Source organism: Crotalus tigris, unplaced genomic scaffold (genome assembly GCF_016545835.1).
Source record: "Crotalus tigris isolate CLP2741 ecotype Arizona unplaced genomic scaffold, ASM1654583v1 scf7180000018371.15429387391:27106975, whole genome shotgun sequence".
In the NCBI taxonomy this organism is placed as follows: Eukaryota; Metazoa; Chordata; class Lepidosauria; order Squamata; family Viperidae; genus Crotalus; species Crotalus tigris.
This window is the reverse complement of record NW_024096970.1, coordinates 19,828,099-19,900,187: the sequence shown is the minus strand read 5'-3', so window position 1 is coordinate 19,900,187 and position 72,089 is coordinate 19,828,099. Positions and strand designations below refer to the sequence as shown.

The window sequence follows — 72,089 nt, the reverse complement described above, 5'->3', positions numbered from 1 at the left end:
GTCTGCAACCTTGACAACTTTAAGACTTGTAGACTTCAGCTCCCAGAATTCCTCAGCCAGCTATGCTATGCTGGCTGAGGAATTCTGGGAGCTGAAGTCCACAAGTCTTAAAGTTTTCAAGGTTGCAGACCCCTGACCTAGGTGACCTTGGATCAAAATCTCTCTCTCAGTTTAACTTTTTCAAAGGATTGTTGTTGTAAGGCTTAAATGATGGTTGGGGGGAGCTCTGTATGCCACTTTGAGCATTTTGTTAGAATTTTTTTTAAAAAAGATTGGTTTAAAGTAATGTAAGGGCTTTTGTGCTGAATCAGATACGTATGCAATGAATCCAACCTACTTTCTCCAATAACTGGTACCAGAGGCTTCTGGAAGTTGGTATGGGGACCTAAATTAAAGAGATGGACTTTATTTCCCATTTATTGCTAACATCTGGCATTCAGAGATATATTGCCTCTTTATGTAGAGGTTGCCTAATTAAAAGCCACTGATGAACTCATCATCCTTGATAGCAATAATTATATTTGCTACTTAAAGCTCATCAAATCATGGCAACAAATTCCATTGAGAGGCTATGCCAATGAAATATAATTCCAAGTGGGATATCGGTTTTGAACATGTTTATTGGTCTGAGAAGGTGCAGGGCAGGACAAGACAATTGCTCCACACTGTCTGCTTTGGGGTGGAGGTGCTGGGGGTGTTGGAGACATTTTTACAAACAATTTTTGAATCCCCCTCCTTTTTTATGTTGTGTTTGAGACTGAAAGCTTCAAGACAGAAAATGCTTCATTATTAACTAAGATGTTGCTTAGGGAGTATTTTTGGATAAATGCAAATACTGTAATTAAATAAGTAAGTAAATAAACCAAAGTTTCTCAACCTTGGCAAGTTCAAGATAGTAACAGCAATAGCACTCAGACTTATATACCACCTCATAGTGCTTTACAGCCCTCTCTAAGAGATTTACAGAGTCAGCATATTGCCCCCAACAATCCTCATTTTATCGACCTCAAAAAGATGGAAGGTTCCGAGCCAGTCAGGATCAAACTGCCAAACTGCTGGCAGCCAGAATTAGCCTGCAATATTGCATTCTAACCACTGTACCACCACAGCTCTTATGTAGACCTCAACTCCCAGAATTCCCCAGTCAGCCATGACCCCATATAACCACATAAAATGAAATAAACGTGCATCTTTTGTTGTTGCTGCTCTATCCCACTTTTGCAACTGGTATATAATAATTTCTGAATAGAAATAATGTTCATTATTAATTTCTGAATGTTAAAATCACCCATATCCAGTGCTTTTTTTGTAAAAAAAAAAAAAGTGCTGGAATTCACACACGTCATACAACCTGCCTTGCCTACCCTACAAGGTTCCATCCCAAAAGGGTGCTGGAACTCCATTCTGGGCGTTCTATGAGGAAAAAAAGCCCTGCCCATATCTATATTTTTCCTTCTGACCTGGGTGTGTGGGGGTTGTGAGGGAATAGAATGGAGGGAAGGAAAGGGAGAAGGGATCTGTGTGAATCAGTTGGTTCCTTAAATCCGAATGCTGAGGGCTTTTTGTTCAGACATCCTCCTAAAACATTACAGTGTAGATAAATTCTCCAAATTTATGAGGCAATTAGGATGAAGTAATTTTTCTTGATGTTATCTATTCTTTTGTGAAGATGGAATTTGATTCTTTAAAAATAAAAGAAATTAAGACACTTTATCGTTATCTTGCATAACTTGATGATGTGGCTTTTGTTTCCTTATTGTTCTTGCTTTACATTTTTGCCACATTTTATTTTCTTAGTACAGCAACATCTCCAATATTGCTCAGGCAGATCATTCAGATCAGGGTTTCCTTTACAATCCTTTCCATAATTAAGCAGTGATATGTTTTCAGCTAAATGGCCATAGTCTAGTTTTCTGGTGTCCTGATGTCCTGAGGGTTGGCATCTTCAGAGGCAGAGTGAGCTGCTTTGTACCGTAGTATATTTCTCAGCAGCTCACAGGCAACTCAACCAGAACTGGCTGGACTGTTGGAATGAACCTGGCAAACTGATCTATGATTGATCCATTTCATGGGAGTCCAGGTTATTATTATTATTATTATTATTATTAATAATAATAATAATAATAATAATAAAGTTGGAAGGGACATTGGAGGTCATCTAGTGACTAGTTCAACCCCCTGCTCAGGCAGGAAACCCTATACCATTTCAGACAAATGGCTGTCCAGTTTCTTCTTAAAAACTTCTAGTGTTTGGAGCATTCACTGCTTCTGGAGGCAAGTTGTTCCACTGGTTAATTGTTGTAACTGTCAGGAAGTTTCTCCTTAGTTCTAGGTTGCTTCTCTCTTTGATTAGTTTCCACCCGTTGCTTCTTGTCCTGCCTTATTGATTAAATAATTCCCTGTTCAAGTATGTTTATTTGTTACTTAGTATGATAATTATATGAAAGGCTCTCCAATTTTAGTTTAACCCAGTTTCTTCTTGATATCAGTCACCATGGCTATCTTTTTCTGGAGTATACATACATGTTGGCGCTCTTTTCTCTCTCTCCCCCCCCCCCCCGTCTTTATATATATGCAATAGATTAACAAGGGGTTTGACTTTCCTTTATTGAGTAATGGTACAAAAAAATACCCTCAAGCCTGTTAAAAATTTCATCTAAATTGTGCAGCTAAAATGTTTTGATGTGCATTTAGAAGTTTCTTTTAGAGCAGTTAATTGTATAATCCCAAGGTGAACCCTTGCAAAACACCCATCAGAGCAAGCTCTGAAAATAATATTTGGAATATGGAAGATTGGAGGCCGCTTCCTCTGTGATGGGAAATTTATGAATCAGTGCTGGGAAGAGAAAAGGGCTGCATTTTCTTCCAGCAATTCAGGTGCTCCCATTTGAATGTTACAGCAGCCTCAGCCAAAGTTGTCATATGGAGAAATCAATGGACACAAGGTGGATTATACACTTTCCCCCCCCCCTCCCCTTAACTCCTTTCTTGGGCAAAATATGCATGCAAGTAAGAAGGGGAAGGATGACGTATGTGCAGCCCATAGAAAGGCCAGTGTGTAATTTTTAATGGACTGACATACAAATGCAACATGATTCACTTTGAACAGGGCACCTGGAATAGACAGGAATTAATTAAAACAATCCCTCATTTCTCACAGAGGTTAAAACTTCTGAACACTATCTAGGGAAGGGGGAAGAGAAAGAGTGGATCCCCCCCTCCTTTTTATTACTCTTAGATGGTATTCAGAAAGTCCATAAATACATCTCGTATACCTGTGATCCCATTCATCTTGCTGCCTCTCCTACTTCTCTTTGCCAACAATCAGATCCCAGTAAACAACCTCAAGTGAAATTTGCAACTGTCAGATAAACATTAAAAATGCTTCCCTTGTCCTTTGTCACTGAGAGTCCCATTAATATTGTAATGAAAGAGAAAGTTATGAAAATGAATGCATACTGGTTTTGAGGAAATGAATGATGTGGTCTACTGCTATGAATATGTATGTGTGTGTGTGTGTGTGTGATTGTGTGTATATGCATTTGTTGTATAGGTTTGTTGCTGGAACAACTGGAAGGTCTATGTGAAGTAATACTGAAAGCAGTGGCTTTTCCTAACCTGGTGCCCTCCATAAATATTTGGTTGCAATTCCCATATAATCTACCATACTTTCTGGCGTATAAGACGACTTTCTAATGCATTGAAATCGGTGCCGAAGTTGGGGGTCATCTTATACGCCGAGTCATCTTATACGCCAGAAATTTTGGTAGTTTCCGGCGTATAAGACGACTTTCTAGGTATGCAACTCAGCGCCAAAGTCAGGGGTCGTCTTATACTCCAAGTCGCCCTATATGCCGGAAAATACGGTAGTTCAGTGATGGCAAACCTTTTAGAGACCGACTGCCCAAACTGCAATCCAAAACCCACTTATGCATCGTCGGGTGCCAGGTGGGTCTGGCCCATTGGATGGGCGTGGCTGCGGTGGTAACGGCAGACTGGGTGGGAGTAAAAAGTTCAATCAATCAGTTCCAACTTTGCAAGATCTTTTTTTTTCCTGCGAGAAGTTGAAATTGATTGATTGAACCTTTTTTTTTTTTGCACACGGCGGCGGACGCCTAAAGAGAAAAGGTTTTATAAAACCCAGCTGAAGGACTAGGACTAGGACAATGGCATGCGTGTCCACAGAGAGGGCTCTGAGTACCGCCTCTGGCACCTGTGCCATAGGTTCGCCACCACTGATCTAGTTTAATGTAAGTGCTACACTCAGTGGGGTTTCCATCTGATGCTTAGTCTTATCTTTAGTGTGACCCTGATTAGGAAGTCTGGGAGTAGCAGTCTCATCACATCTTGTCCATATTAGGATGGGAAAGGCCACAATACCCTGTTTGTAAGGGTGATCAAGCTGGTACCTTTAGGAAGTGTAACTAGGTTATGGAGCAACAACCATATAGTTCTCTTGATTGTATGTTCCCAATGTATTATATGAAGAGAAGTACAAGCTCTGAATATATGAGGCTTCCACTTATTTTAATCTCATAACAGCAACAAACTTGTAACTGCCCAAATAATCAAGTGCATTTTGTATTAAATGGGAACTTGAATCTGCATGTTTGCAACATCTTAGTTTCTACAGTACTCTACTTTTTTGGCCCACATTGGTACTCATTTGCTGCATTTTTCTCTAGGATGATAGTATTATGAAAGGGTGTTTGATTTCCATTAATTGGATATCAGCTTGTATCACAAAGTAGGCAGTGAACCTCTGTCTTCCATGTGATTCTACTCAAAGTAATGGAGCAAGACACTTGAGAAGAGCATTTTCTTCTAAGCAGAATATTAGTACAGCAACCTTCTCCCTATCTTGGATTACTGTTGGGCCATCTAATATGAAAAATAAATGGGTTATATAAAACAAGTTATATTGGTATGTTCTTCAAGAATAGTTTTCCCAATAACTTGCCATTTGGTGGACTTTTACTACATATCCTAGCAAAGGGAAATAGAACGGTTGCCAAACTAAAGTATTTGTATAATTATTCTATAATCTATACTCCTCTATCAAAGATTCAGTAAGAATTCTATTGAGCTAGTAATCAGAAAGAAAAAAAAATAAACCAAAACTGTTTACTATTGCAAATAAACTCATTCATTTATTTCCTTCTCCATTCTTAAGGTTTCATGACCATTAAGAGACATAACGTTCCTTTAGGACTTAAGGTGTGCAATTCAAGGCAGCTAAAGAATTATGTAGTAAAATGTCAAATTGGTTTGAAATCTTTACCCCCTGGAAAGCATGCATCGCTGAATACAATAGGACTTCTTTCTGAATAGACATACAATGGGCAGCACAGTAAGTTTTCTTTTAAGAGAAAAAGAAAAAAAATGGATACTTTAACTTTTATCTCTGAGCTAGTTACTTTTCACACTTAACTGCTGAACTGGCTAAATTCTTTTCTTTTCTCAAAGACCTTTATAAATTTCATCATTAATAAAATCAGACATTCAATTAACAGAGAATTTCTGATTGCTTACTTTGATTTTTACCTACTCTTTTCATTTTTCCATTCTTTCACTTTTCCCTTCATGTTCCTCTACCCCATGCCCCAAAAAACTGGGGAAAGTGAAAATTGATCCCATTAACCTCTGTCATTACCTAAATCCATCTCTTAATTAGTATGAGTTAATATGATTAATCAAAATAATGAGACAAACCTATTAAATTAGGGTGTTTAAATTACAAATGGAAGTAGTTAAGGCAAAAGAGCTGATAACAAATAGCTGCAGAGGATATGGTGGTGGTTTCTCAAGTGATTCATAAAATTCAGTCCAGTGGAAGCTAAACAAATCCAGTAGGAAGGCAGGATCCAACGCCTGGAGGAGAATTTTGTGACCCATAATGGTTAAATAAGAGTCCGGGTCAAGATAATAATGTAACAATAATTAAGATTCCAAGACTATCTGTTTATTTAGTTAGCCTATACTGTGCCAGTCATCAGACCATTACCAAGTCATAATCAATAGAAACAAATAAAGCAACCCATAAAGAGTAGGTTAAGTATAATGTGTTAGTGTTCTATTTATTTATTTAATTTTTATTACGCTATTCTTCACTAAGTACCTAAGGCAGTAATATCCCAGCCCAAGGGATTTATTTATTACCATACCTCTTATTATTACTATCCCATTAATAGTTCTTACACAGTGGAATGAGGAGATAAGCTTGGAGGACTTAGAGTACAATGCTATGCTATGAATTATGAACTCATTAATCCCTGGTAAACAACCATAGCATGACATATTCCAGCCAAAATCCAACTTTTCAGGCGCATATTTCTAACTGAGCAATATACTGATGATGTCCTGGCATCATTGGTCATACCTTCTACAGACAAGTGAACAAAAATGAACTGATAATTCGGGGATGGGGGTTAAAATGTATATTGAAATCCACATGACACGATCACATTCACTTCCAAGTTTATATATTGGCCATCTCTGTCCTCATACTTAACCCCGATGTCACAAATGTCTGACCAGTGTATCATGGCATCCTATGATGGAAAATGACTACTTGACCGATTGTGCTTTTCCTTTCATCTTTGAAAAATCTTTTACTTAATTATTTTCATTCACATTTCTTGAAGGTTGTTCTTATCAAACATTCACTTTGTCCCTGGCTTGGATCCACATAAGATGTTTTAATTTCATTCTTACCTGGTGAATAGAAGCTTTCTGTTTTAGAAGCTCTGCCCAAATATTGTCCCTCTGGTTCTATCCTTCAGGATCCCAAAAGGTCCTCCTCCACTGGGCAAATTAACTTTGAAGTGGCCGCAAGGGACTGAACCCAGAAAAAGAAAGCAGGAAAGGAAAAAGGCATCAGAACCCTCCCCATTCTCTTGTAATCCATTTTGTTCATTTTATAGACATTTCTCACGTTCACATAATCACATAGAACACTATGTAGCACTTCTGAATTTAGTGTATTCCCAGGTCCTATACATATTTTTATAAATTTCTATATTCCTATCTGGAGTTCAAAAATTCAGATCTCACATTTGAATTCAATTTTTTCACAGACGTCATTCCCTTTCTCATTTCAGCTGTGGAAGCTTCATGACACACTTTTGTGAGTTTGATTATGGCAATCGTCAAAGCTTATACATCATCAAATAGTCAGATATTTTGTAACATTATATACCATCTATCACATTCTGTCAAATACAATTTATTACTGTATGTCAATTAACAGTTTTATTAAATTTGAATTATTATTATAGATTAGTTATCCAATACTGTCAAAAAAAGAATAGCTGACCAATATAAAGTCAACCCCTGGACAGAGAGCCAATGTTTAGTGATATCAATATTCAGTGAGTATTAGCCAAATATTTGAAAACTGTCTGTTGAATAAGCAGCATCCAAAATTGCAAATATCCTTTTTTGGAAGCAAATTTATCTCCAGCAGGTTTGGAATCTGAAAATTTCCAAGGAGATAATTAAGTTATCTGATAATACTAATGAATGTGGGAAAAGGCTCTTAAAATGGTGTCATGCTAAAACTAAAGGAAAATGATTAATGCTTTGTTAAACATAGAGAAGCACAAATTCCAGAGGACATCATAGAAATAAAGGACGGAATCACAAAGCAGGGTGTGGATGGGCTTTTCACTGAATTGAATTGAGCCTCCCAGCTATGTCAACCCAAATTGATATGCTATGCACTAAATGTACAGCAAGCTCTTCAATGTCGTACTATAAATACACTTTCCAAAAATCTGAAATATGAACAGGTGATTTAATAGGAATATTTTGTATGTACATTTAGGTGGGTGGGTGGGGAAGCATGAAGTTTTAAAAAAAGGTTCTTGCATAAAACAAAGATAACAGAGAGAAAAAATAGCAAAGCCATAAATAATCCTCAGTCTTGCTCTTTCTGCAGGGATTGGGGTATTATTATCAATTTTTAAGGAAAGGCCAGTTGTCTCATAGAAGACTTTAATCACAAGGATTCTTTACTTCTGTGCTTTGAAATTTTTTGACATAATCACAGGACATGGCTGATGACATTCCAAATGTTTAAACCAATATGTTTCAAACTTGATAACTTTAAGATGTATAAGATGCTAACTGAGAAATTCAGGGAGTTGAAGTCCCCACATTTTAAAGTTGCCAAGTTTGAAAAACACTGATTTAAACCATTATGAGCACTCTTTTCCAGTTGCCCTTACCACATTTTATTTTGAACAGTATTTTCAGTTTCTTACCTGAAACATATTCTAGTTTTGCATATATCAAAAAATGAGCCACAAAATATCATTGAAGGAATAAATTAAAGTTGAAGTTAGTGGCTCTCCCAATGTCCTAGATGAGGTAGTCCATTTTCAAAATTATATTTGGCAGTTCATATTCCAATACTTGTAATTTTATCTGTTCTTTTAGGAAGAAAGTAACAAATAGTTGAACAAAGTGTTACTATTGGCCAGTATAAGAAAGAGAATGGCTCTCAGGAACTGCCTAGGTTAATCTTTAACCCAGTATATTAGAATGATGTAATGGAGGGATGGGTGACTTTTTGGTGGCTGGAAATTGTACATAAGATGGACATTGGTATGTTCAATAAGCAAAATTCCATAGTGGACAGAGTAAGGACACAAGGAAGCAATGGATGGAAACTAATCAAGGAGAGAAGCAACCTAGAACAAGGAGGAAAAATTAACCAGTTGAATGGGTTGCCTTCAGAAGTTGTGGGTGCTCCATCACTGGAGGTTTTTAAGAAGAGATTGGACAGCCAGTTGTCCAGAATGGTATAGGGCAGCGGTAGGCAATCTTGGCTCTTTTATGACTCATGGACTTCAACTTCCAGAATTCTTGAGCCAGCTATGCTAGCTCAGGAATTCTGGGAGTTGAAGTCCACGAGTCATAAAAGGTTGCCTACCCCTGGCCTTGGGTCTCCTGCTTGTGCAGGGGGTTGGACTAGAAGACCTCCAAGGCCACTTCCAACTCTGTTATTCTGTTTTGTTCTGAGGTAGGATGGGGTGATGATATTTTCTTTTTTGTAAGGCATTTCTTTCCAATCCTGAGTTCCCAAGTGCTATTAGAATAAAACTCCTATCAGTTATGATATTCACGGCATCTAGAAATAATGGAAGTAACTTAAACAAATCTTAAGACTGGGAACCATTGCAATAGGAAAAGGATTAGACACAGAAGATGATATGTAAATTTAAAAACAGTGATGATCTCTCAGGAAACTTCTCCCGAGTTTAGCTTTGACACTTACAGTTCCCATGGACCCGGGCAGGTTATTCCTGCCTTTCTGCCCCACTTTCATAATTTACCCCAAATAGCCCAAAAGGATTATATTCTCACTGACCAGCAATCTCAAAATATGATGCCCTCATTCATTATTAGAGGGCAGGGGGTAATATTCCAAAGCTGACCCTTGCCCTTTTTCATCAGAGGTCAACCAAAGCTTAAAGATTTCTATTGAATTTCAATCATTCAAATGTCATTTTGAGCAATCAACATGAACTTTTTTTTCATTTGTTATGGGCCACTGATTAAAAGGAAAAGTGGAAAGCAAACCTGACACATTTCTGGCATAGGTCACCAGAAGGCCATCAGTTTAATATTTAACAAAAGCTACATTAATTTGTTTCAGGAGAGTGTCATGGTGGAAGAAAAATGTATTGTTTAAAGAGAGAGAAAAATCACATGGAGTTATTCAGTCTCTTTCAATATACAGTGAAATCACATTGAATTTAACAAGAAAAAATAGCGGGCTAAAATACACACCAGCACGACTAGACTCATCATCAAGCACCACTTCTACTCACACATCAATTTATGGCCTCCCTATTCATATGAGTGGAGTTTGTGGCATTCACAAATTTTAAATATTGCATGTCCACTGCTCACGCAACTGGGGATATGCATGCTCATGTGTGTGCTCACCCCTGTTTCTGTGACCCAGTTTTGAATGGTTCATGGCCCAGTAGTGGACTACAGCCCAGGGGTTGGGGAGCCCTGTTCTAGATGGCACATACAGGCTTAATTAGTTTGGAGGATTAAATATTGCAACTGTTTTCCATAATCTTGGGCCTTCCGGATTCCTTGGTCTATAATCTCCATCTTGTGCCAGTCTAGTCATGCTAGGTTGGGCTGAATGAAATTCAGCACAACTGGAGAGTAATCCTCCAAACTAATTAAGCCTGTATGTGCCATCTAGAACAGGCCATGAACCATTCAAAACTGGGTCACAGAAACAGGGGTGAGCACACACATGAGCATGCATATCCCCACTTGCGTGAGCAGTGGACATGCATGCCCACCACTCATGGAAATGGAGCTGCATTCGCACTTGCAGCCACTCAGACAGAGCCATCCTCTCCTCCCACCCACCCCTGCCAGTCCACAAAGCTGGAAAGGTTGGAGAACTCTGATCTAGAAAACAAGATATTGGATGTTGCCCTTCAGACCATCTATTAACTTGGGAAATGAGGCAGCCACAGAAGGAGGTGAAACATTGCTTTTGTGGTTTCCTTGTGGCCCCTCTTGTCTGGGGAAGGGCAGAAATAAAGTCCATGCAGGAGTCAAGGAGAAGGAGCCTAAAGAACTGAGCCCACTTATCCTGACCTTCTACCTTTCACGAGATTTTTTAAAAAGCAATGCCTGCTATGCTGGTTACCAGGTGGCAACTCTAGCATTGAATTCACCAATTAAAAATGATGACTCCATTGTCACTCATGAGGACTCATGGACTATGAGAAAATGAGATCCAGAGAATTATTAAGCTTATGCAAAATGCAATATGGCCCAAGATATGCTTTCTGAGAGTTAAGGAGAATAAAACATTACAGGATTGAGTTGTTAAATTATAGAGCTGTATTATTAAATTATAAATAATCCCAGTGAATACATAAGCTTTTCTAGCTGCTTCTCTCTATCCCAAAAAGAGTATGGGATAGATTAAAATATGTTTTGCTAATAAAGACATGTCATTAAATCAAGACTAATATTTTTTTAAAAGTGAAGGGCAAAGGGCACGATGCAAGTCATTGGGTCAATGACCTCAGCCAATTTGTTATATGCAGGGACGGTTGCAGCCGAAACAGCAAAGCTGAAAATCTAATGGGAGGAGTGGTGGTCTGGCCACTTTTATTTAAGCAGTTGGGATAAATGTCGCCATTTATGTTGCATCACCATTTCATCCTTCTCACTTATTGCTGCTTTCTGAGCATACCTGTCTATAGCCAATCTTGCTTCAGGGAGAGAAGATAAAAAGTCAGAGAAACAAGAGGGGAGGCATCCCCGTCAATCCACCTAGTAAAATTTCAAAGTTAGGTACTGGTTGAAGCTAAGGCAAGAAATTAGGTTCTGATAGCCAAGAAGAAATCAGTATTGCTTCTGCCTTTTTCCTGCTTCCTGTAAAAGGCACCTAACAAAGCTTTAAAATATCCAGTCAAAATTGCAATCAAACAATGTAAATGTTGAGAAAGTATATTTAGTAGCACTGATATAGAGAGCATTGATATGGAATTTTCACATCAATGGTCTTTAGCGGTATTAAATGCAATCCTGAAAGAAGCTAACAACGCAACTGCATTTTAGCATGATCAGTTCTGTATCACCCAAAAGGGGAAAAGTATCTCCAGTCAGTGGAATATAGGAATATTTTCCTAAAATCCTACCCCCCCCCCAAATATGCTGTACTAGGCAATATTTATTTATCTGTCATATTTAGATGACCATCCATGTCACAAACAAGTGATTATGTGCAGCATATAATAAAATTAAAAGCAATATATACAAGTATCAATATTAGTTTAGATTTAAAAATCTAGAAAGCACAAAACTAAAAACAATGTGTACAAAGTGAACCACAGGTGTTAATTAATCATCCTGCCGAGTAATTCTTAGCTGGGGCCTAATTCACATGTTTTAGGGGTAGTCTAGCTCAGGGCTTTTCAACCTTTTCACCCATTGTACCACTTTTAGGATATGGCAACATCCGAGTACCACCAGTCGCCTAGCAAGGTGTCAAAAACTTGATGACCCCCCCCAAAAAAGTGATAAAGTACAGGTAGTCCTCGACTTACAACAATTCGCTTAGTGACTGTTCAAAGTTACAATGGCAATGAAAAAAGTGTCCCCCAAGTCACAGCCGAGCAAGATACCTGCCTGCCCGCCCGGCGGCACTCTTCCTCCTGTCCGAGGTTTTCATTGTTGTGAGCATTTCTGTTGAGGATTGGCAGCAGGGGTGGGGTGGGAGGTGTTTGGTTTTTATTCACCCCATCTGCTGGGTGGTTGCAGCAGGTTTTGTTCATTTCACATGTCCCTGGGACACTATAACGGTCATAAATATGAATCAGTTGCCAAGCATCTGAATGTAAATCACAAGACCCTGGAGATGCTGCAACATTCCAGCTGATTGGTGCTTCTTCAGGGCTCAGCAGAAGCACCAGGATCAGCGCCGAGCTCTAGCTGGCGCCTGGCACTGATCCTGGCATTTCCACTCTGACAGCCCAAAGAAGCACCGATCAGCTGGAAAGCAGCACTGATCCTGGCGCTTACACTGAGCCCTGCAGCTCCAGCCATACCTCGCTCAGGCTTGTGTGGTGCTGCCACCGGTTCAGCTCATTCCCCTCCCCTGCTACTACTTTTCTAGGATGATCACATACCACCTGCCAGATGCCAATGTACCACAGGTGGTACCCATACCACTGGTTGAAAAGCCCTGGTCTAGTTTATGAAAAGAAGTGCAACTTATAGCTGCTTCTATTATTCTTTGCTTCCATATCAAGGGCTTCACTTTCATTAATTATAGGTCTTATATTTTCTTCTATGTCTGTCTAGAGATGATAGCACCTATTGCCTTGGCTAATGTAATAATGTTTAGATCTGCTTAATACTTAGATGGGAGACCAACAGAAAATCCCAGAGCTAAAGGCTGGACTGAGAAATTAAAGGAAAACAATCCAGAAGAACACAATAGCAAACATTTCTGTAATTATTGCCAAGAAACTGCATGGACATTTCCATCAAGTCACTGAGAGTTAAACTTGACATGAAGGAAAATTATTTTGTTCAGTGATACCCAAAGCAAGAAAACCTATCAAGTGATTGCATTCTACAGGCAGTACAGCAGTGGGGATTTTGTATTCTGAATGTCCAATAATCTGCCTTCTTTCATCCTTAGTGGTACACAGGGAAGTTTTCATCACAGGCAGTCACAATATCACAGATGGTATTTATGACATCATAGTATATCTTAAAGCGGGGAGGAATCGCTCACTATTTCTAATTATGTTGAAATCTGTATGTGAAGATAACACTTGAACAGGCCTAGTTAATTAATTGATTGATTCATTATGTGCTATCAAGTCCTTGCTGAGTCTTAGCAGTCACATAGATTTCCCCCCCCCACACACACACACACACATCTGTCCCTAACCTGGTCCTTCAGCAATTCCAATGGTACCTCTATCACTATAGTAACTGAGTCTATCCACCTTCCTGCTGGTCATCTTCTCCATCCTTTCACCTTCCCTAGCATTAGAGTTTTTTTCAGAGAGCCATGTCTTCGCAAAGTAGGATAATTTGTCCTTCAAGTGAGAACTCTGCATTCATTTGTTCAATGATGCATTTTTTGTTTTTCTAGTTGTCCACAGTATTCTCAGGAATCTTTTCCAATATCAAAGTTCAATACTCTTCCTATCCTGCTTCTTCAAAGTCCAACTTTTACTTACATAGAATGGCACAGGAAATACCACTGCTTGCCTGATTCTGATCTTTACAGGTAAAGATACTCTATTATTGTGATTGTTATTGTTATACATCACAGCATTTAAATATTTTTTCCTTTGTGGCTGCTCTATCAAGTGTAATTCTGTTGCATATTTCCTGACTTTGCTTATTCCTTTGCTGTTGATGGTTATTTTAACTGTCCTTATGATGTTGCCTTTATTTCAGCCCTACCCACAATGTTCAAAAGGAGCCTGTTTATAAACAGATAGGCCAGTCTCCCCTGGAATGCACTTATATGAGATAGTTAAACCATCACTCTTGTCTTTTATAAAACAATATCTCTCCTCAAACCCAGCCCCAGTCAACATTAAAGAGAGTAATTGATGGATGCCCCCCCCCCAAATTTCAAAAAACCTTTTTTGGGAGGGGAAATAAAGTCACGGGAGACTCCACTAATTACTTTCCTTGTCTTGTTCTAGCCAAAACCAAAGGACATGTCAACTTCCTTATTGAGGCAAAATAGGGCTCAAGAGTAGGAAAAGCACAACTGATACCTACATGCCTGAGCACTAATTCAAGGACAGGAAAATGCACATTAATGGGGCCATTAGGAAGAGCTCTTAGTTAAATAACAGCAACATGAGTAGAGAAATAAAATGGAGTTTGGTCTATAGTCCTGAAATCAAACATAATCATTAGGAGCCGGTATTGCAAAATTAAAAATAATACAATTTGCATTAGAATGGAATAGAATAGAGCTGGAAGGGATCTTGGAGGTCTTCTAGTCCAGCCCACTGCTCAAGCTGGAGACCCTATACCATTTCTGACAAGTGGCTGTCTGGTCTCTTCTTAAAAACCTTCAATGATGAAGCACCCACAACTTCTGAAGGCAGGCTGTTCCAATGGTTAATTGTCCTCACTGTCAGAAAGTTTCTCCTTAATTCCAGGTTGCTTCTCTCTTTGATCTGTTTCCAATCATTGTTTCTTGTCCTGCCCTCTGGTGCTTTGGAGGATAACGTGACCCCTTTCTTCTTTGTGGTAGCCCCTCAAATACTGGAATGCTGCTATCATGTCTCCCCTATTTCTTCTTTTCTTTAGATTAGCCAAACCCAAGTTCTGCAGTTGTTCTTCATATGTTTTAGTCTCCAGGCCTTAGTAACCAACTGCTATATATGCTTCCAGGTATTAGTAACCAAGTATATGGCTGACTGGACATTCTTTAACTTGAAATGTTTTTCAATAAGCAAATAAGCAATAAACAAATATATATTCACCTTGTTGCTATTGTTCATGTTGTCTAGTACTCTGTTGGTACGGGCTAGAGGGCAGCAGGTAAGTTTTTATGAAGACCCTGGGCTTATTGAATGCCACAAATGAGAGAGAGAGAGAGAGAGAGAGAGAGAGAGAGAGAGAGAGAGAGAGAGAGAGAGAGAGAGAGAGAGAGAGAGAGAAATACAATACAAAATTGAGAAGAGTGAAAATCAAGATGCTTTCACTTTGTAGGTGGTGTTATGGGTGACATGGTGAGCATATTAATAATGAGTGTGAATGTAGAACAAAGGAATGGCAGTAATTCAATATTAAATGCCATTACTTAGAAGCTATAGTGAAGTTTAATGTACACCTGGATCAAAGCTGAAAAAGTAGGTATTTGGTGCCCTCGTGTGGCTAGAAGGTTACTGGTACAACGGGATTAGTATTGTTCAAGCTTTGCTTGAAACTATAACTCAAGGGTGACCCCGGTTTTGGAATATGACTTTCAAGGGCTCCAGTATGTCCAGTTGAAACGTCTGAAACACTATAGTGCCCTTCATCAGCCATAAGATAAATGGTTATTCCAGAGATTTGAAAACAGGTTAAACTTGTTTATACCATGACTACCAAATTTGAGCAGCACAAATCCAAAGTTTTTTTGTCTGGGTGAAAAATCTAGCAAATTTCTTTGCTACTAACTAATAATCATATGAATTCCACTGGCCATGATCTGGTAGCCCAATCTGAGAGAAAAGTTAGTTAAAAAGCCATTTCTCTTTATTTGTTGCAAGAATCCTCCAAGGGCAAAAGAGAAAAAAACAACACTGGAATTTGCTGACATAGGATTCTCAAGATAGGCAGTTCAGAGTCCAGTCTAGATGCTGATATCTTGCTAAGCTCTTGAGAATATACCTGCAGAGCATTCAAGACTGCAGGAATGCTCAGTTACAATCAAAGCCTCCTTGGGAGTAAAAGAACTACTTGGCTGCACTTTCCTACTGTTCCATCAGAACAGCTGTTCCAGATGACAAACCAGATTGCAAACTGGCTAATAGTTGTGCACACCAAAAATGGTTCAGAAGAAACAGTGTGAATATGCAAGCAAGCACAGCATCTCTTTCCGGTCCACGTAAATAGCCCAACAGTTTTTCAGGATTCCATGCTAGAAAAATCAACAACATTGGTGGTTTAAGAATTACATTAATCGACTGAGATTCCATCAAAGCTGATATCTATCTTATAGAGGAAACTATGCAGCATTGTCCTATGCAATCTTCTTCCACAGATAATAGGCTTGTTAAGGGGATATTCTGTTTGTTATAGCCATCTCGTAACTGTACAACACATAAAATGTGGAAAACCATTAAGATGCAATAATGATTAAAAGCAGGGGGGGAAATAAAACACCCTTTTGTGAACAGAATGTCCGAAAGGTGCTTTTTCAAGAGGCAATTGGACTTTCTTGTTTTTCTTTGAAGATGTTTCACTTCTCCTGCAAGAAGTTTCTTCAGCTTCTTCTCCAGTGCTGAAGAAGCTTCTTAGAGGAGAAGTGAAACGTCTTAAAAGAAAAAAACAAGAAAGGGCAGTTGCCTCTTGAAAAAGCACCTTTGGGACAACCATGACCTGGATGACTGAGAATCTCCATAGACATCCAGAATGGAAATTATTTAAAGTTTGAATATCACAGAAAAGTGGAAAACAATTAGCTGTATTTCAGTGTTGATTGGAGTGTCAATTAAAATTATATATAAATCAAAGCTGTTGCTTGATTTAAAAAATAAAAAAGGATGTCTTAATGCAACTTTTTAGAATGTGTAGCTTGCTCTGGACTTGATTCCATTATTAGTAAACTTTGGGCCAGTTCCAACAATCTCTTTTTAGACTAAGAATTGATATCTGATAAATGTTATAACTTTTATCAGATCTGATTTGAATTTCAGTAGTCTTTCCCAAATATTGCTAAACAAACTACAATAGTTCTTGTTGCTCCATATGCTTAACATAATAGTCCTACATATTCTCGGCCTCACCAGATGTTTACAAGAAGATAATAATCTTCTTTCCTAGACCAACTTCATGGCTTTGTATAATGAATTTTAACCAATGAGTCAATTGCTCTGAAAGGTCAGGCTTCTCTTGGAAATCCATTTTATTTCTTAAGACTTCCAAAATTAGAGGGTAAACAGGAATCAGCACGATTGTAGCTTTGACGTTCTGCACAGTTGAATATATAACTGCTTACACTGAATACAATGCAAATCCATTTAAAATGATGTTTTTATCATAGCTTCTCAGTCCAATGGAGAAGCAAATAATCCTTCATGCTGTTTGAAAAGCTGAGATGCTGGTTTTTTAAGTGACATGAATATTACTTGTTCCACTTTCATTACTGATTATTTAGCATCATGCCAAAGACCACACAAGAAAAATATGATAGTAATGGTTAATTTTTTTCCAGACAGGTATTTTTGATATTTTGCAAACTGTCTATCCAAAGTGAAGTTCGAGGTAATAATCGATAGTTAATTTATTAACAAATTTTAAGCAAGTTTTAATTAATTATAGAGAATTATCTCTGGAAAATTTTGAGGAGTTTTGATTAATCTTTTTTTATTAATTTTTTTTTATTTTTTCCAGTTATACATTGTAAAAGATACAATTTTAAAATAACATAAATTCTTAACCATTGGTACAACCTGCCCATTCCCCCCAGGCAGCATCAACCCTCTTTTAAAACCTTCCCTACTTCCCTCCTCTTTCTCTCCTCCCCTCCTACTCTCTTCCCCTCCCCCTCTCCTCTTACTATCCTACTTCCTCTCTACACCTTCTTCTCCTCTCATACCTATCAAACCCATGAATGCTGCATAGGGGAACTGCCCAGGCCGCACCCTTCTATAAGCAACCATTATCTATATTACCCTTACCCCCCCCCCCACTCTTCCACCCTCCCACCCCCAACCCCCCTCCCTTCACTTCCCAGAGCAGAATACAGGGTTAATAATAACAAAATTTGCAGTGAAAGAAAAAAAAACCACAGAAAAAAGAAAAAAAGGAAAAGGAAAAGGAAAATATCATACTTAACCTTTAACTCCAATAACCTCTAAACAATTCTCTATAATATTTACTATAAAATTCATTCATAAAATAAATGAAACTTTTTAGTTCCATACTTTTTCTGAATATAATCTATCCATCTTCTCCATACAGTAATATATCTTTCTTGTGTAGGATTCTTTAAATAAGCAGAAATTTTTGCCATTTCTGCAAAACTAGAAACTTTAAATATCCATTCTTCTAAAGTAGGCAAAGAATCTTTCTTCCAATATAAACCTACTAATAACCTTGCTGCAGTTAATAAATTCAACATTAAAATCGTTTCTTTGTCATTTAAATCCACAAAAATACCCAGTAAGAATAGTTGAGGAGTAAACTTTATCTTCCTTCTAAAAATCTTTTGAATGTTCCACCAAATCATAATCCAAAAGGCCTTTACCTTTTTACAATTCCACCAAATGTGAAAGTATGTCGCATCTTTATTACCACATCTCCAACATTTGGGCTGTATATTAGGATACATACAGGATAATTTTTTAGGATCTAAATGCCATCTGTAAAACATTTTATAAACATTTTCCCTCAAATTTTGAGCTTGTGTAAATTTAACGTTTCTAATCCAAATCGTCTCCCATAAATCCCAATGAAATCAGTTCCTGTATATTCTGAGCCCATTTAATCATACAATCTTTAACCAATTCTGTTTCCGAATCTAACTCTAATAAAACATTATAAATTCTTTTTATATGAGCCTGACTCTGATTTTTAATCTGAATGACCAATTATTTATCTTCTAGTGTTATTCCCTCTTTCTTATCTACAGTCCACCTATCCACCATTTGTAAATATTGAAACCATGATTGTAAAATATTTTCCTGCCTTAATAGAGTTTTGATTAATCTTAAATAGGAAGCATACAGAATGTGTGCTACATGTTTTTGCTTTTATCCAATTCATATCAACCTAACAATCCATTTTCTGTTATATAATCATTGATTAGTTTAAAATAAAATTTTCTCTATCTAATGCTAAGATACAATCATTTTTTGAATATTATATACAGGTCTGATCAGTATACCTAAATATGGTATTCTAAATCCAGACAAGGTAAATAAAAATATAGTCTAATGGGCTTCACTTGTTAATGTGGGGAAGAATATAAGAGAATCATGAAAAGAGAATCATGAAAAGGTCTATAAAATCATTCTTAGTGTGCATAACTGAGGCAATTGTTTTTCTCTCTATCTGGTAATACTGGAAATCAGTATTATTCAATAAGGTTAAAAAAATGTTTAACAGAATAACAGACTAACAGAATTGAAAGAGACCTTGGGGGTCTTTTACTCTAAAAGAAGCAGGAAACCCTACACCATTTCAGAAAATTGTTGTCCAATCTCTTCTTAAAAACCTCCAGTATTTATATAGGTTATTACATCAAGAGAGATATTTTTAACTAACTACAAGTAATCTATATTCAGACTATTTCCTCACATACTGCAATAGTTCCAATGGGTTGAAACTGACTTCTCCAGATCTTGATATGTAGGTTAGTTGAACTATTAAATGGAATCTCCTGAGACTAACTCTGCCAATTGTTCCAGTGTAGCCTTTGGAGATGTATGCACCTCTCTTTGCCTTACAGGGTGCTGTCCTTGGTACTGAAATCTTTAGATACCACTTTCTCTCCTTTTCGTTTTGCAACTATCCAGAACTCTGAATTTCTATGTCCGAGATTTGCATTCACCAGCAATTCTGTAGTACATTTTCATCCCTAAGTCAGCACTAACTTTGATAATGCAAGTCCTGATAGATCAGAATACCAAGCTGTGGAATCTTGTTGTAGGAGAGAGGCAGACAAAGCCTTCTAGCTGCCATCATTCTTAACATAAACCAGTTTCCCAACCTTGACATCTTTAAGATGTATGGACTTCAACTCCCAGAATTCCCTAGCCAGCCTGATAGCTGGGGAAATTCTGGGACTTGGAATCCACACATTTTGAAGTTGCCAAGGTTAAGAAACACTGACTTAAAAGAAAACAATCCTGCACAAATCTATAATCAAAAGTAATCCTCTGTTTTCTTGATGTGCATTTGTTTATTTTAAAGAAAAGGATTAGTAAAATGATTCTTAAAAAGTAATCCCTTAAGTTCAATGGGGTTTATTATCAGATAAAAAACATGGTGGTGGTGGTAGTGATGCTGATGATAGAATTGGAAAAAGAACAGAAGGGTTATCCATTTCCTTTCAGGAGGGAGTGGAAAACTAAGGATTCTGCAACTAATAATAAACCCGCTTCATACCTAGAAGATTAATGTTCCAGTATTCCACATTACTGCAGTAAGAAAGCACTTTTTGCCAACTTTCAGAGGCTTCAGTGCTGTGTATACACAGAGTTGTAATGAATGGAACCCATAGCTAGTGGGATTAAAATTATACCAGGCAGTGTTAAAGGGAAAATAATATAGGTCCATTTTATGGATTTTTGTTTCCATGCAGCACTAATATCCTGGAAATCCTAACAATTCTAGTTTACCACATAACATAAATCCATTCTTCTTCTTGCACCTGAATTGACTTAGACCAGGCAAACATAAAAGTTCTGCTTATTTGCACTTCTCTCTCCAGAGAAGGGTGGGATGCATTTTTCATTCCAAATACTTTATTGTATTTAGGACTGACTCTGAGCTGTTATTTAAAGTGAGGGAGTTATTCCCTTCATTCTGCTTTAGGAAGGCAAGGGAAATATATAGACCAACTATATCATTGGCCTTGTTTTATTCATCCCTGATAAGCAAAATCAATATTTTCAAATTGATTAAATATATTTTCAATCTTCTGCTCCTTGGATGTGGCTTGGGACATGCTGTCTAGTATTCCAAGAAGATGGTGTTTCATGGAGAGGAACAAAAATAATCAATGGCTGTAACCTTCATTGCCTTTAGCAGAATGAAATGCTTATTTGCATGTTACAATTTTAAATTTCATTAGGCAGAATTTTTTAATGATCTTGTGATGTATTCTGGACCGAAGGATTAATTAGCCTCCCTGGGGAATGTTTGCATTGAGCTTCCACATTCCTCATCATTTATCACATTCAGATCCAATATTTATCACCCAGAACAATGAGTAGTTGGACCCTGAATTCCCTCTTGTATTTATTTTATTTTATATCTATAGTAATTATATTTTGTGTCAATCCTGGGGTGGAAATGCTTTTTAAATATAAGCAATTTCTGATTAGACTGAAAACGTAACATTTAGGTCAAAGACTAAACTGTAGCATCTAAAATTTGAACCACCTTATTTGCTCTAGCAGTTAGGTGACTGTATGTATTCAAACAGAAAATAAATGGTAAATGAAGCTAAAATGATTGCTATGATTAAACTGTAGGCAGAAATGATATCGCTTGTAAGTCTTTTTTCAAGTGAAATGCTATAGTTATGGTGAAATATAATAAGAGAGTAAACTAATGATTATATTGGAAACAGAGACAGAGAGAACTCCAGGATTAACTATGACTTCAGTAAAGAATCCTGTGACTATAAAATTCTTAATGATCACCATCAAGCCTTTGTTGAAATGCATTCAGCAAAGGAGAACCCAGAATTTTCCATGGCAGTTTATCTTACCGTTTGGATTTGTATATTTCACAAGGCTACAATTTTTCATCATCGTTTATTGAATAAAACTAGCTTCACTGAAGATGAACAGTAAACTTTGGTTTATAAAACATAATCCTGGATTGTACAAGTTAAAGCTGAAACTAGCCTGAACAAGGTATAAACCAACTTCTGTCAAACTACTGCCCCCCAAAACTCGCCAAACTAATGTCTGCTAATTTCTTAACATGTGCAGCAGGCCATTGTATGGGATGATAACTGAATAAGGCCAACCTAATCAGAATAGCATATTGTCCTGCAATTCAGTTTAGCAAAAATACAAGAAGAAAATAACAACATCATTATTAAGTATTGGGGACTTTCACCAATAATTATACAGAACCAGTAGAAGAAACCAGTCTTTCCTCAAACTAGCACCCTTTTGATGTTTTGGAACTGCAACTTCCAGTATCCCAGCTAACCAGGCCCCTATGTTTTCCCATCTCCCTGTAAGGTTCAGTGTCATTGCCTTTACACTATCTCTTGTAGTCACCTTCCTGTTATCAGTTCCTGCTAATTAAAAGATCCGAGATCTGAAAGGTCACCCTGTGGGATAAATTGTTACCAATAAGTACAGTGTTTAGAAAAAAAACAGGTTAGATTTTTTTTCTTAGATGCATGAACAACACCTTCATCTGAAATACAAATGTGTAATATTTGTTCATAATATTATGATTGGTTTTGAAATCAACAGATGTTTATATCAAATTTAAGTTTTAAAATGCAAATATACAAACTATGTGCTTTGCACTCAGTCTAATCCATCTCTAACCTGTTTAATCAAGTGTTATTTTCCTAGAGTCATCCTAAAAACTAGATACTATAATAGCCCTACGGAGATTCAGAGTAGACATTTGTAACAGACCTGTGTCATTTTCTGATCTGCCCCAAACACTATTTTTCCTGTACAATTTTTTTTGTTTAATATATTTGTAGCTGCTGTGTACCATGCTCTGAACAGCTCTGTAATTGTCTCTTTCAAGTCTGAGTGCTTGCAATTTAATACTTAATATTTAAAAAATGGATCTTTACTTTTTTATTTTAAATAATGTCCTTTAAATAAATAATCATTTTGTTTAACTCTTGTGAGATTGGTCTAGTTCCCAAAGAAGTAAAAATGGATTACATCATCTATTCAAATGCCTATAAGATATATGCCAAAAGCTGGCACTATAGAAATTATTCAACTTTTAAAATTTAAATTACTTGAAATGCAGCACAAATTGTTGATAGCCTGATCTCTCATATACTTGTTATGAGCAGTGATCACAAGGTGGGTGCTTCTGAAAGTTAGATGATGGAAGTGGGAACTACCAATTTAATACCCCAAGGCAGAAGACTCAAAAGGATTCTTAGAGAAGTTTGGGACTACTAACTTTTATCCTATAGGCTCAGCTGTCTGCTACAATGATATATCTTTAATGTTCTGTATTAAAAAGGAAAGCAAGGATTCCAACAAGAGAGTTTCATGTTGAGTGGCCTTGTTTAAATATACTCCAATGTTCATGGGAGGGAAAGAATGCTTGATGGTTAACAAACACCTGAGCTATTTCTCTCTATTTCCTTTCACTCTTTTCCAGATGTAAGGATGTATCAGGTGCCTACAAAACAGCAGCATTTTCAAACGCCAGTAGTGGAGAAAGTTGGAAAAGGATGATGGATATGTGTGCATTGGTGCTTTAGGTTTGTCCACAGAGCAGATAGAAAGAAGTTCTGCTGCAGAACCCAAAGGAGAAACGGAACAGAACCTACCAAAGGAAAGTTTATTTCTAGTGAGGGAACCATTGAGTGATTGAATAGAGTGAGAGCCCAAAGAAAATTGCTACAGAGTTGAAATCTCTGCTCAGTGACAATCCCTGGGAGAAGTTGTTGGAAGCCTGAGGAAGTGTGTTGCATTGCATTGTGTTGTCCTTTATTTCCCCCATATCTCTCCCTCTCAAACAGAGATAAAAGTTCTTCCAAGCAGGAAGTGGAACATAAAGAAGGCTGAGAGTGCCAAAAAGATTCAGGAGCTCCATCTACTGGCCGGTTATGGGACAGCAGAAATTTTAATAAACTACAAGATGATAAGACAGCATACTTTACAAAGCAAATAATGAATTGAATTCCAGGGAAAAGGAGGAATGCACCAGCCTACCTCAGGAGAATAGTAAAGTTAGGAAAGGGACAAAGTGGAAGTTAAAGTTAAAACAAGGGAGAGATACAGTGAAAGCAATAGTTATATGAGAGTATGTAAAAAGGAAAGTAGAAGAGAAGTAGAGTACCGGTAATGTAGCATGTGCAATAGGGTTTATACATAGTATAAATGTAGTACATTAGGAGTATTCCATATGTAATATAATAGTAAAGGTAGTTTTTGATTAACAATCACAACTGGACCTGGCAACTTCACTAACTGATATGGTTATTAAGTGTGACCTCATGTGACTGCGATTCGCGATTTTACTGCTGGCTTCTCCATTGACTCTACTTGTCAGAAGCCAACTACTGTATGAAGTGCGCAAATGGCAATTTTAGGTAAATCATGGCTCACGGAAGATGGATAGCAGATCTAGATGATCCAATAATAATAATTTATTACATTTATTTGCTGCCCATGTCACCACAATAACTTACTATTATGGAAATTTTTCCAAATATTTAAACCAGAAATACTCAGATCCTGGAGAAGCCAACTGTCACATGGTACCAGAAACCTAATTCTCTGTATCTATCTAACTTTGCCTTATAACGAATACTATTTTGATCAGGAAACATTATGTGTATATAAATCACCCTAGCAGATGTTTTTTCACAAATAACATCATATAAGAACTGTCAAATGTGTTAATAACCCCATTTAATTTTTATTTTTATTGGACCCATTTGTGATTAGTAATACTAGCAAGTCAGAGCCAATCATGGATTGCTAACAACCATAAACACAACTTTGGGATTTGCATAAATAATATATGTGGCATTTCTATAATACATTGATTAGACTAATCTTTTTTTTTGAAGGGGGGGTAGCCCAAGGGCCACATCTTGTGTATCTCATCAGGAGCTACATTCCAAAAACTAATCAGTGCCAGGATAAGGAATAAATCTGATTCAAGTGCAGTTTAAAATTCCATTAAATGTAAAATTAAATGTCCTAAATAGTATTTCTCCCATGAACTTAATAATCAGAATATTGCTGCAGTATCTTGGCAGAGGCACTCCGAGACCTCTTCTTGCCCTGCTCCAAGTTTTCAGGCAGGAAATAAATGAACCCCTTGTGAGGATCCTGTTTTTCTACTTCTTTTCCATCTTGTGAAAATCAAGAGGTTGCTATTGAAGAGGGAGAGGGAATGAATTAACCTAACCACTTTTCCACACAGCAATTAGCAAATGAAATCAAAACAAGGGAAATGTCCTCCATTTATCTCAGCTTGCCAAAGAGACCTGACTGCCATATAATCCACAGCAATTAGCCAAATAATAGAGCAGTAGGAGATTTATCATGATGCAGGGATTAGGGGAAAGACAATTAACGTGCTGTACATGAATGTGCATTGCAAAACTGCAAGAGAAAGAAAGGAAAAATTTAGCAGAGTGATGCTTCTGTACACTTTGGCTATGTGCAAAGTATATATATGGGGAGATGGGGAATTGATTTCAACCTTGTGGGATGAATTAGCTCATTTCTTGCTCAACTGAAAGCCCCCTCCAATATCCAATATCCTAACAACCCATTTTAATATCTTCATTACATTGGGACAATAGTTTTTAAATATTTTCATTTTGTTTCCTGGGCTACTTATTAACGTATTTTCACGACTTTCCTTTCCCATTCCATCACTTTTGGCACTTTACTATTTTTAATATTAAAAGCAAAAAATTAATCTGCCCAGGGCATTCCATTTACTGCATTTTTTAAATAAATGCATGCAAGACTACAGAAAGGTGTACAACTTGCTACCAAATTTTAAACTAATTTTGATTCTCCAGATGTTGTTGAACTACAATTCACCTCAGCCTCGGTCTACATAGCTTGTGCATTGGGATGCTGATAGTTCTGGTTCAGGAATATCCTGAGGTCCTAACATTTCTTTATCCCTAGTGCAGTGTTTCCCAAACTTGACAATTTTAAGGCATGAGGACTTCAACTCCCAGAATTCCACAGCCAGCAACGCTGGCTGTGGAATTCTGGGAGTTGAAGTCCACATGCCTTAAAATTGTCAAGTTTGGGAAACACTGCGCCTAGTGGAAGGGATAATATTCTCCTAAGCAAACATATCCTTACTGCAGGAGTGTTGGGAGGGGGAGGGGTATCAAAAAGGTGAAGACAATAGCCATGACCATATCGTTCCACTTCCTGTTTGTTTGTTACATGTGCATTGCTTGTAAAAAGGGGCAGAACTTCTATTTTGCAGTTCTGGCTATCATCTTGACTTTTTTGGACCCACCTTATGGATACCCTGCCCTAGAATTTGGTTCACCTGGACTGTCTCTCCATTTTATAAGCATCAAATACCTCATCATCATCATCTATCACAACTAGTATGGGGAAAGGATTCAAGAGAGAGAAGAAAAAAAAACCCAAACTGGGTAACAAAGATAACAAAGCCAGAGTTCAGTCAAGACAGATTATAAATATTTGAACAATTCAGATACCTGTTCATATTTCAAGTGGACTGTTCTTTCCCCTAAGCCTAAGTCCTCTAGAGCCATTAAAACATCACTGGCAATCTCTTGGAAAGAATGTTAATGATCTGTAATATGCTGATAATATTTGTTGTATGTTTAAATTCTGTTTTGGAGTTATTTGTAACAGCACTTAAAGATGATAGGCCCCATTCTCCATTCTGTCAAGGAACCTTGGCCCCACATCAGTTGATAGTTGGGTTTTGCAATAACATAAGCAAAAAATGGTTGGGTGTTTCAGGGCTTATTACGGTGTGAATTAACATAGCTTACCAATTGAAACTGTGAACAACCACAATAGCAAACAGGAATGAATAGTCAGATTGTGGTATACTGGTTTACACAGAGTTACCCATTCCTAATACTATACTATCATATATATACCAGACTAGGACTGCTTAAAAAGAAGAGAGAATAAACCTTGAAACTGAAAAACAAGTCATTATTCATCTTCAGACTGATGATTCAACAGATCATGATGAAAATTAATGTGACATGTGAATGCAACCAGATATGAACGTTAAGGTTATTCAGTGTTGTTAAGAAAACATTCAGTATGTCATCTTCTTTATAGATTCTGATTACTTCTCATATAAAGCCTTGTGCTGGGACTGGAAATGCATTCCAGGTAAAGTAAAATATAACTAAATTGTCTGCAATTAAATCCTCAAATATCCTTTCAAATTATGTAAAACAAAATTTTGAGCCCCTTAATCTTATTTATTATCTAGGAATGGGCACAGAACAAATGGTTCTTAGTTTTATATAATTGAAACATTTAAGGGTCTCATACATTTATGGACTTTTTATCATAAATATTTCAGTACTTCAATGATCTAAGAGACTGTTAGAAGAATGCTAAAAATTCATATAGCCATTATGAATGATAGCTCACACTTAAAGGACACCTGAATTTGATTTGTTAATATAAAAGAAAAAGTACAGGATTGTTTTATTTTTTAAATATCTGTATTTTTAAAAAATATGGAAGATGCAACACTCTAACAATGGAGCTTCAAATGGAGGAATAAATAGATACAGGGGAAAAAACAAAAAGGAGAGCAGAGTTAAAATAACAGGAAAACAAAATGGATTGGGTAGGGAGGGGATGTAGAACAGCGGGCTCCAACCTTTTGGGCATCAGGGACCGGTTCTGTGGAGAGAGGTTTTTCCACAGACCGGAAGAGGCGTGGTTTGGCGTGCTGCCTGCATCCTGCAGATCGGGCTTTGCTTGTTTGCATAGCCTGGTCTGGCATGCTGTGGCCCAGTGCCGGTCCACAGACCAGGAGTTGGGGACCCCTGATATAGACCTATATGCTATAATATTTATAATATTGCTGGCATCAGATTGATAAAAGCAAGATATGAACAATCTCCCCAAAGTAATTTGCTCAGAATAGACAGGCCATTATTATGCAGAGTGGCTACAATGTTATTTCCTCAAACTTTCATACCTTTCTACCTTCTTAAGCATACAGTAAAAACATCACATATTGTAACTCGTAGTCCTGTCTTGTCAAAAAAAACAGTAAGTTTTCTGCCCTAAAAATGAATAGCTGCTTTATCCAAATGAAATGAGAGTGAACGACATAATGACTGAAAAGTGAGATGTAGAGTAAAAGATTTTTAATTTTAACATATACATTTTTACACTGGATGTACAATACAGACTGATAAGGAGCTCTGGTCTCTATTTAATTCTTGAGAAATGGTATTAAGCTCTTTTTTTTTGCAGCCCATTAATGATTAGCAATTCTATTAGCCTTCTGAACTTACAGCAATCCTATCAATTCCCCTTGACTTTGCCTTCTTTCTATTAGTTCTATGCACTTATTAAACATATACAGTAGCATTATAATATAGATATTCAAGCAAAACTCTGGAATGTATTATTAAACAGTTGCCTTGGCAGTATTTACAAAAAAAAAAAAATGCATTGCTTGGCTGGAGCCAGCATGCGTTTATCAGGATCAAGTCATACCAAACCGAACTGATATTTTTTTTAATAGGGTGACCAGCTTTGTTGATTGGAGGAATGTGATGGGCATAATATATCTTGATTTCAGAAAGCATTTGACAAAACCTTTGGTTTAAAACTTGGCAAAATTGGGACTGGATTATGTTATCACCAGATGGATATAGTTAAACAACTACAGTATAATATTACAGTCATACCCAACAAACATACCTCATTGACATTTATTTTATAAGCAAGTAGATTTCCATTGAATACCAGAAAAACGTTTTAAACTGTACAAGCTGTTCAACAGCTCAAATTTGGGAGATGGTAGACTGTACTTTGCTGGAAGTATTTAAGCTGAGATTGGATGGCATCTGTTGGGAATATTGTAGTAGTGGGTACATAGTACGCATTGTGCAGGGAACTGGACTAGATGATCTTCAAAGTCCTTTCAAACCCTTAAATTCTATGATACAAAATCTCTCTCACTCATCTTTATTTAGATGGACATTATCCATAAATGTTTCTTCTTCTTCATCACCATCATCATTTTAGCCATTGTCTATCCACTGCAGGATGAAGGCCTCTTCCACATATTTCCAACCTATACGATCCTGAGCTTTTTTTTTGGCCAGTTGGGCCCACAATAAATGTTTATGTGAGAATTAACCTACTGGATGCCACAAGATTTTGTTGATTTCATTTCTACAGGAAATTTACATGGAAATAGTTTGGGGATTTTGTAGAGGTTTTTAAACTTTAAAATGTAACAGTAAAGCTTAATTTAATCCTTTGTGCACCTCATTGGAATGTTATCCTCTTAAAACTTAAACCAACATGTTTCTTCAATCATGATGCTCAATTCAGTCAAGGATTTACATTTTGCATTATGGCAATAAAATGCCCAAATTATCTTCAGAGAATCTTTACCTATCAATACTCACGTAAGTACTTTAAATAATATTTTACTCAATTTCCTTTGAGTATTTCGGACTACTTTTCAGCTCAGAAAGTTTCCCAAAAATTAATGATAATTTGAAACTTTAAAATAATGTTTAAATACCTGGCTGCTACAATAAATGTTGCTGTGGTACTTTGGGGGGACTAGTGTTAAGTGGAGTGGAGAATCGCAAGTTGTCAGCAAAACTTGTTGGGCTGGTATTTTACTTGGAAAGTTATGTTCATCCTAAAAGGACAGAATGGCAACAGGAACAAACAGGGTTCAAAAGTCAACTCAAAGATGAATAGATTTCTAAAGCATCCCAGACAAGAACCAGAGAAAACCCAGAAATAGACAGCATTGGAAAAGGACGGGAGGGAGAGAAATGACCAAGAGAGAGCAATCCTGCTGGCCTGAGAAACGGAGCTGAAGTGGCAGCTCTGAGGAAGCTGACTTTAAGGCGACCTTCAGTGGACTCCTTTGCAGTGCATGCCAGGCAATCGCTGGTAAATCTTTATTAATTTTAATTGGCGGCACCCATTTATAAGAACCATTAAAAAGGATAAATTGAGCCCATCCGGCGTAATGTCTTTTGTTAATTAGTTTGTCAGCACTGTTTTAATATCCCCTAATGACTTCATATTTCAGGCCTGACATTAAAGGAGACGCTGTGAGAAAGGAAATGGTCTTATCACTGTGTACCTTTTCTCTCTCTCTCTTGAACAAAAGTGTCCTTCCAGGACTAACCAAGGTTAGGTGTCATTAACTCTGAAGCAGGTATGGGGGGGGGGGGAATGTGGAAGGACACTCCTCTCTGCTGAATTTTTCCTGTCACTAGCAGTTCATAGTGTCAGACAGCTGTTCCCTCTCCCTCTGCTTGCTTAGGCCATAAAGTCACTGGAGAACATTCCAGCTGCGATGAAAGGCCTTCATTTTTGATTCTCTTAAGAGTCCTCATCTTCCAGCCCTTTTTCTTTAAATACATTTACACCCAATCACTTTGTACTTAGCTTTTTCTGCAAATCTACCTACCATTTTTTTGCCTCAGAAGAAAATAACCACATGTCATTTTTAAGGTCTTGAGGGGGGGGTTACTTTGCAGATTTCTTACAAGAGGAAGCAGGAGGATCAAGGAGAATAAGAGCTCTGCCTTCTCTGAAAAGAGAGTTCAGTGGGGATTGCCCTTCATTTACCAGTAGAGTGAACAAGAAAAGGATTGTCTTCAGATATTCATTCTAATCTTTAGTGCCATTCAAATGATGATTAGTACAGATAATGCTATCACTATTGTTGGGGTTTTATAAAATACCAGAGGAGTAAGTTCCATTCCAGGAGGCGTATAAGTTAAATGTCATGTCAAAGGAACAGAAATAGACAGCTAAACATACAGTAATAGTCTCAGAACCTTTTCTTCAAGGTGATGTCTACCTTTTATTAAAGCAGCTTCCACAGTAATGCTAGGTTCAGATTTCCCAAAAATTCAGGCATAATCTCTGAGCAACAGAGGTATCTTATGTCTAGTGCAGGAGTAGGCAACCTTGGCTCTTTTATGACTCGTGGACTTCAACTGGCTGGCTCAGGAATTCTGGGAGTTGAAGTCCACGGGTCATAAAAGAGCCAAGGTTGCCTACCCCTGGTCTAGTGCAATCAGGAGTTTTCTTCCAGGCCATGGTCAGTGAGACTTCTGCCAAAAATGCCTGGGCTTTCCAGCTCAAACAAATCCTGATGCCAACCAAATCTTCTACCTCCCTCTTGTCTTGCTATATATACCAAATCGTGAAACAAGCCAAAAGAGGACAAGGGATCTATAGATCCCAAATCTTCACGTCAACATATATGAAATGATCCTCTTTTCACACAATGTGCGTGAAATAGTCCAATGTATTAATATTGGACTATTGTTTTATTATTATTATTTGGAGGCTCTCAATCTTGCTCCACCCAGTCTGGTCTGAGATAGTGAGTAATGTTAAAGATTCTGCAATGTATGTGAGAAAATGACTACAGTTTGGGAAAAGAAAGGAAAAAAAAAGAAATTGAAATAAGCCACATAAAGCTAAAAGAAAAACTGGAAAAAAAAATCTGGGAAAAATGGAAATATATAAAAACTTAAGGGCAAAAAGAAAGGGCAGTTTAATCCCAAGATAATCAGTTGTCACCCTCATAATAAAAAGACCCTCGTTTGCATTTCCATCGGTTACCCTTGCACAGGTTGTGGAATACAAAGTAGAAACCCACTGATTATCAAAACGTCAGATTTATGCAGCAAAAAACAAAGTTTAAATGTTCCAGCTCTGATTAATTTAGGGATCCACACCTGACACAATCAGAATCAGGCATAATTAGAAGCCCATTTCATTTTTACAAGAGCAATATTATATGGTCATTAAAGAAGAACATCAGCAAGGATTTTGGCTGCAGCATTTTGTACCAACTGAATCTTTCTAACATTTGCAAGGTTCATTGATCTTGAACCAGTGCAGGAATCTCCTCTAGATGTGATGAATATACATAAAAGTAGGATCAGATCTTCTTACTATTATAATAGCAAATAATAATACTAATACTATTATAATAATGATATTATTACTCTTATCCTTCTCATTTGTTCCACTACCTTCTCTTATTGGTATCATTGGTATTATTATTATGAATATTATTACTTTATACAGTGCATGTACACTGAGAGCTTATGCACCAGAGACAAATTCCTTGTGTGTCTAATCATATATGGCCAAATAATGGCCAAATAAAGTATTCTATTCTATTCTATTCTATTCTATTCTATTCTATTCTATTCTATTCTATTCTATTCTATTCTACTCATATTCCCCCAAAAATGCAGTTTGCATGCTGTTTATTACAGTTATATTTCTGCTCTCCTGAAACTCAAAGTAGAGACTAGATCTATAATTAATCCTCATAGCAACTTGTAAAACAGATTATGATGATAAATAATGACTGGCTTAAAATTATCAGAAAGTAACGTGCCTGAATGGAGATTTGAACTTAAATTTTCTTCAAGTTCCTTATATTGTATTCTGACCTGACTCCTCTCTTTGATAGTCTAACTGGGCAAAATAATCCTAGTCTTAGGAGCTGGCTCTCAGGGCAATACTGAGTTTAGAAATACTGCAAACTTAAAAGCTATATTTCTGAAAGCAATCCCTGTTCAAGTAAGTTATAGTTCAGGAACAAGGACTTTACTGTACTATCTTCATCTATCTTCAGATTTATTGTAGAAATCCAACTTTATGCAGACAGATTTTTGTCTTTGAAGGAGGATTTTGTTATACCAAGCTTCTTTATTTTGTTCAGTATCCATAACATGTACGAAGTATCACCACGGCTGACATTGCCTGTTTAAGTATAACTGTTATGAAGGCCAAGATTAATATCATTCCAGCCAGCTCCTAGAACTGTCCAGTGTGAAATAAGACTTATTAAATAATTGATGGGAATAAAATCCACTCGTATTCATTAAAATGATGGGTCAAGTTAATATTATTCAATCTGTTCTAATCAATGACCAAATCCACTGCAGAAGTTGAACTCTGGCGCCACCAATAGCTTCATAGACCCATCAAAGCAAGAAACAGAGAGCTGTTTTATAAATTGGAACACCATTTAATTAAATTGAAACACTTTACTACTGTCTATGGACGGTGTTATTTATAGTATAGATATGCGGGGGTGGGGGAATGCAAAAATTAAATTTCCTGTTAAATTGGACTTCTAGATGGCTGATCACTCCAAAGGAGATCTCCAGAAAAGATCTCCTGATCTCCAGAAAAACCACATTGTTTTAATAAGTTGCACAATACAATTAGAGATAGGATGGAGTAGAGATGTTGAATGTTTTGTGCTGATATTTCACCAAGATCTTCTCTCTCACACACACACCAAGATCTTCTCTTTCTCTCTCTCTCTCTCTCTCTCTCTCTCTCTCTCTCTCTCTCTCTCTCTCTCTCTCTCTCTCACACACACACACACACACACACACACACACACACACACAGGGCTTTAATTTGAGGACCAATTAGCAAAGTAGAAAAAGCAGTCAAATCTATGCACATTAAACTCTAGTTAAATTTGGAGAAGAAGTCTAGAGCAAGGGTCTTTAACCTTGCTAACTTTAAGACTTGTGGACTTCAACTGTTGAAGTCAGTTGAAGTCCACAAGTCTTAAAGTTGCCAAGGTTGAGGACCCCTGGTCTAAAGTCCTTTGCTCACTATTTTGGAAAAGAAAGGAGTGTTGTTATATGGCCATGTCTTAGGAGTCCAATGGAATCAAATCCAGGACCTGACAGTGGTTTGACTAAAACTGAACTCATTTTCCATTCGTTTTCATCACTCACTAAGTAATTTTGGACCAGCACTTGTTGGCACAATGTATCTCATGGGGACTTTAAGACATAAAATGAGGGGAGATGCCCATGTGTGCCAGTTGTGAGCGTCCAGAGAAGCAGCATAACAATAAATCAAATCAATACAGACAAATTTGATTTTATGATCCAGATTTGGAACAGAACAATATGTGGGGCTCCTGCAGAATCTAACTGAATTCAACTATAATCTTTCAGCAAAAAGGCTCAGAAAAAAAGGACCCTTCTAAGACATGAATGGATGAAAAGCACACAGATTCTGTCAGGCAGACCCAGTCATTGGAACCAATGATTCCCTTGTGATTAGCAAAAACTCCACTTTCGAAAAAGTTTCTGGGTAAGATAGCCTCAATGCCTCACCTCTGCATTTCTGTTGTTGTTGCTGCTACTGCTGCTGCTACCATTTAAATGTGCTCTTCCTCTGGACCGGATCTACCCCTTCTTTCAGAGGAATGGCACATGACAAGTACAGGAAAGGTTTGCTGCATTGCCTTTTTATTCATGCAATTTAGAGGAAAAAGTGGTGCCAGGAAGCTACAGGCTTCTTCTGCTGGGAGGCAGGCTTTCATAAGTGCCTATAATAGCCACTGGGGTTTTTTATATAATAATAGTTTTATTGATTTGTCAAAATATAAAATACAAAGAGAAATTCAAAAAAGGAATAGAAAACTAGAAGGGAGGGAAAAGAAAAAAGATAGTGTAAAGACGGAAAAGAAAAGAAAAAGGCATCAACTTCTGACTCTCTTTAGAACAGTAGAAGATAACATTACAATCACAAGTTTTTGTTTTTACGCAACAGTATATACCAGTGGTGGTGAACCTATGGCACGTGTGCCAGAGGTGGCACGCAGAGCCCTTTCTGTGGGCATGCATGATGTCACCCAGCCCCGCCTCCCCCTGCAGCCCCTTCCTCACCAGCAGCCCCCCTGGAGGAGAGTTGCCCCTGGGCATGGCCCGCATGGAGCAATGGAGCCAAGCACATGGCAGCCAGGTACCAGGGACAAGATTTTGCCCTCACGCCCCGTCGCGCGCAGATGATGCTGCGGGGCATGGGTGGAGAGTGTGGCCACGATGGTACTGCAGGGCCGCCTGGATGATCTGCTGCAGTGGGCTGTGGAGGTGGTGAGTGGCCCTGTGGGTGGGTGGGGGCAGAGCGGGCAGCGGGGCAGTTTTTGGGCACTTGGTCTCTAAAAGGTTCGCCATCACTGGTATATACAAACCATTTCTATAACAATAAACCTATCTAATTAACAAAAACAAAATCAAGATTTCATTTTTTTCATTGCAAGCACAAAATCTGGAAGCAATTTCAGAATAGAAGCAAAGTTAATATTCTCTTCTTTGGATAAAAGAATCAGTTTGACTATCTCTGCTTCTCTTTGCTGTGGGAAATAATATATACCTCTACTGACTCATTAATCTTTATCATAATTCATATTAAGCACATCCTCTATATCAGTGGTTCTCAACCTTTTTAATGCCGCGACCCCCAACCAATCGTAAGTTGAGGACTACCCAACCGGTCGTAAGTCGAGGACTACCCAACCGGTCATAAGTCGAGGACTACCCAACCGGTCATAAGTCGAGGACTTTCCCTGCCCGGGAGCGCCGCGCATGCGTGGTGCCACCCCCTGCGCCGGCCGAGGCATAGCTGGCAAGCGGCAGAGACGGAGCAGGCCGACCACCGGCTGGGCCACCAGCTGGCCCAGCCCAAGGGAGGTAAGGCACCTGCTGGGCCCCACGCGTGCCAGCAACCCTCCCTGCGCCCACCGGCCTCCCACTTCCCACCCCTGGCCCTCTTTTACTTACATTTTTAGTAGTTGCTCAGCAGGGAGGGGTGGAAACTTCCAGACAGCTCGCCTTCGCTGTAGACAACTTGCAGTACCATTTGCAGACTGGGACTTTTGGCGGGCTCAGCAGGGCAGAGATAGCCTGGACAATTCCTATTGGCTTTTGAAAGCCAATAGAATTAGACTCTATTCAAGAGAGTCTATTCTATTGGCTTTTAAAAGCCAATAGAATAAAAGGGAGTAGCACAGCTAAGGAAAAGGGGGAAAAATGGTGGACTGCATTGTTTGGCGACCCCCGTGAAATGGTTGTTCGACCCCAAATGGGATCGCGAGTCACAGGTTGAGAACCGCTGCTCTATATAATTTCAATTTTTTTTAACCCTAAAGGGAGAAAACACATTCTCTGGTTTAGATATTTTACTAACTTTAAGCAATACTCAAATATTACATCTAAAAGGGAAAACTAAACAAAACAACAACAACAACAAACTTCTTCATTTTAAACCCAGAATCTACTGTTGATTGCTATCACTGGAGAAAGCCCAGTTTCAATATCAGGATCTCTTATTAAAATTGTTAAATAATTACTTGAGATCCAAGATAGAGCTGCATAGAAGCATCTTCCCCATGCTTGGAGGAGAGATCCCCTGAGATTCCCATGTTACTGGTACTTGAATTTCTGTGGAAGAACAATGGGATATCAATGAGATAAATAAACTATCTTATTGTGCTTCTATCGGAGAGATTATTACCACCTGTCCCATAAATCCTGTAAACCATTGCTTTGAATGCAGTAATCATAGGGTGAAGGTTCGTTCTCTGAGCTTGAGGGTTGGTTTCCGAACGTTTCGTTACCAGGCTAGGTAACATCTTCAGTGGTGTTTAGGGGATGTATATGTCCAAGTTCTACTTACTGTATATAAGAGCTTCAGGTGTGGGAGTGTCAAGTGAGGGTCTTGTGATGGGCCAGGTGTGAGCCATCAGAGAGAGGCTTGTGATGGGGAAGTACTTCAGGTCAGGGTCGTTGGAGGGTGTGAATGAGTGGGTCAGGAGTGAGTCATCTGTGGGAGGCTGGGAAAGGGTCTTGTGATGGAGAGATTATGTCAGGTCAGGGTCATTGGAAGGTGAACTTCTGGGGGGGAAGGGGCTTGAGGGTTGGTGCTGTCTCTGGATGGCTGTTCGATTGATTTGGATTCTGAGGGATTCCTATGCTGGTTGTAGATCAAATATGGCTGTTGGTAGAATTGCTTGTGGAGTGCCAGGCTTTGATGAACTCCTGAACGTGGCAGGTGGTAGCGTGGCCAATGATTTTAGTGTTGCTCCAATTGAACTGGTGTTGTTTGGTGTCAGTGTGGGTACCGATTAGGGATTTGGGATCGTGGCATTTGACTGCTAGCCGATGTTCATGGATCCTGGTTTTCAACTGACATAATGTTTGATTCACATAGAAGTGGTTGAAATCGTTACAATTGATTTTGTAGATAACATTGCTTCTTTCATCCTTTTGTGTCTTGTCTTTGGTTCTAGATAATTCCTGACAGAGTGTGGCTGTGGGTTGGTGGGCTATCGCTATTCCTAGGGGTTGGAGAATTCTGGTTGTCATTTCTGACACCCCTTTTGTGTATGGTAGGATTTGTTTTTGCGTGGCGGTTGGCTGTGTGGTATGTGGTGGTTTGGGTGCTGTGTGTTGGAATATAAAGTTTTTGGGATAGCCATTACAGAGAAAGATGTCAAGCAGCCATTTTTCTTCTGATTTTCTTAGTGCTGTAATGCTGCAGTGTGTCCCGGCCCTTCTGAAGGGGGTCTGGATACAGCTTCTTTTGTGTGTGATGGGGTGGTTGTTTGCGAAGCTGAGGATCTGGTCTATGTGCATAGGTTGCGGTAGACGCAGGTTTCCAGTTCTCCATTGTCCAATCTCCTTATGTCGATATCAAAGAATGGGAGTCTGTTGTTTGTTTCCTCTTCACATGTAAATTTGATCCCAGGGAATATGTCATTAAGTAGATGGTGTGATTTTTCAATTTGGGAGCGTTTGATGATGACAAAGGTGTCATCGACATAATGTGTTCAGAATTTTGGTTGGATGATGGGTAGAGTTATGGATTTGAGTCATTACATGACTGCTTCTACTATGAGGCCTGATATGGGAGATTTTACAAGCATCTTCCCAGATATCTTTCATAATTCATTAAATCGTAAATAGAAGCTTCTCCTATTGGGGTTTGTTTCTGGTTTGTTTTTTTTATAGTAATGGTTCAATAATAATGTTACTTCTAGGGGGGAGTTCTATTCATAAGAAATTGTTCAAGAATTTCTATTTCTTTAGCAAATCTGGAAATATCTGGGAAATTCTGCCCAATTTCTCTGTTCATAAATCGACACCGGGAACTTTTTAAAGTCTATTTGTGCCTAGCTTTGTCATAAATTTTGTTTAGCTATGATGCTTAGTAAGTGACCTTGGTTGGACCACTCAGAGTCACAACAGGATAATTTTAGACTATGGATATCGGGTGGTCTTTAGACATGCTAATGTTTATTACTTCAATTAGTTTATGGTGCTGCATCCCATCTGTAGATGATAACAGGTGTGATTTCACTTATGTTAAAGTGCAATATATCAGTCCTGATGCATCTGGAATCAAGTACATTGCACTCTTGGCTAAGCCAAATGTGGTTTGCTCAACGGCCACAGCCTGTTAGGTTCAGATATAACCTTAAGACATAAAGCATGGTTTCCAAACCAAAGGGGCTGTGTTCATGCAACATGTTAAACTAAGGTGACCAACTTTTTTACAATGAAAAGGAGGACACAAATAAATTGAAGAAAAAAATATCGTAAATAAAAAAACATTTTATTCGTTGCAACAATAATACAGACAACTTGCATGTGCAAAGTTTGCCAGCCGGGTGTTTTGGCACGCTCAGCAGCAATTCCTATTGGCTTTAGAAAGCCAATAGTGGGAGTAGCACAGCTCATGCAAAAGTTGAAAAAAAAACCCATCAAAAAAAGATGCCAAAATGCCGTTCTTAGCATTCTATGAGGGGAAAAAAAGCCCTGCAGATTAGTCTTCAAATATCGAAAAGGAGGACATGAAGGAGGACACTTTTTGAGGGAGGACAGAACTTACAAACGGAGGACTGTCCTCCCTAAAGGAGGACGGTTGGTCACCTTAGTTAACCAAAACCAAGTAAACCACAACATGATTCATGTTATGTTGGAATGTTGCTTTTGCTTTTTTTTTTTTTTTTCTTTCCATAATCCAGCTAACAGGTTTCTGTGAAAATAACATTGGTGGAAGAAAGGATTATTTTGTAACCTGGTGTTTTGAATTATGATTCTCATCACTCCAAAACAATTGTTCCTTTTCCTAAAGAGGAACATCCTAACTAATTTTTTTTTTAATCTCAGAGCCTTTATGTTGCCTTTGGAACTCTGGGAGTTGAAGTCCACTTATCTTAAAAACTGTGAGGCGGAGAAACACTGGTCCAAACAAACCCTTTCTCATTTCTCCTTTTCAATATTATCTAGTCGTCACTAGGGGGCGTTAAAGACAATCGTAAATGAATATCAAAGAACCAGGAAGACTCTTTTAAAGTATTTTCATCATTACTTTTCTAAACCACTTGTGCTTCAGAAGTAATGAATTTAATGTTTGTTCTAGTCCACATAATTAATGAATTGTTCAACATCATCCAACTAACTGGAAAAATTTATCTAAAAGTGCTTAACAACTCAGCCCAATACAGCACAACCCACACAAACTATGAAAAGGATAACACTGTCATACATCAAAAAAAATCTGAGAAACAATCAAGACTTTTACAACCACACAGCATCATTGTAGCACATGAAACAAATCTTCCAAAACATCTTAAATAAACCAAATGACCCCATAGCCCAAGAAGAAGAAAAAACAGGAGTCACCTACAACATACAGTATGAGGACAATACAATGTTATTCTGTTATTCTGATTCTGACCTTAACAGCCACCATGTAGGACAGCCAAGTAAAAGATTATCAAAGCTCATCCATGAGCATCAACTAGCACTCAGAAAGCATGATGAAAACTCCTTAATTTTACAACCCATGGACAAATTTGACCATAGTTTCAGCCTTGAAACCCTACACTAAGTTGAATCCAAAAATGCTAGGGAGTTCCTGGAAGCTTGGCATTCAGACACATCAGCTGTCAATAGACACACAGAGACAAAAATACCAGAACACATCCTCTGCGGCAACCAACATCCCAAAAACAGAGATTAACACCAAAGAATTTAGCAGAAAAAAAAACCCTAATCAAGGAAATACCAAGATGAAAACCACACCCCCACCAAAACAGGCATGAAAGCTGTATAGGGAGCAATCCCCAAATTCACTAGGAGTCAGATAATGAAACATCTTCAAGCAAACAACTAAGCTCAACAGTATAATTCTCTTCCCTGCTCCAAATATAGTGGACTAAAATTCCCATTCATCCTGAGCCTTCATGATCTACCTATTTTGCCAAGAATGATAGGACTTGTATTACCGCACCGAACAAAGAGACTTAGGGCTCTTCCCAATAGTTCAGTTAAGTTCCAATTTTTTTATTAATCAAACTATAAATATAAAGAAAAATGAACAGAGTGGGAAAGTAGGGGAGGAAAAATGGAAGAGGAAAAAAATGTAGGGGAAAGGTGGAAAAAGAAAGAAAAACATTGACTTCCAACTCTTTTTAGCACAGTAGAGTAAGACAATAACATAGCCTTTTATTTTTGCATAATAATATATACCTGCCATTTCTATAACATCAAAACCTAACTAATCAGCAAAACCCAAAGTCAACATTTCATTTTTTTCCACTTCAAGCACAAAGTCCAGAAGTAGTTTCTAAGTGGAATCAAAGACTCAGTTAAATGTTCTCTTCCTATCTCTGGACTAGCAGAAAACCAGGAATGGTTCTGGCTATCCTCATTGCCAACCTATTTGCCTTATGTCTAGCTTGGAGACCTGGCATGTATAGGAGGCATCCCAGTTTGACAGAGATGCACTCTCCCTTCACCCAAAGCAGAGTAACCCCAGGACAATGTGCAGGGATTAGAAAGGGGGAGGCACCTCTCCATCACCTTCCGGTGGTCAAGTTGATCCTATCCTGTAAGGATCATCTGATAGCACTACTGATAAAATGATTAGCAAAGGATATCAGATTGTATCCATAGTAAAATTGCTGCTGCTTGTGGACACCTCATGGGGAAAAAGTATTCGGAGACTACAGTTGGTCCAGAATGCAGCCGCGCGAGTGATAGTGGGTGCTCCTCGATACACCCACGTTACGCCTATCCTCCGTGAGCTGCACTGGTTGCCTATTGGTCTCCGGGTCCAATTCAAGGTGTTGGTCATTACCTTTAAAGTCTTATATGGCTCAGGGCCAGGCTATTTGCGAGACCGCCTACTACCTCATAGTTCCCTACGTCCGGTTAGATCCCACAGGCTGGGCCTCCTTCAGGCCCCGTCGGCCAAGCAGTGCCATTTGGCGGGGCCGCGGAGGCGGGCCTTCTCTGTGATGGCGCCCACGCTTTGGAATCAGCTCCCCCCGGAGATTAGGACCGCTCCCACCCTGTTGGTCTTCTGTAAGCTACTTAAGACCTGGCTTTTCCGGCAGGCCTGGGGTTTATAAAACCTTACCCCTGGATGATTGTTTTTGTATTGTTGTTTTGTTATGTTTTATGTGTTTTTTATTGTTAGCCGCCCAGAGTCCTTCGGGAGTGGGGCGGTTTATAAATTTAAAAAAAATAATAATAAAATAAAATAAAAGTCGATATTAACATAGGGACACTTCAAAGTTGCAGTTATAGAATATGGGATGCAAACTACATGAAGGCAATGTCATGGAGATAGGCCAGTGAGCAGGCCATGTTTGTAACAGATTTAGAAAGGGGAGAAGTTCCGGCATCAGATTTGTTATCCCAACTTTTATGCTCCATTTCTGAAAAGTCATCAAATTTGTTGACTTTGAGTACAAGAATTGCCACTTTAGTTTCTTCCTCAAGTTTTCTGAGGCTTGACAAAAAATTCTATTGATTAAATTAACAGAGAAGTATTTCTTTTCTGAGATTCTTGTGGCTTGTGCATAAGCAATAACAAGAAGAAAAGTAGGTGAGTAGCAGCTGACTGCAAAACCATGATGGAGCTTTTGGATATTAGGTCAGAAATATTTTTCTCAGTTTCATGCTATGAATGGTTCTTATTACTGTAACATATCCTGGGATCAAATAGTAGACGATTGGCACCACTGCAAGAAAGTCCTTTTTGCTCTTCTTGAAAAATCCTAAACACTTTAATTTTAAAACCTATCTTGCAACATGGAATCCATGGTATAAATCTGTTACATCATCTCATTTTTATTTATTTGCTTTTAAAATTTATTAGTAGCCCATCTTATCACATGGTAACTCTGGTCAGCTTAACAATATTAAACAATATATAAAACCCAATAATATAAATACAATATTATAAAAATCAACCTAGTTAAAAAGATGGGGAGGGAGGGAGTATGATGAGAAGGGGAGAGGTGAAATCTGTTGTTAATCTATCAACCACCCCCAATGTGAAATCACTCTGTTGGGACCCCAAGCCAACTGGCAGAGCCTGGTCTTTAAGTTCTATATGCAGTGAGAAGTTTCTGGGTACAGTCTTTATCAAGATTTTGTTTCCTTTGGAAGGAATCACTGACATATTATTGATGTTTTGTAATTACTTTTATTTACTTTTATTTTGTAATTACTTTTATTTATGCACCATGATGCATAAATTGATCATGGTGCAGGCACTATAATGTGAACATTTCAATTACTAGCCAACAAATCCATTTCCGCACATCAGATCTTTAAAGACTGCCAGATATCAGCAAAAGCACTCTACCAATCTTGGTTGATCTAGAAGAGGGGTCCCCAACCCTCAGTCCATGGACCAGCACCGGTCCACAGCATGCCAGAAACTGGTCCATGCAAACAAGTGAAGCCCCATCAGCAGGGTGTAGGCATCACGCAAAACCACACCCCCTCCAGTCCACGATAAAACCTCTCTCCACAGAAGTGGTCCCTGGTGCCCAAAAGGTTGGGGACCTCTGATCTAGAAAATTAAGTCTTGTCATCCTTGGTTAGTACTCAAATAGACTAGAGGACCATTGGAAAGTCTAAAACTACTTTACATTGGGAATTTGAAAAAGCTTCCCAGAAGAAAACAATGCCAAATAACTTTAAGTAAATAAGAGAATAGATTTATGGAAAAGCCCAGATCTTGTTGACTGTATTCCCATCTTGCACTCAACCCCTGTGGCTTGATTGTTTGATTTAGTATAATATATGTACTTAGTTACCATGGCTTGTTCAAACCACAATTAAAGGGAAAAAAATAGCCCAATACATGAACAGACAACATTTTTCCTAGTCTTCTTCAGACTGCAGCCTACTATTGCTTATTTATGGAAAGCATTTGCCCTTTTGTTCATCTGAAAAAGAAGTTGGGGGTGGTTTATGAAGATCAGTAATCAGACAATCCCCTTCCTGGGTGCTGTCAGAAGACATGACATAAAATGAAAACAAGGAAAGAAGAGAGAAATATCTCAGACAAAGTTCTTTTAAGCATTTGCAGACAGGATGAATGGCAATGATACACTTTATTTTAAATTGAATTGGAGGAAGTATAACACAAACCTCTCTCTCTTTACCTTGCCACATTTTATCCGTCACAGTATTTTGATATGTATATCTTGTATAGGCAGGTGATAGAGACAATGGAACCATAGAAACACAGGAGAGGAAATTGTAGAAACAATAGCATTTTTCTTATTTATACAATGTAGACGCTGCTCCTGTCCCAGAGATTTTGACCTGCTTACAATTTCAACAACAACAACAACAACAACAACAATAATGAGGAGGAGGAGGAGGAGGAGAAGGAAGTGGAGCGATTTGAACAGAAATGTATAAGCCACAACAAACTGGTGTGCTGATGTTGTGGGAACAGTGCCAGACTGGAAGGAGATAACTATGAAACTGTTTTGTCCACTGTGAGAACCTTTTAAACCTGAAAGCTGCCCTCTATGCTGGGGATGGACACTTACCCCTGTTTGTTTTCTCCTCCAGACTCAAAACCCGGAACTTTTACTACATGGTTTTTTTAAAATCTTTGTTTGATTGTGGTTAAGCAGGGAGAGTTGTGGCATGACTCAGGTGCTCAGGGGAGCTGCTGGAGATTCAGACCTCTCATGAGCTGCTGAATGCTTGAGAGAATATACAGTATGCTCTGGGATGGGGTGGACAGTCTCAGATATGTGAGAGACTTGGATGTTTTGAGAGGTGTGATTGGTCGATGATTGTGATAGTTGTGAGCGTTCAAGTAAAGGCCCAATCTTGGTTGAGCTCCATCTGGGAGATTGCAATTCTTCAGTAGTGGAAAAGATCCAGTAAAGTTGGGGTTGCTTTAAAATAATAGTAGAAAAGCAAGGAGGGAAATTCAAGTGTAGAAGAACAAGAAAGAATAAAATATGCAGGTAGTAAAGTCCTTTTCTAAAACCCAAGATGACCATGTATGGAGCAAGAGAAACTTAGAAGTTTGTTCTTAAAACTACAATAACAAGAATATAATGTAACACTGAAAAGTTACAGAACATTTCCACAAAAACTCTTTACAAAGAAAACTTGTCTCATTCTTCTGCTGAATGGAAAAAGAAGGCCCGGAAAGTTATTTTGTTATGATCATCACTCAGCTTTCTTGGAACATCTCACATTAATTTTCTCAACTGCCTTGTTATTAATAATATGGTTGATGCTGATGGTACAGAATGTGGCAGGACAGGCAGTTATGTGTGCACCTAGAACAGTGCATGTTGCACCTCTGCTCTGTGAACCGCGTTGGTTGCCAGTTTGCTCCCAAGTTCAATTCAATGCGCTGGTTTGAACCCTTAAAGCAGACATGTCAAACTCGCGATGTCATGTGACGTCGCACGACGTATCGGAGCTTTTTTTGCTATTGCCGGCAATGGGGTGGGCGCGGCTCCGGTATGATGAAACCGGCCCATGGGCCGGCAGTTTGACACCCCTGCCTTAAAGGCATTCATGGTACAAGACTGGGTTATCTAAAGGATTGCCTCTCCCCAATTAATCAGCCCGTCAGAGAAGGCATGCTGCAGGTACCGTTAGCTAGGGTTGATCATTTAGTGGGACCCAGGCAACAGGCCATCTGTGTTGTGGCATTCCCTTATGGTTTCAATGAGTCTTTCCTAATAAGGCTGACCAAATCCAATAATCTATGCAGAATTGGCCCCAAGGTCCTTTCCAATTCTGTTATAGTTGATATATTTAGGATAACGTCAGATTAATTGCATTTGGAAATGGCTGTTTTGTTAGATATGGAGAAAGCCTTTGATATGCTGTGGTTAAAATAGGATATACATGTGGTGTTATATTATATTCCAATAATTTGGGATCAAAGAAAAATGAATATATGGGCTATATATAGTTGTTTATTCCATCAAAATGACACTAGTACATTTAATTGAAGAACTAGGCTGGAAAACATGAGTTGACTTTCTACAAAGAAATTAGGTCTTTGACAGTGGGTAGTCTAATATTGCTCCACAATGCAGTCAAATTATCATTTGTTCTGTAAGACCCAAGTTTTTGTTTTATATAGATTTATTTCAATGTGCATGTTTGAATTTTATTCTTCATTCTTCGTTTTTTCCCCCATATGTAACTTTTCTATAGTGTTTTTTTAGTAGGTTGTGGTTTCCCTTTTTTTATTCACAAGTTTTAACTGGTTTTCAGAGTAGTATTTTTTCAGAGCGTAAATCCCAAAAGTGTTTCCTATAGTCCTAGCTCACAATTCGCCGCAAACCCATCAATTAAGGTCGCGTGGGAAGATAGGTGACCTGCAAAGGAGGCTATGGAAACAAGCGCGGCTCAGCCTCTTCTTCCCAACAATCCAGGTTGTTCCTGGTCCCTATCAAACTACCAGCCCAGCAGCCCGCTCTGTCTGTCTCTGTCCCTTTAACTATCCCCTGCCGATAGGATGACACGCATGCGCAGGGACTGTTCGAGTCCTGTCGCTGGCGGCGCGGGGGGGGGGGGGAAGGCAGGGGAGACCCTGCGAGGCTACCCTGTGCGCTTAAGCTCCCGCAATGCCAAGCTCGCTTTCTTGCGCTCAGGCCTGAGGCGCCGCCTGGAGAATTTCAAGGCGCAGCTGCAGCAGCTTTACCGGTTGCTGGCATCCGCCGCCGACCGGCAGCCCCGTCCCTTCGCAGAAGCGGCAAGGGGAGCGGCGGCTTCTCCCCCCCCCCCCTCGGGCCAAGCCGACCTTTGTCCCTCCGGCTGGCCCGCGCAGCTGCTGGGCTTGCCTGGGAAAAGGGAGCCCCGCGGGGTTCCCCGTGTTTCTAGAGCGACAGCCCTGGCTTCCGTCGCCCTCCCTTCCCCGGCGACAGCGCATTGTGACCCGTGCTGAGTTCACCTGCCTTGCAACGGGCGGGCTTTGGCTGCATGAAAAGACTCCCCCCCCCTCCCCGCCCAGAAACGCGAGGAAAGCTGCCTTCTTCACGCCCGCGCCCCCCTCCCCGCCCGCCTGCGTGTAGCCTGCTGCTTCATCTTTTGTCTGCCTCTCTTCTCTCTGCTGCGTGGGGTGGGCGGATGGGAGGAAGGTCGCCTTTCTCCGGCTCTTCCAGCATCTCCCTCTTGCTCTTGGGATGCTTTCCCGGATCTGGTGGCCACCAGCCGATGATGTCCAGCTAGGTAAGTGAATTTCGTGTTCCCAGATCCTCATATCCCTCTTTTCCTTTCTTTGGATGATGGAACCTGGTGTTATTTTATCTCTGCGGCCCTGAGAGATAGCAAGGTGGTCTCTTTCTGAACAGAAATTCTGAAGTTCCCAAAGCAAATAGCCTCATTCTTTCCTGGCTGGAGAGTTTCAAAACCTCATCGTTGCTGTTGCGCTTTTCTTCTTCTTCTTCTATGAATGAGCCCCACCCTTTTGTCTGTCTGTCTTAAAGGGCCTCCACTGTCTAACTACTATGTCTTCAGCAGCAGCTCTTCTGTCTCAAGCAATCTGAAGAGGCCCAAAGGTTTTGTGGTCTGAAGAACAGTTTGATGGATGCTGGAATGTCAAGTTGCAAAGTGGATGGCAGTGGTGGTGGCGGTGTTGCTGTTCTGCGGAGGTCCCAGGCCAGGGAAGGGGTGGCCCAGCGAGAAGAAGAGCAAGAAGAAGATGGAGATGAAGATCTCCGAGATGGAGGAGTCCCTTTCTTTGTGAACCGTGGAGGGCTTCCCATCAATGAAGCCACCTGGGAAAGAATGTGGAAACATGTGGCCAAGATCCATCCTGAGGGAGATTTGGTAGCTCTGAGGATCCGGGGAGCCACTGATCTACCCAAGGTGAGAGGAAAAAGAATGTTGGAGGAAACTGCTTCCTTGACATCAGTCAACAAAAAGGGAAATAGGAAAAAAAAATAACTGGAAATCAATGCCAGGGCTTTTCTAATTTGAGTCTGACAGTAAATGGATGTGAATCACCGATTAAGGTTGCAAGTGGGAGGGATCCATCTATATCTCCACATAAACATAATCTAATTTATCTGTTTAACTCATAAACGTGCCACTAAGTTAAGCTTAGTTTTTGCTAAGTGTACATATCCAAGTAGATTTATTTGCATAAATATGAAAGTGTTAATCATAACCTTTTTCCATGATGATTTTGAGTAGCCTATTGCCATGTGATTTGCTGCTGGTTTTCTATCTAAATACCTACTGTATTATGATTTATATCTATAAGAGTTCTATGAAATAGTATAACTAGCTTTAAGAATCTGAGGCTAAGAAAGAAACAGTTTTGAGGAAAGCAGCTTAGAAAAAAAGTACTTTTAACATTGGATTGAAGTGATATTTTTGACTATAGGTCTATGTTGTATGGTATATTAATGTTATTCTTTGTCACATTAAACTTACAGTGTTTGGGAGATACTTACATGTTATGAGGTCATGCCAGATATGTTTTGAGTCAATAATATGTGGATATTGCAATTCTTTAGACAGTTTCCTATTCTTTTGGAAAGTGTTACTTTTGTCTTTCCAGCCTGGAAAACATGATCTAAATTTGCTATTCAGAGCCACATTTGCTATACAGAGCACACAAAAGGGAGGACTTTATTTCCGGACGTTGACTGTATAATTTGAACTGATTGACTTTATCTGAATTCTAAATAAGAATTAGTTTCTTATTTAGCTCATGTAAATAAAAACTTGTGTAACTGTATTGTGGGGATTGTACCAACTGCCAAAGTTAAGAGGAACAAGTGTATAGGAAAGGTTAAGAACATTTGGGTTATTTCCATCAAATATAGTGTAACCTTTTCAGCTTTGCCTTTTGACTATGCTTCTTGACAGTTCTGGAAGTCCCAGACTCTACTTATCTATGTTAAGATCAGGTTATCAGCAGGAGAAGACTGTTGTAGTATGTGATTCAAACTTTATTTTCATGAAAGTACATGATGTGCAATAATGCCAGATGACTAGGTTAAATGGGTAAAGGCAAGTAGTATCTTAGAAAGGATAAATGAAAAGAGGTATTGCTAAAACTGGAAACAGAGTGCAATTCACTTGATATAGACCAGGGATCTTCAAACTTGGCCCTTTTATGCCTTGTGGACTTCAACTCCCAGAATTCCTCAGCCAGGCATGCTGGCTAAGGAATTCTGGGAGTTGAAGTCCACAAGTCATAAAAGAGCCAAGTTTGAAGACGCTGATATATAGACTGTGTCAGCTCTTAATAATTGGCTTACACTGGACAAAATGTAATCTATTTGCTGCAAAGAGCACTATAGCAAAGGCCTGTTGATGTCGGTGGCTTTCAGCAAGGAAAAAGCACTTTTGGGACTTTTAGCAAAGAACTTTTTTGAAAATGCATTGATGTGATAACCTGCTTAGTTTTGACAATGATAGCAGAAACTGAGAACAGGCTGTTCAAATAATCAGAATAAATCTATCTGCCTTTTGGTTTTCCTTCGTGCAACTACATTTTTGTTATGCTTTTTTTAACAGAATGGAAGAAATCTGTTCAGCTATTAGAGACTTCACTTACAAGACATTGGATTATGAATTACTTTGGATTTGAAGAGGAAAAGGTGATGGTTCAGAGTGTGTGCAAGCACACATGGGACACTTGCCCATGTGCCCACCAGACCACCTATTCCCTTTTGAATCCAAATAATTGTGCAGCCCTACAAGTTATATATTCATTCAAATAACTGTTTTTAAATATGTGCTTAGCCTAGGGGCCACTCAACTGGCTCAGCACTCTGTGTCCTCAAAAGACTGAACATGGGGATTGTGGTGCCATTGCTAAGTTGGCCAGCTCAACAAGCTTCACTAAGTTGTTGGGACAACATATAAATTTTACATTGTTGTTATCATTATTTGGCTCCATGAGGTGAATTACCATTGGGCAAATTCAAAAGACTTGTGGCAAACCTGTGTAATTAACTTTAGCAGGTTTCCCGTATCCACTGAAGTCATGGTTTCTAGAGTATCATGAGCCAGAGCCTGTCTCTGCCTATAGGAATTGACTTGGTAGCAATTTTCCTGTCATGCAGCAGTGCCCAAATAAGCTGCTTGCTGTCGAAAGGGTGAACCTGCTCCACAAGGCTTCCCTCACCACCTCATACTGCACCACCTCATACTGCATCCAGTTTTGGTCACCACTATGTAAAAAAGATGTTGAGACTCTAGAAAGAGTACAGAGAAGAGCAACAAAGATGATTAGGGGACTGGAGGCTAAAACATATAAGGAACGGTTGCTAGAATTGGGTATGTCTAGTTTAACGAAGAGAAGGACAAGGGGGGACATGATAGCAGTATTCCAATATCTCAGGGGCTGCCATAAAGAAGAGGGAATTGAGCTATTTTCCAAAGCACCTGAAGGCAGGACAAGAAGCAACGGGTGGAAACTAATCAAGGAGAGAAGCAACCTAGAACTAAGAGAAACTTCCTGACAGTGAGAACAATTAATCAGTGGAACAGCCTACCTCCAGAAGCAGTAAATGCTCCAACACTGGAAGTTTTTAAGAAGAGACTGGACAGCCATTTGTCCGAAATGGTGTAGGGTTTCCTGCCTGAGCAGGGGGTTGGACTAGATGACCTCCAAGGTCCCTTCAAACTTTACTACTATTACTATTACCCCCAGTACTGTGCTGTGTTATCACTTGTTCATCTTGGACAGATGGGAAAGTCTTCAGAAAGGTTGCAGTGAATACAAAAAGAGTCATTTGTACTAACAGGAGAGTGTGTTGGAATGAACAGGGCTGCATTTCAGAGTCATTGCAGTACTGAAATACATTCTGTATCTTCTGCTGCTCAAGACCATGTTGCAGCTCCTGGATTTGGTTTATTTTATTCCTGTGCCTTATTGCCAAGCTTTGTCTTTCCTTGATGTCTTGAAATGTAATACTATCTGTGCTGTCTGGATGCTTAGAACACGAGATCTTCACATTTCCAAAGCCTAGGAAGGAGGTTTTGTTCTGCAGACATTTGCATCTGGATAAATTCCAGCCCAAAATTCTGAGTCAGATATGGGTGTCTGGCAGGCCTAGTGATTCAATGACAGGAAATCACATATAGATTTCTAAGTGGTTGTGTCAGCACTACAAGAGATAAATGGCAGAGTTTGAATATTCACAGTATACTCACTGTGCTGCCTTTAGGGAAATGTTTGCACTACAGCAGTGCTTGCAGCTTGATTAATATGTGACATCAGGTTGGTGTCATTGTGACAGCTGCATGGACAGATCTTCACAGAATAATCTGTCCCAATCTGTTTCTTTAGGTGTCTCAATAGTACCTCTGTAATTGCTGTCACTGAATCCATCCATCTTTGAACTTCATGACTAGAACTCACAAGTTATTTGTATCTTTAGCCGTCAGAGTATTGACGTAGGCATAGTGTTAGTTATTGACATTTCTTCAGCCGATTTAAAAACCACTTTCATCTTCCAATTCAGCTTCTCTCAATATATGTTTTGCACATAGGATAAATAAATAATTGGAGAGTATATAGCCTTAACTCACTCTTTTGCTGACCTAGAGCCAGTCTTTTTCACTATGTTCTGTCTAGACCAAGGGTCTTCAAACTTGGCCCTTTTATGACTTGTGGACTTCAACTCCCAGAATTCCTCAGCCAGGCAGTGCCTGGCTGAGGAATTCTGGGAGTTGAAGTCCACAAGTCATAAAAGGGCCAAGTTTGAAGACTCTTGGTCCAGACTATGACTTCCTAAGTTGTGTTACAGAGAGTCCTTGACTTACGACCACAATTGAGCCCAAAATTTCTGTTGCTAAGCAAGACAGTTGTTAACTGAATTTTGCCCCATTTTGCAACCTTTCTTGCCACGGCTGTTAAATGAATTGCTGCAGTTGTGAAGTTAGTACCCAGTTGTTAAATGAAACTGGCTTTGCCGTTGACTTTGCTTGTCAGAAGGGTTTCAAAATGAGCTGTTCAGGCATTCCCATTTTCCTAAAGAGATTCCAGAGGATGATATGATTAATATACATCAAAGGTCTTTTTATAATCAATGAAGCATATACTGGCTTATTTTGTTATTTTGGGACTTTCTCAATTATCCAATGTGTATCAGCAATGGTTTGTATTCCTTTTCTAAAGCCAGCTTTAACATCTGCCATCTCCTTTTCCACATAAGTCTCTAATCTGTTTTGGATGATCCTCAACATTATTTTTCTAGCATTTGAAATTAAGCATATTCCAGTAGCTTTCCACTTAGTAATGATTAGAGCACTGATCTAACTTCATTCTCTGGAATTAAAAGTTCTTATAAATAGATAATATTTTCTGAGGTATCTTGGATACTGTTACAGAATTTTAGTTTACTTCTTCCATCTTTGCTGCAAAAATATTCTAAATTGTAATTATTCCCAGTGAAGCTTTGTCTTTTCATTGGACATTTCCCAACATTAAATGTTGTAAATCTTGATGTTGTCTATGATAGTTGCTTTCTGATATGCCCATGCAGAAAATGGAAATAGCATTTGCTTTATAACTATGCTTCCAAGTGTCACATAGCTAAGAATTTTATTTAAAAATGGTGACTGGTATTTTGTCTGAAAATATACCTTTCTGATCCCCCCATCAAAAAAGAAAAATAATTTTTAGTGGAACAATTAAAATCATTTCGGGAGAACTACAACAGGTGGCAGAAAGCAACATCACCAGCTTGGCTTCTTATGAAAAACAGTTTAATAATTTTGGTCACATTTCTATTCATTACATGATCTCAGCTTTCCAAATATGCTGGTTCTGCCCTATTATCCCAGTCACACATTCCTTGCTCCCACACTTTCCAGATTGTATGCCAAGATCGCTACAGTTATGAAGTTAGTAACACAATTATTAAGTGAAACTGGTTTCCCCATTGACTTTGCTTGTCAGAAAGTCACAAATAGGGATCACATGATCCCAGAACACTGCAACTGTCATAAATATGACTCTGTTGCTAAGCATCTGAATTTGATCCCATGACCATGGGGATGCTGCAATGGTCATAAGTCGTGACTTTAAACTGTTGTAAGTTGAGGACTATCTGTAAATGTTTTCTCTAATGTCACCAAGAGAATCGCATGGATGTAATCCCTAGGAGTTAGGCTTTTCTCAAGAACATCTTTACATGTTTAAGCATGAGCAGAACACAACTTTGTGTCATTCAAGTATAATACCTGAAAAGATTAGTATAACTACTCTATCTTGTGCAAATTTGCATTTCTTTCTTTAAATATCAACTGGTTAGGCTTGGAATCTACAAATATATAGACTAAGATATGGTAAGGCAATATGTTGGTAGCATCTCATAATTTTGAAAGTTCCTTTCAAGACATTGTGGAAAGGGCAGTTGGAGTTCAGCAGTTGGTGGAATGCAAAACATCTTTAACATTTCTGTTTAATAATTTCTGTTTAACAATTCCAGTAGTTCACACTCTTTTTAAAATAAAATAATAGCTCCCCCCCCAAAAAAAGCTTCCATTTTACAAATTACTATTTGCATGCTAATAACATTTTGATAGAATAAATAGTAGCAGGGAAATATCACAAGTAAGTATTATTGTAGCATCTCAATTAGTTTGGAGTTAAGAGGAAGAAGTTATTGTCTTTCATTCTGCCCTCCCTGTCTCTTAAGGGACAGAACCGGAATCCTTAATATGATGGAAATCTTAACTTAGTCTGGGTTCAAGAGCCAAGTGGTCTATATACAGTGTAATTAATTCCTCATCATTCTTAGTTGCTTAAATGAGAAGCTAGTTATAGCCACAGGACCTACACATTTTAAGTGGTTTCCATTATATTATGTAGAACTCCATATGTCCTATGCTAAAGAAGATGGAGAGAAGCAGTGAGAATTTCTTTTCCATTTAAAAAAGGAGCCGTAGAAAGAATGGTTAATCTAAGGGCAACCAGGATACGCTTCTCTAAATACCTCTGCAAAGAAGTTTGTAACTTTGCTAACTGGGAGTTATGGCCAGTTGTACCTTTAGGCAGAGTTAAGTGGCAGCCAGTTTGGGGTGATATAAAAGAGACAGCAGCTTACCACCAATTGACTCATACATTTTTCCTGCTTGGAAGATGGAAGTGCTTAAGGGGTTTTCTGCTTCAAATGCTGAAATAACTTGGCTATCAGATATTGGAAGAGGACAACTTAAGAAATCAAATATCTGGGACTAGCCCTGCTGGGAAAGACTCTTCATTATTTCTTATTAGAACTAAAGAGTGTTTTCCCACTCCTCAGAAATTGCCTAATGTACTTTGTTCTGAGGAATAAACACATATCTCATGTTCAGATATTTCAAAACTTTCCACCTTGTTTTCTGAAAAAGATGAACCATGCCAAATTCTTGCCCTTCTGTTTGTATATTGTTAAAATATCACAATTATTCTTAGCTTGATTAGTCCTGATGAGTTTAACTACAACTCCCACAATTTCAAAGCATCTTAGAATTAATGAAGTTGTAATATAGCACTTATAGAATGCATTGTTCTGACTTAGAGAAAGGAGTATATGGAAGAAAAGTTTTTATCATCATTAGAGTTTTTTCTTTGCTAACTTATCATTAGACATTATTAGTAGGTTATTATCATTAGCCTACTACAAGTAATCCTTGTGACAGCAAATGGCTTCCCCTTCAGTCATTAAGCAAAATGCTGTGGTCATTAAGTGAAAAATATCACATGACCACAGCTTATGTTTTACTTCTGCATTCTCTATTAACTCTGCTTGTCACAAGCTGATTGTTAAGCTTGCAAGTAGTGATCACATGACTGACGGATGCTGCAGTGGCCATAAATGTGTGCCAGTTGTAAAGCACAGGAATGGTGATCCCATGACCATGCGACATTGCAATGATCATAAATGTGTGGATTTGTCACAAAGTTAATTTTTTTTACACTATTGTAATTTCAGACAGTTGATGCATGAGGCAATTGGTAAAGGGAGGACTACCTATAATAGGCTGAGGCAGGCAGTCTTGTGGCAATCTTAATATTAATAAATGACATTGTCCAGTAGCTCCAGACAGTGTAATTATGATGAAAGATGCTGGAAGTTGTAGTTGATTTGCCTCTGGAGTGCTACAGGTTTTCTTCTTTTCAACTAGAATATAAATGGAATTTCATTTTTGACTTAGTGATCTTGAATCTCATTTTCTCCCTCCCTTCTTATCTTTAGATCCCCATACCAAGTGTGCCTACTCTACAGTCAACCACTCTCATCCCTGAGCGCCTGGAAACTATACAGCGCTATATCAGGGAACTTCAGTATCCTTTCTGCTGTATTTGAATCTCCAAGGAATGAAAAGAGAAGCAAAGCAACTTTCTTATTTAACCCCAGAAGGAAATAATTCGTTAATATTCCAGCTGTACTGGGAAAAGAACTCCGCCCCCCCCCCCCATTCAGTAGGCTGGTGTTTGTTCGAGCCAGTGGCTTTACTGCCTTATTCATTTCCTTTAGCTTATTCCCTTGGCATTCGGTCATCATTGTTGTAAGCAGGCCAGAGGTAACTTTTCAACGTTTGTTTTGCTACATCAGAAATACAGCATTCAAAAGTCATTTTCCTTGATGCCTTTCCAAATGCATGGAGGAAAACCTGGGACTGTAGAAAAAACGGGGAGTGCTTTGAGTGTGCATTGCCGCAACTAGACTCACTGGCACCGATAGCAGTATTTTGTGGGGGTCATTATTGGTGAAAGAAAAGCTAAACTTTTCTGCTGCGTGCACTGTAGTCCCTGAAAACTACACATACACACTCACATCTATCAATGTTTTTAATAATTTGCTTATGCTTTCTTTTTCCCCCATCCTCCAGCAGCTCTTCCAAACCAAGCATCCCTTAACTTCTTATTCCCAGATACAATCACACTGGGACACAGTTCTTTGAAATCAAGAAAAGCAGGCCTTTGACTGGGTAAGTATCATCTTTCTTGAGAATGGTTCTTTTTCTTACCCTAACTCTATTACAAGAACACAATTTTTTTTTAGTTCAGATCAATGAAACAGCCACAGCAAAAATGTTATATAATCTGGTAAAGAAGCAATTTATGCTTGATTCCCAGACCTGCTCGCTCCTTCAGTACATTTCAGTATTTCTAAACTCTTGCAACATAGCCATAATTGGAGTCTAGCTGATGTGATAAATATGGGTGGAGACAGTGGTGGGATTCAGCCGGTTTGCACCGGTTTGGTTTCGGCAGAACCGATACCTAATGTATCTTCAGTTCGGCGAACCGGTTGTTAAAGTGGCACTTGAAAAAAGCAGAGTCCACATACACATCTGCCTCACGCTTGCCCTGCGTCCACTATGCTCTCCACGGCGCACTGCAGCTGATCTGAGGTGGCCGGCCAGGCACAGAAGCACCACCAAAAACAGCAGAGTCTTTGTGTATGCCTGCTACATGCTCACCTGTCAGCTGCGAGGATCATCGCAATGATTGCGCCGGTTCCATCACTTGCAGAAGGCCATGAGGCTCATTGTGCCGATCGCACGCCGAGCCTCACAGCCTCCTGCAGCAAGCGGCGATGCCAGTGTGATGAGCCTCGAGGTCTCCTGTAGCTTGCCCACGCATTCCTTGACCCTTAAATAGTATGGCAGCGAAAATCCGGTACCAGGGAAAAAGACCCTGTGTTTTGAGATGCCAGACTGGTGTTCATTCATGTGCCTCCAATCCCCTTGCTTGCTGCAAAGCCAAATTGGTGTCCTCGGGCCACTCCTTCCAGCCCATTTCAGAGCCGGTCCAAAAGCGAAGGGAATGTTCCCACCTCACCCAATCGCTGTGGAGTTTCATTTCCAAAGACCCTCTGCACAGGCTCTGGATCAGTGGTGGGATTCAAATATGTGAACAACCAGTTCTCTGTGTGGATGCCAGTTCCAGAAGTCCATTCTGGGCCTGAGCAACAGAAAATTAGCTACCGGTTCTACCGAAGTGGTGCGAACTGGCTGAATCCCACCACTGCTCTGGACAAACCGAGATCTGGGACTGCAAAAGCAGCAATGAGAGTGAAGGGTTTTTCAAAGGAGGAGGAAGAAAGAGAAAGTGGAAGAAGTCACTACCAAACACGCGAGGCATGGCAGGTGTTGGGGCGTGGTAGGCCTGGCTGTGGGGGCCCTTCAGCATGGTAAGCAGGGAGCATGATCAATGATTTGGATGAAGGAAGATATGGAGAACTCATCAAATTTGCAGATGATACCAAGCTGGCAGGAATAGCCATCACTCCAGAAGACAGGCTTAAGATACAGAAGGATCTTGACAGACTTGAATATTGGGTGCTATCTAACAAAATGAAATTCAATGGTGAAAAAAGTAAGGCAAGAAAAACCAATGCACAGGTACAGTATAGGTGGTACCTCAGTCAATAGTAGTACTGTGTTTTCCCTAAAATAAGACCCGATCTTATTTTTTGTTTTGCTTCCAAAAGAGGCAACAGGTCTTATTTTTGGGGGATGTCTTACTCATCTCCGGCACCGACAGCCCTGTCCAGCAGGTCCACTTCTTCTGGGGCTGAAGAAGCAGCTTCATTCTGCAGTTGCATTCTGCAGTCAGGCCTTTCGGGAAGGCCTCTGCAGCCAAGTACCGAGCTATGGATTCAAGAGGTCTTGCAGAACCAAGCTATGGATTGAATCCATAGCTCGGTTCTTGGCTGCAGAGGCCTTCAGAAAGGCCTGTGACTGAGAAATGCAGGCCAGGCTGCAGAAGTGGGCTGGCGAGGAGAGGCTGGGCTACAATGTAAGTGGTTGCAGGGCACATGGGGCAGATCCACCCTCACCCGCGCCCTAGCTTGATTTTTAAGTGTGTCCCTCACCCCAAAACTAGGGCTTATTTGGGGGGTAAGACTTATATTAGATCCACACCTAAAAATCAAGCTAGGGTATATTTTTGGGGTAGGCCTTACTTTCGGGGAAACACGGTAACTGTGAGAGGGATCTTGGACTCCTAGTGGACAATCACTTAAATATGAGCCAGCAGTGTTCTGCAACTGCCAAAAAAGCCAACACAGTGCTAGGCTGCATTAACAGAGAGATAGAATCAAGACCATGTGAATACCATTTTATAATGCCTTGGTCAGGCCACATACTGCATCCAGTTTTGGTCACCACGATGTAAAAAAGATATTGAGACTAGAAAGAGTACAAAGAAAAGCAACAAAAATGATCAGGGGAATTGAGGCTAAAACATATAAAGGCTGGTTGCTGGAATTGGATATGTCTAGTTTAATGAAGAGATGGACAAGGGGTGACATGATCACAGTGTTCCAGTATCTCGGGTTACCACAAAGAAGAGGGAGTCAAGCTATTCTCCAAAGCACCTGAAGGCAGGACAAGAAGCAACGGATGGAAAGTAATCAAGGAGAGAGCAACCTAGGACTAAGGAGAAATTTCCTGACAGTTAGAACAATTAATCAGTGGAACAATTTACTTGCAGAAGTTGTAAATGCTCCAATACTGGAAGTTTTTAAGATGAGATTAGATAACATTTGTCTGAAATGGTATAGGGTTTCCTGCCTAAGCAGGGGGTTGGACTAGAAGACCTCCAAGGTCCCTTCCAATTCTATTATTCTATATTCCATATTCTATATTTTCTTTCTTTTCAGGCTGATCTCCACGTATGTATTATCTGACAAAACCTTTAAAATATTATTATTATTGCTTGTTCCTTTGACTTGTCTCATAGGCTGATGGATCTGGCCAAAGAAATGACAAAGGAAGCCCTGCCAATCAAGTGTTTGGAAGCTGTGATCCTAGGAATGTATCCTTTTATTTTAGAAGACTAAATGATGTACACAGTTTCCAGAGATAACACATCAATCCTACTGTACTTATGCTCTGATTCATAATATGCATACTATCCATTTAATTTTCTTCTTGCTTTAGACAAGAAGCATAATAGCGAACACAAGGGATGCCCTCATTTTCTAATTAGGAATATCTTTATTTGATTGGCAGATTCCTTTTTTATTGTACTAATAATTTAGGAATCACATCCTATTTTGAGAGAATTATGTCTTGTGTCCCAGTATGTCTTTTAATTATAGGTTTCCCCTTGCTTTTCTTGTAACATTGTGAGTGCAGTTGGAATAGGATTTTCACTACACTGCATGTTTGAATTAGTGTTAGAATTAGTGTTAGGAGGTGCTATGGGACCTGTATTATAAACCTTAGAATTGTCGTTATGATGTTAGATCTGCCCAAACTCATAAACCTGAAGACTAATAAAAGAAATCTGATGCACCAGAGCCAGATCCAAATACATGGATGGTCTGGACACCATTCAGTTGAGATTTATCTATAGATAGAGAAAATAGGCTTGGTATTTTGTCATATAGAAAAAAACCTAATCCTTCAGATGTTTTAGATGTACCTCCTCAAATCTATGATCATGTTAGTTTAACCTGATAAGAGATAAGAATTAAGCCTAAAATATGTAAAAAAAAAATAGAGTGATGTTCATTACTTTTCTTTATTATGCCACCTATTTCCTGAATATTTCATCATCAATAGTTACCTCACCAACAACATGCCGACACTGGACCGCTTCCCCATCAGTTTCAAAACTTACTTCTCAGGGAACTACTTCCACCATATTGTGCTGGGAGTGAACATTGGGGGCCGCTATGGGGCGCTTGGCATAAGTCGGCGCGAGGATCTCATGTACAAAGCTCCCACCTTCCGCACACTGAGTGAGCTTATTTTTGACTATGAAGAGGCATATCGGTGCTGTTGGCATACCCTCAAAAAGGTGAAGCTTGGCCAGTGTGTGTCTCATGATCCACATAGTGTGGAGCAGATTGAATGGAAGCATTCTGTCTTGGATGTGGACAAGCTGAGCCGTGAGGACTTCCGCAAGGAGCTTGAGAGACATTCCCGTGACATGAGGCTAAAGGTGAGGGGAAGGGAGAAAAATAAGAGCTGATTGTTTAATCTACCTCTTATAAAGCATGGGTGAGTGGCCTTAACTGAGTGCCTGGGGATTGCACTTAAATGATTTTGGAACCACATTGATTGGGTTGATGATTTAGAACAGATGGAACAATGTCATATACACATGAGTCTTGGAGGGTGTTATTTGTTTTATAACAGTTAAGCCTGTTTTGGACTTATTGTATGCTGTCGTTTTTGTCTAGTTCCCATCTTGAAATAGAGAGGACCTATTTCAGAGGATAGAATAGAGAGGATGGCATTTGGGCCAACACCACCTATAAGCTGTTTCATCCATTTTTGGAATCAGAGTTGAAGGCGCCCTGGGATCTACAAAATTTTGGTGGGGGATTCATGTGTGGTTCAGGTTGCTCACCACTGCCTTAATTAAATATTACTCAGTTGATTTGCTCTTAATTGCATGAAATCTGTTATAGAAAATGTGATTTATTTTTTTTACCACTGGAAAGAAAGAATAATTGTTGTTATATGTTTCTTAAGGCTAAGTCTTTGGATGTGTTCATTTGGCTAATGATAATTAGCAGTAACTTGCTCTTTCTGTAGATATATTTAGATGAGCTTTTATATACAAAATTTTGGTGAAGTAGCTTGAACAGTCAAAAGACCTAAACAATGTTAAAAATACGGCAAGCTCCTCCCTAGTTTTGTATCAAGAGAAAAGCCTGAGGGTATAAAGTTTCTCTTTCCCTAGATCAGCAAAGCAACTGGGCCACCATCACCCACCAAGGATAGGAAAAAGGATGTACCATCCCCACAGCGTAACCAATCCAGTCCACATCGCCGCAATAGCCGGACAGAAAGGCGGTAAGCCTGCTATACTTTGTTTTACCTTTATGTAGCTTTTGGTTTCCTGGTTTTTGCTATAATTTAAGCATATAACTTTTTGTCCTATGTGTGTAGAGACATATTTTACATAATTCTTCTTATATCAGTATATACACTTCGCACATACTTTTTCTTTCTACTTTTAAGCAACCTGTTTGGTTATTGCTCCCAGTGACAGTTTGAAATTAAATGATTGATTGAATGATCAATCTCACGGATTTTAGAGAACGACCATTAACTGAATTATAGCTTCTTTCCAACAGAGCAATATTTTGCATATTTACATGCAATTCCAGGGGACACAATGGCTCAGTGGTTAAAGATGCTGAGCTTGTCAGCTGGAAGGCTGACTATCTGGGTTCGAGACCTGAGTGCTGCACGATGGGGTGAGCTCCCATCACTTGCCTCAGATCCTGCCCACCTAGCAGTTAGAAAGCATGCAAATGCAAGTAGATTAATAGGTACCACTTTGGTGGGAAGTTAACAGCGTTTCATGTGCCTCGGCATATAGTCATGCTGGCCACATGACCATGGAAAATGTTGTCACACAATGCTGGCTTCCTTGGCTAAGAAATGGAGATGAGCATCACCCCCTAGAGTCGGAAATAACTGGACAGGTAAACCTTTACCTTTACCTTACATGCAATTATGTTCTTTGCTAAGTGGTACTATTCCCAACAAGGATGTTTGTTAGAAATCTGAGTTAGAATAGATATGGATATCCTTGGAAAGCATTGCACAAACTCCTCCCTTCAGTGAATACTCATCACAGAAAAATAGCGGAGGCCATCTGCAAGAAATGGCCTTCACCCATTGCATTCTTGTACTGTGAGCTCATTGTCATAATGAAAGCTCATTAATAGAAGGAAACAGGCACTGCTTCCAACCTCCTTCTCATGGTTCCCCCCCCCCCATTCAAGCAAGAAAAGGATGACAAACCTCTTCCTGACTTATTGTATGACTCATAGAAGGAGAGGTGCTTTTGCCATGTCAGGGCTTTAAGAACTCTGCTTTAATTATGTCCAGAATGTATCCTTGAAGAATATGTGGGTTGATTACCTAGCTAAGCTCTACAGATAACTGTAACAATTTAAATACTAAAATAGTTAAGACATTTTCTTGTTAGAATGTGCAGACTCTTTTCATTTGCTCATTTCCTTTTTTCTTCTTCTTCTTATTTTCATTGTGCAGACCATCTGGAGACAAGAAACCTACAGAACCAAAAGCCATGCCCGATCTTAACGGTTACCAAATCAGAGTATAAAGATCTTCTCATTTGTGGACCATTTGGTGGAGAGCATTTGAAGCAACACTACCTATAAGATGTGCGGTGTGGGAGGGAATGCAGAGGGTACAAGTGCAAATTTTCCAAGGTATTTATTTACTTGGGGTGGCATCCTGTGGATTAGAGGATAGCCATTTCTTTGAATTATATCAGGAACTAAATACACCAACTAAACAAAAAAAATTAAATAGATCTTCCACCAGTTATTCATTGTTCTACATAGTGGCAAGGGAAGATACATTTTGCAAAGTAAGAGTAAAAGCCCTTTCTGTGCTATTTTTCAGCCCACACAGAAGTAGAATGCTTTTGACTTCAAAAAACCCCATAGTAGGCTGTGTGTCTATCTGCTTTTGAAGGAACTAAGTTAGCAGGAGATCTAGGAGATGGACAGGGGCTAGAAGCAAAAACAAAAAAAACTGACTCCTATGGAAGAAGTTTTTAATTTGTACTTTCTGAGAATTTTAATATTTTTAATAACTTGGGGAGTGGGGAAAGCTTACCATATTGTTGCATATGCTCTAAAATCATCAATGTGATCCTAGTGTTTTTGTTTCAAATAATGAATTGCCTAGGATGAAAATACACATCATACAACTCCCACTGCAAACTGGCTAACTGTATTCTCAAGATACACGTTTTGTAAATAAAAGATAGTTTAGGAATTGCCTGTGTTTGGGGGCATGGACATCAGATGAATGCAAAAGCTTAATTGGCTTGTCATGGCGGTACCTGATTGTGATGCATTCTAGAGATTAATTGGAGACCAAGTTTCCACTTTCCTCACTTTGTGGTGCTACTCTAGATTTGACTGTTGTTAGAGTAATAGGAGCTTTCAGGTGGCAGCAGAACAGTCCCAACCTGATGCTCTCCATATGTGTGTGGAATTGCAGTCTCACCATCTGGAGGGTATTTTGTTGAGAGAAGGCTGCTGGGTAAGCATATCTCTGGTTTCTTGGAAAAGAGTGTCTTACTTATTTATAGAAACATGACCCTTGCTCTTTCTCCCTGACAAGATGTGAATTCATTCCTGCTGTATGAAATTGTATACTGAGGGTTCCTAGAACGTGTCAAGTAGTAGCAGTGTATTTAGATATTTACACAAGGATCAGATCCTGGGATATGTCTTTTTCTGTATTCTCTTTTCTGATCTTTCTCCTCCCTTCTCGACTTGTGCAAAGTGGGTAGAAACACAGAGTTTATCTGTGGAACCAGTATTTTATTGCTTTTTCTTCATGCTATGTTTTTAGGGTAAATATGCATTACTTTAGTAGTGCATCCTTTTCTCTTGGATGTTTTATTAAGTAAATATGGTTACTAATATTGGCAGAAGCCAAACTTAATTTTGAACCTCCTCAGCAGTTCAGTCCATATCCCTTTGACCTTGAACTAGCAAACTGCAGAAAGTTTGGTAGACTTTAGAGGCCTGAATAGAAAACTCTCTAGTGGCCATTGTTAAAAAAATATGTGGACACCCGGAAAGCAGAAAAAACTGGACATTTAGTATTTATTAAGTTACATGAAAAGGCATGTGATGGGCCTCTTAGACGCCAGTAATTTGAGAAACCTCTAAGGAATCTCATGCTAAGTCTTCACTTAACCATAGTTTTATTACCTAAGCATCTTATATACTAAACAGTTAGTACATGCAAGCCACTGAAAGAAGTGATGATGTACAATGTAAGGAGAGAAATCCAGAGAGACCTTAAAACACTTGACCCACTCTGTTCTCCAGTTTAGGATATAGCTTTCCTATAATTGCAAGAAAAATAGATTTTATTATTATTGTTCCCTACCATCTTTGTCACATATATTATCCTTCAGGGTTTTTAAAAACATAATGTTTTTGTAGCAGAATAGATCTGCTATGAATTAAACAATTAAGATTCTGATGTGCCTTGCATGTCTCTACGTATAAAAACAGGGAGCATTTCTGGTGAATAGTATTGCATTTTATATATACTGAGAAGGGGGAAAGGGGGATGATATGGGCTCAAAAACAAGGAGGAGATCTACACTACATTAGATAGTTTAGAGGCAGTGACAAGGAAGCACACATGAAATATTCCCACACTGTTCTATTGGGTACATATAAAATGTTGAGATCATGCCATGTGTGATTTCATAGAATGATTACTATTGTAGGATATAGATATTCATAACATGGCTACAATATGTATATGGCCAGGCATAAAATGCCTATTTACTAGATAATATTTCCTGTCATTTCCTCTAGCCCACACAGATTGTTTCATATTCTATTTTACTCTAGACCAGGGGTGTCAAACTGCTGGCCTGCAGGCCAGATGCGTCACGTGGAAGCCGCACCCACCCCAGCTCTGGCAAGGGGAAAAAAGTTGTGATACGTCACGACACATCACATGAGGCAGTGAGTTTGACACCCCTGCTCTAGACTTATTTCCTGGTTCAAGGAGAACATTTTCAGAAAATCTGTAATCTATCATTACTATTTATGAAATATGCTTATGAAGTTGTCTGGGATCCAGTGGCCTTCTTGGAAATAAAGATGTTATAGACCAGGGGTGTCAAACTGCCAGCCTGCATCACACAGAAGCTGCGCCCATCCCAGCTCCAGCAAGGGGAAAAAAGTCTCAATATGTCGTGACATATCACGTGACGCGGCGAGTTTGACGCCCATATTATAGCTCATTGACTTACAGCAGGCCAGCTTCCATATATTTGTTGTAATTAAGACTAGGTGGAAGTATCCTGTTAGCCCCACCATGTAGACCAGGCCAGGAGAGATAAAACTACTTTTCTTGAGATTGGCTATAATTACAGAATCTTACAAGTCTCATTGTGCTGTACTTCCTCCCCACTATTGTACTCCTGTGAATTAGTGAAGTGTCTGCTTCAGCCACTTCCAAATATTTTTGTTGTTGTTATGGACTTAAGGTTTCACTACTGCTTTGATAACAGAGCTTGCTTATCTTTGTCAAAATCATATTCCTTACTCTCTACATACCGCATTAATCCTGATGGGACCATTTTGGTGACCTTATTATATGTTGCATAATACTACAGAATATATACAAGTATTCCTGCCCAGAGCAAGCATGCCACAAACAAAAGATGCATTTAGAAAATTGTCTGAATCCTTTCATTTTATAAAAGTAAGGGAGAAAACATAGGAATTGGACAATATTTTTCTTTAATATTTTATTGTGGGTTTTTAGGTAATATATAGTGAGATTCTAATGAAATTGTATATTAATCTATCAGCCGTTCCCTGTGCAAAATTCTTAAGCATCCTCCTTTTTTAAAAGTCTCACTGCTTTCCTCAGAAATGCATTCACTTTGTACTTTGTCACCATTATTTATATATTTTGCAGCTGTTAAGCCTTCTAAAAAATAAATGGCAACAGCAGGGAAAGCCTTGATATGGTGGTGACTGAGATCAATGTTAAGCTTGATTTATGGAAAAAGTTGAGCCAAATTCCAAGATGAAATGGAAGAAAGCATTAAATCTTTGACATTCAACACTCAGCTGAGTGTATGTCATTAGTTCTTTCTGAAGAAAGGCTCGATTCTGAAGCACTCAAATTTCTGTTGTAAATAATAGGAAGATGAAAATAAATAAAACATACAACTGGACTTATATTCTTTGACCAGTCTGTGACTGGATGTGTTCCTGAGTTGGCTCTGAGAGAGAAGAATTTAGTTGAGAAATTTGAGGGATTCAAAGCAGAACTATAAATTTTGATGGGTAACTTAATTGCATACACTTAGTGCAATGTTTCTCAACCTTGATTTAAAATGTGTGGACTTCAACTTTCCCCAGCCAGCAAAAAAGGACATTATGGAATGAAGGTGAGGAAACATTTCTCAATGAAATAGAATTCATGCCTAAAATAAGGAGCTCAGCAAGTTTGTGCAATCTCCTTCCCTTAAAAAAGTATTCACATGGGCACTGGCTTCAAACCTCATGTTCTCCCTAACAGTCTTGTGCTGCTTTGAAAATATTCTTGCTGCTTTTCATGGTGAAGAAAAAAAAAACGCAAGAGGCTGCTCTGCAGCTGCCAGAGCAGCCAGGAAAAATGGATGTAGGACAGTGGTTCTCAACCTTTTCAATGCCGCGACCTCCAACCGGTCGTAAGTCGAGTACTAAACCAGTCGTAAGTCGAGTACTAAACCGGTCGTAAGTCGAGGACTTTCCCTGCCCGGGAGCGCCGCACATGTGTGGTGCCGCCCCCTGCACCGGCCGAGGCATAGCTGGCAAGCGGCAGAGACGGAGCAGGCTGACCACTGGCTAGGCCACCAGCTGGCCCAGCCCAAGGGAGGTAAGGCACCCGCAGGAAAAGGGGAAAAAAATGGCGGACAGCCTTGCTTGGCGACCCCCGTGAAATGGTCGATCGACCCCAAATGGGGTTGCAACCCATAGGTTGAGAACCGCTGATGTAGGAAATAAAGTACTGTGGCTACAAGGAGAGGAGAATCTTGAGAAGCAGTGGGAATTCTCACCAATGGGAAGCTGGCCCTTGAGTAATGGGAGGGGGGAAATTTCCATCATGGGAAGCTGGCCTATCTGCAACTTGAGGCAACATTTTTTAGAACAACTGCTAGTTTGACTTGTACTGTAATGCCTTATGCAAACCCCACAGCAGCATAAGGCGAGGTAGTGAACTGATCAGAACAATCCATGCACACAGAAGCACCTCAAGATGCTTTAGCCTGAGAAGCCTTGAGTCTCCAGCTGATTGTCTCCAGTGCCTATCAGCCACAATTAGCATTGCTAGTCGTTGGGAATTATTTATCTTTTTTTCTTAGAATGAAGCGGCTAGGAAGAACTGATAGAATCATTTGACATGATAAAGCTCTATCTAGTGAGTTAGGGCCTGATGTAACAGGGTCTAATATTGACTTCTGCCAGTTCACTGTCCAGAAAATCTAGGTTCATCCAGAAAATCCAGTTTTGAGCATTACAAGTTTTAAAGGTGAGAAAACGTGATCTTATTTTCTGAGGATGCTAGGACAGTGAAAAATCTAACTAAATAATGCTTTCCCTTCTGGTTTGTCTCCCAGCCTCAGTAATTCTGGGTACTTGCCTACAGTCTTTGGAGCTTCTGGTGAATGCTAAGTCAGAGGACAGGAAAGGGTTATCTCCTGTCAAATTCTAAAAGAGCTTGCTTATTTGTATTACTGCAGACCTGAAGAGGAGGGGTGGAAGTCAACTTTTCACAGATGAGTCCACCAAGGAGTCATTCAGTATTTGAGCTGAGGCTTATAAGATTCACTAATTATTTTCCTGTAGAGAAATACTAGACTGCTTGAACAGATGTCTGAAGGCCCTTTGGGATGGGTGAGAGTTCAGAAGATGAAACCTAATCTGGACGAGGAAAGATTAGAGGTTACTGGGGATGTAAAGTAGCTAGCTGACAATTATATTTAGTGTTAGATGAGGCTGCTTTTCCAAACAGGTTGAAATGAGCACTTTGGGAACTCTAGCTAAGTGGGGAACTTAAGGTGCCTTCTAGGCCTGGGGATAATTTGTATGAGCTGAGGTACTATGCCAGTTGTGACACTTTCTGAAAGAAATGAATCTTAGCTTGACAGCTCCATGTATTAGTGACACTTAGAATCATAGAATCATAGGACTGGAAGGATTCTTGGAGGTCTTCTACTCCAAACCTCTGCCCATGGCAGGAGACCTTATATCATGCCATACAAATGGTTGTCCAATCCTTTCTTGAAAACCTCCAATGATGGTGCATGCACAACTCTGGGAGGCAAGCTCTTTAACTGGCTAATTGTTCTCACTGTCAGGAAGTTTCTCTTTAGTTGCATGTTGGATCTTTTTTTAGCGAGTTTCCACCCACTGCTTTTGGAGCTATCCTCTGGAACTTTGGAGACTAGGTTGACCTCCACCTGTCTGTGACAGCCCCTCATGTACTAGAAGACAGCTATCATGTCACCTCTAGTTCTTCTCTTGGTTAAACTAGACATACCGTTAACATTTCCCTTAATAGTTTCTCATATGATGTATCCTGTAGACCCCTTCTCATCTTAGTTGCTCTTGTCTGCATCCTTTCTAGGGTCTCAACATCATTGTTGTATCATGATGACCAGAATTGGATGGATTATTCCAAGTGTGGCCTCACTAGTGCATATCAAGCAGTATTTTCACTTCTCCTGATCTTGATGCTATCCCTCTGTTGATGCAGCCTAGAACTGCATTGGGTTTTTGGCAGCTACAGCACACTGCTGGCACATACTTAAGTACTGATCCACTAGGACACCTAAATCCTTCTCACAGTTACTGATATAGAATAGCCAGGTATTGTCTATTCTATACTTGTGCATTTGATATTTCCTGCTTAAATGCAGGACCTTTTCTCGCCGCTGAACTGCATCTTGTCAGATAAGACCCAATGTTCCAGTTTGTCAAGATCCTTCTGACAATTGCTATCTTCCAAAGTCTTAGCAATTCATCCCAGCTTGGTATCATCTGCAAATTTGATGAGCTCTCCCTCTATACCCTTATTCAGATCATTTATGATGTCGAAGAGCACTAAAACCAAACAGATCCTTAAGGTACCACACAGCATGCTTTCCTCCATGTAGATGTAGTTGCATTGAAGATTACATGGTGAGGGCAGTTGATCAGCCAACTGTGAGTTCATCTGATGGTAGTACTGTCTATCCCACCTTGTTCTATCCTACCAAGAAGTAGATTGTGATCTACTGTGTGAAATGCTTTACTGAGGTCTAAGTATGCTATATCTATAGCATTTCCCTTATCCACTAATTTAGTGACTTTATCAAAGAAGACAATAAGTTTGTCTGGCTTGATTTGTTTTGAATAAACCTATGCTGGCTTCTGGTAATGGCTTTGTTCAATTCTAGATGCTTACAAATCTGCTGCTTGATTATCTTTTCCAGGATTTTACCAGATATTGATGTCAAGATGATTGTCTGTCCTTTCCTGGATCTACTTTTCCCCCCTTTTTTGAAGATTGGAACCACATCAGCTTTTTTTCCAGTTCTCTGAGTAGTTCCTCTGTGCTCCAGGAACTGTGAAAAATTTTGCTCTGTGGTTCCAGGATTACATCTTCCAGCTTCTTCAGAATCCTGGGATGTAAACCATATGGTCCTGATGATTTGAACTCGTCTAGGTATTTTCTTATAATTTCTTGCATATTTTGATCTGCATTCCTGTTCAGTCTCCCACAGTGCTGCTTTTGGTAGGTTGGACTATTTTTTCCTTTGCATGAAGACAGATGTAAAAAAGGAATTAAGCAGTTCTACTTTCTCCCTGCTGCCCGTCACCTTCTTGCCATCTGTTTCTGGAACTGCCTTCGTATATTGAAAGCATGCAGGTTATGGCCATTCAGCTGTCCTGGGAGTTGAATGGTTAACAGTGCATTTGTCAATATGTTTCTGAGACCAGTTTTAGGTCTGAATATAACCATTAAAGCCTTAAATGGCTTGGCCTCAAATTACTTGAAAGCCTGCCTCCATGCATATCAACTCATCATACTCTCAGTACATCCACATAGGGGCAGGGCCTTGGGATTGGGCGGCATATAAATAAAATTAAATAAATAAATAAATAAAAGAGTGGTCCTGGCCTTTGCAATGAGTTTCCATTAGGGGCAGGGGTCCTCAATCTTGGCAGCTTTAAGACTTGCTGGCTGAAGAATTCTGGGAGTTGAAGTCCACAAGTATTAAAGTTGCCAAGGTTGAGGAGCCCTGCATTAGGGAGTCCTCAGGCCTTTTAACTGCATATATTCAAGATAAGTGCTGAAAATAATTTATTTTGCTGGCTTTCACTTTTGAGGCCTGGTGATTTAATCTGTAATCAGTGGTATTTGATTATGTTTGTGCAGTAAATGTATATTTTGTATGCCATCATGGAAGGGCTTTGCCCCATCACAATAGTGTTAATGTTTTTAAATAGTTCAACAGTAGCTGGGGGACTAAAGTTCTCTACTTCAGTTTAGACGCACACTTTTCTACATCTTCTCTTGGGGGCTTCTTTTGCCTGACAAATAACAAATATGTCTCACAAAACTGGCAACAGTGATTGACTAAACATCTTCAATTCATGATCCATCCATGCAAGTAAGCAGAACTAAGCTATAACCAAAGTATCTTTAATAGGTATGACTAAACATGTTAAAGTATGAGTATGATAATGAAGGGGTTTGTAAGTAGTTACATTTTATTATGCTAAGTGGCTGCCCATAAAGCACTAAGTAGTAAAGATTAAAAGATTCTGAGTTGTAGTTGTACTTTATAATCATTAGAGTGGTGCTGAACCCATACAGAATGTTTGCATTTATAAAGGAGCTTACTAAGGAAAACGTCTATGGAGATTTTCAATCATCCAGGTCATGGTTGTCCCAAAGGTGCTTTTTCAAGAGGCAACTGGACTTTCTTGTTTTTCTTTGAAGATGTTTCACTTCTCATCTAAGAAGCTTCTTCAGCCCCACCATCCAGTCAGAGATGAAGAAGCTTCTTGGAGGAGAAGCAAAACATCTTCAAAGAAAAACAAGGTAAGTCCGGTTGCCTTTTGAAAAAGCACTTTTGTGATTACTAAGGAAAATATTGCCTAGCCTTATCCTGGACAGTATGCAAAAACATGGTGTATTCCTCTGTACCACTTTCAGCCTGAAGATGCAACTTGAACACTGGTGCTGAGATGAATCAAATATTTGACATATCCCACTAAGGCTCCATCCTATGAAATTGTGGGTTTGTCACCGATACGCTCTATTTAGCTGTGTGAATTTGAGTGCTTACAGGTAGTTCTTAATTTACGACCATTTACTTTGCAACCTTCAAAGTCGCTGAAAAAAGTGACTTATGACCAGTCCTTCCATGACATCATAGGGCTCCATGAACACGTGTTCAAAATTCTGGTGCTTGGCAACTGGCATGTATTTACAACAGTAGCAGTATCACATGATCATCCTCCCTAAGCGCTGAATGGAAAGGAAGAGGTCATGTATGCTGCAGCAGGGCAGAACTAAAACATATAGAACAGTTTATGGCAGTGGTGGCAAACCTATGGCACGGGTGCCAGAGGTGGCACTCAGAGCCCTCTCTGGGCACTCACACTGTCTCTCCAGTCCTAGGCCTTCAGCTGGGTTTTATAAAACCTTTTCGCTTATCAATCTGTCAATTTCAACTTCTCGTGGGAAAAAAAATCTTGCAAAGTTGGAATTGATTGATTGAACTTTTTAGTCCCACAGTCTGCTGTTACCACCACAGCCATGCCCACCCTATGGGCCACACCCACCCTATGGGCCACACCCACCCAGCACCCAACAATGCATAAGTGGGCTTTGGGTTGCAGTTTGGGCACTCAGTCTCTAAAAGGTTCGCCATCACTGGTTTATGGGAAATGCTACAGCAGAATGATGTTACTATAGTGTTCTCATGTGCACTGGAATTTTTAATTTATGCATAACTGCTGCTATCGAGACCCAGCATATAGTATTTAAATTAGTTTGCACAATATTTGTCAGTATTAGATCTGTTTTATGATCACATAGCAACAATATTTGCTGAAAGCCTTAGCTGAAGTTCTGCACTTCCAAATCTTGTGGCTTATACGTCTCTGTGTTGTGATATCCATTGTCAATGTTTATACACTGGATAATGTACAAAGCATTAGTGTCCTTGTTCTTCAGCCTCCAATTACCCTGGCTGTTACTTTTGTATCACAAATTAATAAATATGATAAAGTCTAATGTGACCACTCACTAATTCTATGTCAGCTTAAAGCCCTGGTTTTTTTTTTCACTCTTGAAAGCAGTTTTTGCATACTTGTTGGTATGTGCATATTCTTGTAATGGGGGAGCTGCTTTTAATGAACAATACAGCAGTTCTCAGAGGCTGGTCAATGCAACAGAAATGAACAGTTGCAATTATGTGTGTCATTACTGATTTCTTACTAAGAAACCTCTAATCACTGAAAAGGTCCCTAGAACACAGTTCATGCCTGTATTATGTTAAGGATAAAACATAATCAAGTTATCTTTAGGGCTATCTGCAGAAAGATACTTTATCTTAAAAATGTGTGCAAGGAAGTTGCAGTGCAGTTCTTTTGTCACAGACTGCTGGACCTATCCTGTTAATTGGCCAGAAATTGAGCTTAGCTAGGCTCCTTAGGGAAATCTGAATGAAGCATGATCTCAGCAACAGATGTCTTATTATCCACAAACCACTCTCTTGGCATGATGTGCTAACCACCTGCCTCAAACAATTTTGATTTGCTTGTAGTGTAGAGATCCTCTAACTTTGTCAGATGGTTCCAAGGGAAATGAGGGCATTGCTTTTAAGACAATCAGTATTTATCACATTTTAGCAGTTTATTTTGTTTTCAGGTCTGTTGTCATGACAGCAAAGTACAGTTTTGTTTCTTATGATAATGTTTGTGTATCTTTTGTGAACTACCCCCACCTCTTGGTTCTGTGTTCTTATACCACTGATACTGAACCTGCATAGATTTAGTTCTTGTTACCTTTCAATTTTGTATTCCTTATCCTGATTCTTGTTCAGAAATAAAGTTTGTTTCTGCATATTTTTAAATCTTGTGAGTCATAAAACAATTGTTTATTGATGTTGTCATTAATAATTAAGACTTCTTCTCCCCAAATAAAGAATAGAGTGTTTGAATACATTGTTACAGCAGACTTCCAGGAATGGCCTGTTCGGAGACAATACGTATCTGTAATATTGGAACCATCAATTCTACAATGATTATTCTGTAACAACTGCAATGAGTTGTTTTTAAGCAGAAAAATGCTCTTAACAATATTCCAAGACAGAATTATTTCCAGTAAAGAGCTGGTATATATCCTGTTAGCTTTCTAGCATGCTGTAAATGGCAATACTTAAGCACTGAGAATGGCAGTTATACTCAGGATTACTACAGACCTTCATGAAGAGATACGGTTGATGCATTACTGTATCAACTGAAATATACTGAGAACTGAAATATACTGAAATATACTGACAATTGAGATTTGTCCGCTTATGACCCTTCCATTA

At 39.2% G+C, this 72,089-nt stretch overlaps 1 protein-coding gene across 1 annotated transcript; it reads left to right on the top strand.

Annotated features, from left to right (window-relative positions):
* Nucleotides 1-45,573: 45,573 nt before the first annotated feature.
* Nucleotides 45,574-65,241, top strand: VASH1 (vasohibin 1). Its single transcript, XM_039351653.1, has 8 exons — nt 45,574-46,222; nt 46,480-46,861; nt 54,202-54,290; nt 54,881-54,937; nt 57,699-57,773; nt 58,526-58,907; nt 59,655-59,767; nt 60,980-65,241. Exons 2-8 carry the CDS (start codon nt 46,577-46,579, stop codon nt 61,050-61,052), a joined length of 1,074 nt encoding a protein of 357 aa, XP_039207587.1. The 5' UTR covers nt 45,574-46,222; nt 46,480-46,576; the 3' UTR covers nt 61,053-65,241.
* Nucleotides 65,242-72,089: the final 6,848 nt, after the last annotated feature.

Coding starts and splice junctions, on each gene's coding strand:
- VASH1 (XM_039351653.1), top strand. CDS start 46,577: ATGGATGCTGGAATGTCAAGTTGCAAAGTGGATGGCAGTGGTGGTGGC. Junction 54,938..57,698: donor AAAAGCAGGCCTTTGACTGG/GTAAGTATCATC, acceptor CTTGTCTCATAG/GCTGATGGATCTGGCCAAAG. Junction 58,908..59,654: donor CCCGTGACATGAGGCTAAAG/GTGAGGGGAAGG, acceptor CTCTTTCCCTAG/ATCAGCAAAGCAACTGGGCC.